Source organism: Impatiens glandulifera, chromosome 2 (genome assembly GCF_907164915.1).
Source record: "Impatiens glandulifera chromosome 2, dImpGla2.1, whole genome shotgun sequence".
NCBI classification, from domain to species: Eukaryota; Viridiplantae; Streptophyta; class Magnoliopsida; order Ericales; family Balsaminaceae; genus Impatiens; species Impatiens glandulifera.
This window is the reverse complement of record NC_061863.1, coordinates 28974087-29046175: the sequence shown is the minus strand read 5'-3', so window position 1 is coordinate 29046175 and position 72089 is coordinate 28974087. Positions and strand designations below refer to the sequence as shown.

Genomic DNA, 72089 nt, shown 5'->3' with positions numbered 1-72089 from the left:
AAATTGAATCTTTCTTCATTTGTTTTTTATATATGTTGATCAGAATAAAACGGTTATACCATTTTTACCTTCATGTACAAGCTCAAAATTAACATGTGTATAAAGTTGAAAATTTATTTTCTCTCAACATATAACTATTGACCATTAATTGATAATATTTAAAGAGAACTGTTATTAATTTGTATTGTATAACAATAATCCATGTTTGCAAATTTGACATAGAGGATTGATAAAAAAAATTATAAATGAATCTTTTCCACTTCTAAACTAACATGTATATTCTAAATGATTTAATACATAAGAAAAATAAACAAAATTCATATAATTACATATAACCTCAATGTTCTACACCCAAACATTAGTAACGGGCATGTGTTCATCAATTAAAGTGTCTACGTTGAAGGACACATTCACTCATATTTAAGAGTCTTATTTAAATTTAAAGTACTTAAGTTAAAAAGGAGAACACAAATTCAGAAAATAAATTATTATTAAGAAATAAAAATGTATTAATCTTACACTTAAAACAAACATAAAATACAATACAAAATATTTTTGAAGTTTATGATACGATATGTATTAATAGTATGTTATATGTCTGTTGGGTCAAATTATTTTGACTAAGTGTTGAAATAATTTAACCATTGGAATTTTGATGATGAAATGACTTATGTATTTTGATGCAGGTGTAACGAAATCATATTTCATATGACTTAGCTCGAATGAGGCTCATTAGACTGATTTTGGCATTAGATGCATAGAATTAGACGTGTAGTCTAATGAATGCATAGAATTAGACGTGCAGTCTAACTCAACGGAGTTAGACATGAAGTCTAATGAATGCATAGAATTAGACGTGCAGTCTAACTCAACGGAGTTAGACGTGTGGTCTAATAGATATTTGAAATTAGACTTACAGTCTAACTCAGCAGAGTTAGACATGCAGTCTAATATATCTATAGAATTAGACGTGTAGTCTAACTTAGCAGAGTTAGACGTGCAGTCTAATATGTGCGGAATTAGACGTGTAGTCTAACCCAGTGGAGTTAGACGTGCAGTCTAATAGATTGTGAAAGTTAGACGTGAGTCTAACTCCTTCAGATTAATCTGAGGTAGAACCGGAATTAGACGTGCAGTCTAACTCAGTGGAGTTAGACGTGCAGTCTAATGGTTATTGGATAATTAGACGTGTAATCTAATTAAGTGAAAGTTAGACGTGAGTCTAACTCCTTCAGATTAGTCTGAGGTAGAATCGGAATTAGACGTGCAGTCTAACTCAGTGGAGTTACACGTGCAGTCTAATGGTTAGTGAATGATTAGACTGGTAGTCTAATGTATTGTGAAAGTTATACGTAAGTCTAACTCCTTCAAACAAGTCTGAGGTAGAACCGGAATTAGACGTGCAGTCTAACTCAATGGAGTTAGACGTACAGTCTAATGGTTATTTGATAATTAGACGTGTAGTCTAATTAAGTGAAAGTTAGACGTAAGTCTAACACCTTCAGACAAGTCTGAAGTGATTGTAATTAGACGTTAGTCTAATTCTATTAGACCAGGCGGTCTAATAGACTCAATTATTAGATGGGGATATTTGAATTTCATTAGAATGATTTTCATAATCCGTCTAACTGAAATACGTCTAATGCTCAGTTTAAGCAGTATGCTTGAAGCTAGCACCCGCCTACTCATGTGTTATAGTTGTACCCTACTCCTGCTCCACTTTCCAGTGAAGATCAGTACAACAGCTATATGCAACCAACCAACGAATGCCACGTAAGAGAATTTTCCTCACATTACTTGTTTTGCAGGTACATCTCTGATGGAATATTCGGCGCACTACTAGTGGTGTACGACCACGATCCTTGTGCTCAGAACCTGCTGTGTACAATGGAGGCTTTCCAATGAAAGAGTGCCACGTATCATTCTAAAAGATTCGACCGTTAGCTCCTTCACAATATTTAACAAATCTCAAGGACAACGGACAATCTGTCTGACGAACTGCCAATTTTTACAATCTTACTTGCTGATATTTTCAAGAGAGAGAAATCAAGCCTTTGAATATTCATACTGTGAAGATGCTTTCTGATTGTACTGTGTGTGAATCAAGAGAGAGCTAGAATCAAAAACACCTTTAGCTGAGTGATATTTTTCATCTTGTAATTGAACATAGAGTGTTATGTTCAATAGTGAGCTAAGTGTGTGTAAATTGTATTTGATTCGAATCATATTATAGTGAATCCTTCCAGTGGTTGGAAGAAGGGGTGACGTAGGAGAGTTTCTCCGAACATCCATAAACAAACTGATGTGTTCTTTCATTTCTGTCATCTTTTCATACTTCATCTTGAGCTTCAAACCCAAGTAAACAATTCCGCCTTGAATCTGTTTCAAGTGTTTACATGTGTTTGCGTAGAATATAAAGTGAATTAAATCCCTAACAGAAGTTCTTTCAAACTGTTTTTCATAAGCCTTCATCCATAGCCAGACCCCGTCTATATCGATAAAGCCGATCATATCAATTGGTATCAGAGCCAAGTTTCTATTTTCAAGCATCAAGAACCTGAAGCATGCCTATCATCAATGAAATCCCTATTCTGTCAATGGAAAACTGTGAATATTGGATGATGAGTATGCAAGCTCACTTGGTTGCTCTTGACTGTGATATGTGGAGCGTCATTACTGATGGCCCCATAAAGATTTAGAAGCCAAGAAGTGAGTGGACTACTGAAGACAAGATGACCAACAACTTGGATAATGTTGCAAGGAATATTCTGTACCAGTCAATCAACATGAACGTGTTCTATGAAATCAAGTCTTGCTCCTCTACTAAAGAGATATGGGATAAGCTTAATAAAATCTACGGTAGAAGCACTCAAGAAAAGAAGAACTAGAAAGCGTTCATGTGCAGTGAAAACAAATCCGGATGGGCCGATAATGATTCAGAGGAGTCTCCTGCTGAAAAAGAGAACGAAGTTGTCACTTGTCTGATGACAGATGACCAATATAAGGTAAATGATATCTCTGCCCCAGAATTTACAAACGAGGAGTTAACTAATGCACTCAATGAAATGGCTATTGAGTATAAGAAGTTAACTGATTCCTTTTATGAAATGAAAGTTAAATATGAATCAACTGTTCTTTCCTCCAACAAAGAATCTGAATCAAACTCTTTTGATGAAAATTTAACAAAGATCTCATCTGAGAATGAGATGCTCAAAAACAGATTCAAATTCTTTCATCTGAAAACAAGAGATCAAACTATGTAGTTAGTGCATGGACAAGATCAGGAGATGTTGTCAAACATCAGATCAGCATGTTGAAACCTGCTGGATCTAGCTCCGGACTGGGATTTGACAGCAATGACCTAATCTGTCTTGCAAAAAGTCAAAATCTCAAACTGACAAGTTTAAGTCTATAAACATTGTCAAAGGGAGTATAACTGACATTGAATCTTAACCTATTCATGTAGAAGTTGCTTTCAAAAATGAAATAGTTTATGTTCCGCCTACTGTTAGCTGGCTTAAAAATAAGCTAGTAGCAGTTAATAAGTCTGGCAACTTAAAACCTGACTCTGTCATTATGAAGATTCGACCGTTGGTACCTGCTCCTATTTAAAGATCCTCAAGGACAACAGAAGGATCATCAATCTATCGATACTCAGATTATTCTATCTTAAACATACAAATTGAGTGAGTTGTTTTCTTGCTTTTACAGAGTATTCAATCAAGAAAGAGTTATAATCAAAGCATTGTATTAGCTGAGTGATATTCTTCATATTATAAGTTGAACAGAGCCTGTTCTGTTCAACAGAGAGCTAGTCGTGCGATTGTATTTGATTCGTTGAAAGTTTAGTGATTCCTTCCAGTGGTTGGAAGAAGGGGTGACGTAAGATAGTTAACTCCGAACATCCATAAACAAACTGCTGTGTTGTTTCTTTCTGTCATCTATTCATTCTTGGTTCTTAGCTTCAAACCCAAAAAAACATTTCCGCACTTGAATCGTTCAAGAGTTTGCAAGAGTTTGTGCAGAATAGAAAGTGATCTAAATTCTTAACAGGACTTCTATCAAATCATTATCAATCGCTAGACCCCCGTCTCTATTGATTACGCTGATCCTATCAATTGGTATCAGGGCAAGGTTTCCTGTTCTCAAGCTTAAAGAACCTGAATCATGTCTATCATCAACGAGATCCCTATTCTATCAAGAGACAATTATGACTAATAGATGATGAGAATGCAAGCTTACTTGGCCGCTCTTTATTGTGATATGTAGAGCGTCATTTCTGATGGCCCCATAAAGATCTCGAAGCCAAGAAATGAGTGGACTACTGAAGATAAGATGACCAACAACATGAATAATGTGGCTAGGAACATTCTGTATCAATCGATAAACATGAACATATTCTACGAAATTAAAGCATGCTGCTCTGTTAAATAAATATGGGATAAGCTGACTCAGATTTATGGTAGAAACTCTCAAGCAAAGAAGAATCAAAAAGACCAGAAAGTTTTCGTGTGTGTTGAAAACAAATCCAAATGGACTGGCAGCGATTTAGAGGAGTCTCCGGTTGAAAGAGAGACTGAAGCTGTAACATGCTTGATGGATGGCATATGACCAATCCAAGGTAAATCATGTTTCTACACCAGAATTTACCAACGAAGAGTTAACTACTGCACTCAATGAAATGTCCATTGAGTACAAAAAGTTATCAGATTCGTTTTTTGAGATGAAAGTGAAATATGAAGCCAACTGTTAGGATCGGGATCGCCCTTAGAGGACCGGGGTCTAGGCTTTGAGGGTGAACGCTTAACAACACAACACACACCGGCAATAGTCCAGTTAGAGACTAGAACCGCTTCTTAACACTACACAAGCTGTCACAAACCTTTTGAACCGAGTTTTATGGATGTTTGGAGTTTAATCTCCTGCGTCACCCCTTCTTCTCAAACAATGAGAAGGATATTCACTAACTTGAATATTACAACACTCACACAATGTCGAACGAGTCTTATTTACTACTCGTCGGTTACACCACTCACAATGATGTAATACAATACTTTTTACTCAATTGTTAAAATACACACACAATACAAGAACACTTTCGAGAATTTCAATAACTTTTCAAGGTTGCGCGTAAGATTTCTTATTATTGTTGCTTGTCTCTTGTATATGAACTTTTTGTGGTGATTTCACGCGTATCCGTCTTTGACACTATGAGCTTCTATTTTTTTGGAAAATATGACAACGATCATAATTTTCTCTCTCCGCTGGATTGGTCATCTGAAGCCGCGCCGGTCAGGTTTAGAGGATTGCGTGCACGCTTTGTCATTTTGGATACTTGGAAACCATGCACTTAGGCCGGCTTGCATTTTGGACACATGGAATACATGCACTAGGTCGGTCGCCTGAATCAGATGGAAAAATTTTATTGACTAGAAGTAGAGTAGGAAACTCATACAAAATGAATTGGCAAAAAGAGTCTTCTGATCCTATGTGCATGATTGCCAAGAATGACCAGAAATGGTTATGGCATAAACGTTTGGACCATTTGAATTTTAAAACCATCAACAACATTTGTTCAAACAATTTAGTTATTGGTTTGCCCAAACATCAGTTTTCAAAGGACAAGATATGCACTGCTTGCCAGTTAGGCAAACAGGGAAGATCATTGTTCAAAAGTAAAGGGAAATCACAATCCAGTCGTATCCTAGAACTTTTACATATGGATCTGTTTGGTCCAATTCCTGTAAAGAGTATAGGAGGAATGAGATTTGCCTTAATTGTTATTGATGATTTCTCTCGATTTGCATGAGTGGCATTTTTACCATCAAAAGATAAAACTGCTGAAAACTTGATTAGAATATTTAAAGGAATTCAGAATCAGAAATCTTTAAATATTACGTGCATTAGAAGTGATCAGGGAACTGAGTTCACTAACAGATACCTATCATCTTATTTTAAGGAGACTGGAATTATGCACGAGTTGTCTAGTGCCAAAACTCCACAGCAAAACGACATTGCTAAGAGAAGAGTGAGAACTCTGAAGGAAGCAGCGAGATCCATGATTGCTGAATCAGATGTACCTCAGAGGTTCTGGGCGGAAGCCATTAGTACTGTCTGCTATACAAACAACCGGTCAATAATTAACAAACGTTTTGATAAAACCCCTTTGAACTGTACTATGGGAGAATTCCCACAGTTTCTTATTTTAAGATATTTGGGTGTAAATGTTTTATCCATAACAATGAAAAGGTTTATTTGACCGCTTTTGATGTTAAAGCAGATGAGGGATTCATGTTGGGATACTCATCAGTAAGCATGGCTTACGGAGTATACAACAAAAGAACACAGACTGTTGAAGAATCCATCCATGTAGTGTTTAATGAGCCTGTTGAGAGCAAATCTAATGAACCCATTGATCTTGCTGACAGACTAAAAGCGACTAGTCTTGACTCTGTAAGTGAAGAAGAAGAAACTTTAGATAAGCGAATGGCTCTGTCTGATCCAGTGGCTGATCCGGTTGAAGTTCAACCAGACGTACAAACTCTTGTTCAACAAGAAGTTGAGAGTTTGGATGTCGCGGTGTCACCAGTTCAGATGACCAATCCCCTTGGATCCAAATTTAGATGGAACATATATCATCCACTAGAACTGATAATCGGAAATCCTTTTTCTCCTCGAAAGACAAGACCTCAACTGATGGATGAAATGACCAACTCTACATTTATTTCTCAGATTGAACCCAAGAAAATTAGTGAAGCTATAGTTGATCCAGATTGGATCAATGCTATGCAGGAGGAGTTAAACCAATTCGCGAGAAATAAAGTGTGGCATCTTACTCCTAGACCAACTAACAAGTTAGTTATAGGAACGAGATGGGTCTTTAAAAACAAGCTTAGTGAAGATGGTTTAGTCATTAGAAACAAAGCTCGTTTAGTTGCTCAAGGATACAGACAAGAGGAAGGTATTGATTTTGATAAGTCTTTTGTACCAGTTGCAAAACTAGAGGCAATTAGGATCTTCCTAGCATATGCATCATTTAAGAATTTTAAAGTTTTTCAAATGGATGTGAAAAGTGCATTTTTAAATGGGAAATTAAGTGAAGAAGTATATGTTGAGCAACACCCTGGATTTGTAGATCATGTTTTGCCAAATCATGTTTATAGGCTTGAAAAAGCATTGTATGGTCTGAAACAAGTTCTAGAGCTTGGTACGACACATTAACCAAATTCTTGTTTGATCATAACTTTGTTGTTGGAACTTTGGATAAAACCCTATTTAGATTTTCTAAAGATTCTCACATTCTACTTGTTCAAATATATGTTGATGACATTATTTTTGGTTCAACTAACCCCAAATTATATGAGAAGTTTGCTAAGCTGATGCAGGACAGATTTGAAATGAGCATAATGGGAGAATTGACATTCTTCCTTGGGCTTCAAGTCCGTCAGTTAGAAAATGGAACTCTTATCAACCAGGCCAAAAAAACCAAAGAACTACTAAAGAAGTTTGGTTTAGAGAACTGTTCTGCAGCAGCTACTCCAATGATCTCTTCAAGTAAATTGGATAAAGATGAAGGTGGCCAAAGTGTCGATGTAACAGCATATAGAGGAATCATCGGATCCTTGCTGTATGTAACTGCTAGCAGGCCATACATTCAATTTGTTGTTGGTGTTTGTGGCAGATTTCAGGCTGATCCTAAACTCTCTCACTATACTACTGCTAAACGTATTCTTAAATACTTAAAGGGAACTCAAAATGTGGGACTGTGGTATCCGAAGAATTCCAGTTTCAATTTAACCAGTTTCTCAGATGCAGATTATGTAGGATGCAAAATTGATAGAAAAAGCACAAGTGGAACTTGCCAGTTCCTTGGAGATCGTCTAATCACTTGGTTCAGCAAGAAGTAGACGTCGGTCGCCACGTCTACAGCTAAAGCAGAGTATCTTGCAGCTGGAAGTTATTGCTCTCAAGTTCTGTGGATTCAACAACAGCTTAGGGACTATGGGATTGAGGCTAATGAATTTCCAATTTTCTGCGACAACACGAGTACTATCGCAATCACTTACAATCCAGTTCTGCATTCTCGGACAAAGTATATTGAAATCAGGCATCACTTCATCCGAGAACACGTCAATTAGAAGCAGATTTGTCTTGAACATGTTCCTACTAATCAACAAACTGCAGATATCTTCACAAAACCCCTACCGGAAGAAAAGTTTTCTCACTTTAGAAATATGTTAGGTCTTGTTGATCTTGATTGATGTGATTACGTGCATAAATTGAGGGGGAACGTATTATTCGAAACGCAACTGAACAGACATGAAAGACAGAGGTCTTAATTTGTCCTGAGGATTTAGAGTTTGAGAAACAGAACCACTTAGACGCACGTCTACCTTAGCAGTTTCATCTTCATCTGAAATCATTGTCTTGGTTATTCTAACCTGCATGGTTAGACGGATACATCTAATAAACAGATACGTCTAATAGACGTTAGACGTTTTTACGTTATGAGCAAGAGGATGCTCACATCTAACCAGACACGCGTGTCTCACGTGATGTTATTGCATAATTAGACATATACGTCTAATAGACTGATTTTCAAAAGGAAGTTGAAAATGTGAAAAGAAAAATAAACGTCTAACTACTGGTGTAATTAGACTCTTCATCTTCCGGCTATTAGGACAACTGTCCTTTGCTTATGTCTCTGCTCAAGTTTATTTCCCGCCAAAAATAAAATCAGTCATTTCTCAAAATAATTGAAGACACGTGTCTCTCAGTATGCAAGGAATGACTAATATTTCTGACAACTTTTGCTTGCACATTTAGTACAAACTGTTCATTTTTATGATAACATTAAATGATAAGTTTATTGGGAACAGACTCTTGGGTTCTTGACGGTCGGAGTAATAATTAGAAAATCCCTACACATTAGACATTGATATTTATGGGATTATTCACTCTAAAAGATAGAAGTTCTTCGAAATCCATCTCTCTCTTTCTAGAATTCGAATCGTCTAAACCCTTGTTCATCAAATCGAAATGTCGTCTTTCCGTCCAAAATCGATTCAGGTGGATTTCAAATCCGTATCCACTCTGAAATTTCCGGGCATGATCAAAATGTTTGAATCTCTGAAAGCCTTCGGGCTGAGAAAGTTTCTCTCCCCTCATCATCTCTATCACGAACAGTTGGTCTGTGAATTTTCGAAACAGCGAGCTTTTATCAGGATAAAGTTGTTGCTAGGCTGTGATGGGCCAGATGATCTGCATCACCGAAGAGTCATTCGGTATGTTCTTCCAACTTCCAAACATAAGTATTTATGAGTTCTCAACCACTCCTTCTGATATAATGATTACAATGATGAAAGTCTTTTCCGATTCTCCTCAAGTGGACATTCATGGAAAGAAAAACCTCATGAAGGTTGAGTTTTCTCTTTTAAGCGATATCGTCTCGAAATCTCTTCTCTCCAAAGAGTCTTCTTACAAGTATTGTACGAAGGTTTTTCAGATAATGGTGGCTATCACCAGGGGTGTTCCTCTCAACTAGACAAGCTTTCTCTTCGGAAATCTTGTCAGAATGGTTGTTGCTCGGAAGACTATTTTTGGTTTTGATGGTCCTCTTAGCTCTCTTCTTTGTTTCCTTCTGAATGAACCCGGTAAGAGTTTTCACCTTCCTTCTAAAATCCTGAACAACCAGAAGGTTGTCGATTACGTTCAAAGGGTGGAGACACTCAAGTCCAAGAAAAGGAAAAGAGAGGACTCCAACTCCCCTCTAACCGTAGTCTTAGAGATCTCTTAGGTTAAAGTCTATCCTTTCCCGAGTAAAGACTAGGAAGAAGAAGAATAAGATTATAATGGAAATTATTTTCATTTAAGATGAAAGTTTTATAAAAATTTGTTAGTAATGTTTTGATGCTAACTTATTTTGGTTATTTTTGGAACAAGTTTTTGTGTATTTCTTCTAAAAACACTCACGTTTGTTTAAATATGAATATGATATTTTTGTATGTAAATAATTTGCATTTGCATGTAAATATTTGTTTTATGTATATGATGAATGCATATCTTGGTATTTATATGCAGGTTTTCAAATTCTTAATCAAAAAGAGGGAAATTGTTGGGTCAAATTATTTTGACTAAGTGTTGAAATAATTTACCATTGGAATTTTGATGATGAAATGACTTATTTGTTTTGATGCAGGTGTATCGAAATCATATTTCATAAGACTTAGCTCTAATGAGGCTCATTAGACCGATTTTAGCATTAGATGCATAGAATTAGACGTGTAGTCTAATGAATGCATAGAATTAGACGTGCAATCTAACTCAACGGAGTTAGACGTGCAGTCTATTGAATGCATAGAATTAGACGTGCAGTCTAACTCGGCGGAGTTAGACGTGTAGTCTAACGAATTCTCGAATTAGACGTGTGGTCTAATAGATATTCAGAATTAGACGTATAGTCTAACTCAGCGGAGTTAGACGTGCAGTCTAATATATCTATGGAATTAGACGTGCAGTCTAATTTAGCAGAGTTAGACGTGCAATCTAATATGTGCGGAATTAGACGTGCAGTCTAACTTAGTGGAGTTAGACGTGCAGTCTAATAGATTGTGAAAGTTAGACGTGAGTCTAACTCTTTCAGATTAGTTTGAGGTAGAACCAGAATTAGACGTGCAGTTTAATGGTTATTGGATAATTAGACGTGTAGTCTAATTAAGTGAAAGTTAGATGTGAGTCTAACTCTTTCAGATTAGTCTGAGGTAGAACGGGAATTAGACGTGAAGCCTAACTCAATGGAGGTAGACGTGCAGTCTAACTCAGTGGAGTTAGACGTGCAGTCTAATGGTTATTGGATAATTAGACGTGTAGTCTAATTAAGTGAAAGTTAGACGTGAGTCTAACTCCTTTAGATTAGTCTAAGGTAGAACCGGAATCAGACGTACAGTCTAACTCAATGGAGTTAGACGTGCAGTCTAATGGTTAGTGAACGATTAGACGGGTAGTCTAATGTATTGTGAAAGTTAGACGTAAGTCTAACTCCTTCAAACAAGTCTGAGGTAGAACCGGAATTAAACATGTAGTCTAACTCAGTGGAGTTAGACTTGCAGTCTAATGGTTATTGGATAATTAGACGTGTATTCTAATTAAGTGAAAGTTAGATGTAAGTCTAACTCCTTCAGACAAGTCTAAAGTGATTGTAACTAGACGTTAGTCTAATTCTATTAGACCAGTCAGTCTAATAGACTCAGTTATCAGACGTGGATATTTGAATTGCATTAGAATGATTTTCACAATCCGTCTAAGTGAAATACGTCTAATGCTCAACGTAAGTAGTATGCTTGAAGCTAGCACCTGCCTAACCACGTGCTATAGCTGTACCCTACTCCTGCTCCACTTTCTAGTGAAGATTAGTACAACAGCTCTATGCAACAAACCAACGAATGCCACGTAAGAGAATTTTTCTCACATTACTTGTTTTGCAGTTACATCTCTGATGAAATATTCGGCGCACTACCAGTGGTGTACGACCACGATCCATGTGCTCAGAACCTGCTGTGTACAATTGAGGCTTTCCGATGTAAGAGTGCCACGTATCATTCTAAAAGATTCGACCGTTAGCTCCTTCACAATATTTAACAAATCTCAAGGACAACGGACAATCTGTCTCACGAACTGCCAATTTTTATAATCTTGCTTGCTGATATTTTCAAGAGAGAGAAATCAAGCCTTTGAATATTCATACTGTAAAGCTGTTTTCTGATTGTACTGTGTGTGAATCAAGAGAGAGCTAGAATCAAAAACACCTTTAGCTGAGTGATATTCTTCATCTTATAATTGAACAGAGAGTGTTCTGTTCAATAGTAAGCTAAGTGTGTGTAAACTGTATTTGATTCGAATCATATTATAGTGAATCATTCCGGTGGTTGGAAGAAGGGGTGACGTAGGAGAGTTTCTCAAAATATCCATAAACAAACTGCTGTGTTCTTTCATTTCTGTCATCTTTTCATACTTCATCTTGAGCTTCAAACCCAAGTAAACAATTCCGCCTTGAATCTGTTTCAAGTGTTTACAAGTGTTTGCGTAGAATAGAAAGAGAATTAAATCCCTAACAGGATTTCTTTCAAACCGTTTTTCATAAGCCTTCATCCATAGCCAGACCCCCGTCTCTATCGATAAAGCTGATCCTATCAATGTTTATGATGGTTTATATACAGACATCACAAATTAGTTAGATTAAAATATACCAAGGTTTGATGTTCGCAAACATCAAACACAAATATAGATAAATCTTACTAATTTGTAATTAGTCTATATAAAACAACATAAACATATACCTTATTATTGACACGTCTAACATAACCTAAACCTCGAAACACATAGATTTTTTTACTGCATTCTTCTCAAATAAAAAATTATTGCATATTAATGCTTTTTAAAATCATTGTTCTTATGTGCCCACTCTGAAACCATTACAAATAATAAATTCTCGTAAATATAAGATTTCGTATTAACGAAAGAAGATAATTAATTGAAAAAAATAAAATGAATAGATCAAGATTGGAGGAGTCTTCAAATATGATTGTCGGGATTGATCCTAGATTCTAGATGTCGATTATAGGTAATAAACTTCTAGTTCATACTGCAGGAACACAAGTTTAATAATTAGTTTATGATATTTCTCTCATTGCAGATGTACATATAACATTAATGGATATTAAAATTGTGATTGGAAATAATACTGTAAAATAAGAAATGAATCATAGAGAAAGGAATTATAGAAGATTTGAGAGTGTGAGGGAGAATGTTAAAATAACTTTTTTATTTATACATCTCTATAGAGTATTCTAGATCCTTCTTGAATTTTATAGAGAAACGAAAAAAATCTTGAATAATATTATGTAAACACACTAAAATTATTTGATTTTTTATAGACTTATACCAAAATTATGTGAACGCAAACAAATAATTTTTGGTGGTTTATAAAGTATTACTTAGGTGAAAGGAAGAATTTGAAAATTTTATTTTCCCTTTCTTCGAATAAGAAGTTTTATTAATGTAATCAAACAATTGAGACCACTTTAATATCTTCACATTGTTCAAATATTTTCAAATGTTTATTTGATGTAATTTTGTAATGTAAGAATTATAGTTTAGTAATTATCACAAAGATATTACACCATTTTTAAAATTTCTTTCAAATTCTTTTACACATATGTAAGTTTGAAATAATAAACTATTACATAAGATTTTATTTTCAAATTAACATTTAGAAAGAATTAGAAAATTAATTTTTACCACTTTATACCCATAATCATTTATTTTCTAACATGTATAGTTAATTAATTCACATGGTCAACAATAACCAATATTTACATATAAGATTTAAATTCAAATTACACATAATGAGCGGAAAATTGAATCTTTCTTCATTTGTTTTTTATATTTGTTGATCTGAATAAAAGGGTTATACCATTTTTACCTTCATATTCAATATAAAAGCTCAAAATTAACATGTGTATAAAGTTGAAAATTTATTTTCTCTCAACATATACCTATTTACCATTAATTGATAATATTTAAAGAGAACTGTTATTAATTTGTATTGTATAACAATAATTCATGTTTGCAAAGTCAACATAGAGGATTGATAAAAAATTATAAATGAATCTTTTTCACTTCTAAATTAACATGTATATTCTAAATGATTTAATACATAAGAAAAATAAACAAAATTCTTATAATTACATATAACCTCAATGTTCTACACCCAAACATTAGTAACGGGCATGTGTTCATCAATTAAAGTGTCTACGTTGAAGGACACATTCACTCATATTTAAGAGTCTTATTTAAATTTAAAGTACTTAAGTTAAAAAGGAGAACACAAATTCAGAAAATAAATTATTATTAAGAAATAAAAATGTATTAATCTTGCACTTAAAACAAACATGAAATAAAATACAAAAATATTTTTGAAGTTTATGATACGATATGTATTAATAGTATGTTATATGTCTATGATGGTTTATATAGAGACATCACAATATAGTTAGTTTAAAATATACCATGGTTTGATGTTCGCAAACATCAAACACAAATATAAATAAATCTTACTAATTTATAATTAGTCTATATAAAACAACATAAATATATACCTTATTATTGATACTTTTAACATAACCTAAACCTCGAAACACATAGATTTTTTTACTGCATTCTTCTCAAATAAAAAATTATTGCATATTAATGCTTTTTAAAATCATTGTTCTTATGTGCCCTCCCTGAAACCATTACCAATAATAAATTCTCTTAAATATAAGATTTCATATTAACGAAAGAAGATAATTATTTGAAAAAAATAAAATTAATAGATCAAGATTGGAGGAGTCTTCAAATATGATTATCGGGATTGATCCTAGCTTTTAGATGTCGATTATAAGTAATAAAAAAAATTCATTAACTTCTAGTTCATGTTGCAAGAAGACAAGTTTAATAATTAGTTTATGATATTTCTCTCATTGCAGATGTACATATAACATTAATGAACATTAAAATTGTGATTGAAAATAATACTGTAAAATAAAAAATAATCATAGAAATGATTTAGAGAAGATTATAGAGAAATGAATTAGAGAAGATTTGAGAGTGTGAGGGAGAATGTTAAAATAACTTCTTTATTTATACATCTCTATAGAGTATTCTAGATCCTTCTTGAATTCACATAAAAAAATAATAATAAATCAATATTAAAATTATATTAATCTTGGTGTAATCATACTTAGATTATAGAAATAACTTTTATGTTTAATATAAAAATAAATTTTCGTAATTAAATAAAAAAATATAACTTTGTGTTTAGAAATTGATATATTTAATATTTTTTTATTCATTTCCATATATATATATGGTTGTAATTCATACTTAGATTATAATACTTAGATTATAGAAATAAATTTTATGTGTAATATAAAATTAGATTTACATAATTTATTAAAAAAAGAACATAAATATTTATTTAAATTGAGAAATATTTTATATTTTATTCTTTTCATATATATCTCTTTAAAGATATTTTCTTAAAATAAACTTAAATTTCAAAATATTACAATAAATAAAAATAAAATATAAAATACTATAAAAACATTTTAAATTAATTAACATAAATAAAATAGTTACATATATTTTAATTTTGAAGAAGAAATATTCTTAATAATTGATTATATATTTAATCTTTTTATTACATATATTAATGCCTATCTAAATGGTGAGTGTCAATTTATTTTTAATTATACTCAAATATTTAATCATAATACAACTTAATTTGGGACATAAAGAGTTGTAAATCAATATTTTTATTTTTAAATGTATTTGAAATGTCAGACATATTTAATACACTCACTCTAAGAATACATACGTTAATATTATAAGTTATATTTTTAAAATTTTAATTAAAGATTTATTTTACTTCATATTTAACATTAATATTATAATAATATAAAATAATGTTTTTTTTCTAAATAAAAGAAAGAAGTTTATTTAAAAAAAAAACTTCAAATCCAATGACTTTTAAGTTACTATTTTGAAAGGAACCTTGAATTTGTTTATAGAATTAGTCACATAAGTATTTCAAGTATGAAGAATATGGTTTATAAAAGATAAGAGTAATGTGTTATATTTTCAGTTAGAACGCCTTAAGATGAAGTGAAGGTAATAGTTGATAAGTTAATCCTAATTTCTATATATCATAAAAACAAAGCTGAATAGAATAATATCGCACTAAAACAAACAATGAGAAAATACAATTAATAGAAATTTTAGATATTATAAGCTTTAATAGTAAGATATATTTTATAATAATTTATATAAAATAATCAAAAGTTAGCTAGATTAAGATATATATATATATGGAACAATAGTCAAATTTTAACAAGATTAAAAATATTTTAAAAAACTTCAAACACATGTATAACCAAATCTACTGAACAATATATTAGACTATATATCTACAATTAGGCTTCCAAAAAATCATAAACCTTGAAACACTTGAATTTTTTGTTCGTATAATGTATAAATGTGAAATTAATAAATTTTATTTAAATTAGTAATAGATAGCTAGTCTTTGAGATAAGAAATTAGTATAGTGATAAGTTTGAACCCTTATTATTATTAAAAACAGATCTAAATTAATTTTTAATTAGTTAGGTGAGAATAATGTTTGAAACTATTATTAAAAATACTTAAAATATTGGATAGTTAGGTACATTTATTTATTTTATCTATTTCCAATAATATTTTTTATTAACGGAGAAATATTTGGAGTGGTTTTATTCAAACTTGATTTTGAAAATTTTTATTAGTCAAAAAGATATTTAATTAAATAACTTAAAATGTTAAATTAATGGAAAAATATTAATTATTTATTTTTATAATATAAAGAGAGAAACGCAAAAAATCTTGAATAATATTATGTGAACACATTAATTTAAACTAAAATAATTTGATTTTTTATAGACTTATACCAATATTATGTGAACGCAAATAAATAATTTTTGGTGGTTTATAAAGTATTAGTTACGTGAAAGGAAGAATTTGAAAATTTTATTTTCACTTCCTTCCAATAAGATGTTTTTATTAATGTAGTCAAACAATTAAGACCACTTTAATATTTTCACATTGTTCAAATATTTTCAAATATTTTATTTGATGTAATTTTGTAATGTAAGAATTATAGTTTAGTAATTATCACAAAGATATTACACCATTTTTAATATTTTTTCAAATTCTTTTCTTTATTTGTAAGTTTGAAATAATAAACTATTACTTAAGATTTTATAAACATAAATTCAAATTATCATTTAGAAAGAGTTATAAAACTTATTTTACCACTTTATACCTATAATCATTTATTTTTTAACATGTATATATTACCATCTCATTAGATAATCAATTCACATACTCACTAATAGCCAATTTTTACAAATCATGTAAGATTGAAATTCTAATTATATTTAATGGGCGAAATGTTGAATCTCTTATTATTGATTTGTTTTTTATATTTGTTGATCTGCATAAAATATTATAGCATTTTTATATTAATATTCAATGTACAAGTTCAAAATTAACATGTGTATAAAGTTAAAAACAATTCTCACAACTCATACATATAATTATTTAGCATTAATCTAATAATATTAAAGGAGAACCGGTATTATTTTGTGATGTATAACATGTTTGCAAGGTTAACATAGAGGATTGATAAATAAAATTATAAATGAATTAGTTTGACTCCTAAACTAACATGTATATTCTAAATGATTTAATATATAAGGAAAAGAAACAAAAATTTTATAATTTCAAATAACCTCAATAATGTTCTACACCAAAACATTAGTAACGGGCATGTGCTCTTCAGTTATAGTGTCTACATTTGAACTACACATTCACATATATATAAGAGTCTTAATTAAAAAAGAACATAAATTCAGACAATGATGTTACTATTAAAAAAATAAAAATGTATTAATCTCGCACTTGAAACAAACATGAATTACAATACAAAAATATTTTAGAAATTTATGATAAGGTATATATTAATAGTACATTCTATGTATGTGATGGTTTACAAAGTTATCACAAATTAGTTAGATTAAAATATACATAGATTTGTTGTTCGTAAATATCAAACACAAATATAGATAAATCTTACTAATTTTTAATTAATCTATATAAATAAACATAAACAAATATATAAAATTAATGATGAAAAATAATATAATATATATATTTATATATAATGACATAGAAAATAATTTATAGAACAAAATTAGTTATTATTATTTATCATTTATAAAAAACTTTATATATATATATATTATAGTCTTATTATATATATAAAATTATTGATAAGACAATATATATTTTATATTATTACTGAGAAAAAAATATTTATAGTCAAGAATGCCTCCTTAAAAATTTGAATGTTGGATTTTAAACATGAAATATGAAAAAATTAATCGTTATATATTTATGATTATTGAAATTATTTTATTATTTTGTGTATTTATATATATTTTGTATTTTATTATTAATTAGTTAATTTTTATATTATTCAAAAATTATTTATATTCATAAAATTATTATATATATATATATATTTATTTGATGAAAGAAAAAATATATAATAAAAGATAAAATGTATTTATATAAAATTAATGATAAAAGTTAATATAATATATATATATATATAAGAAAATTCATTATATATATATTAAATTATATATATAAATTATTAATAAAAAATATATAATATTTTATATGATCAGTGGAGAATATATATATATATATATATTATTATAATTAATGATAGAGAAAATAATTAAAAAATAAAAATAGTTATTATTATATAGGGATAGACCCGGAAATTCACATTAAGGTGGACTTAAATTTTATGTAATAAATTATATATCAAAATAAAACGTTATATTATAATATTTAATAATATATATATATTATTAATGATAGAGAAAATAATTAAAAAATAAAAATAGTTATTATTATTTATTATTTATTATTTATATAGGGACAGACTCGGAAATTCACGTTAAGGTGGACTTAAATTTTATGTAATAAATTATATATTAAAATAAAACGTTATATTATAATATTTAAATAAGTTGAATTGTACCGAATTTTAAAATATATATATATATATTTTATTATAGATGAAATTTATAATATATATATATATTAATATAGATGAAATTTATAATATATATGTATATATTTTGTTGGATCAAATTATTTTGACTAAAATAAATTAAAAAATGAACTTATTTTATGCTAATTTTATTTTGATGATCTTTGTTAAAATCTAGTTGAGAATAAAACTAAGTTGGCTGTTTGTTTTATGCAGGTGCATATATAAGACTATGAAACTTTAGACGTGGTCTAAAACAGACATTCTTCGATGTGAATAGCGTAGTTAGACGTGCTGAAATGATCGGCTTAATCAATAGAGACGGGGTCTGGCGATTGATGAAGTCTTATGAAAAACGGTTTGAAAGAAATCTTGTTAGAGATTTGATTTACTTTCTATTCTACGCAAACCCTTGTAAACACTTGAAATAGAATCAAGTGCAGAAATGTTTACTTAGGTTTGAAGCTTAAGATGAAAAATGAGAAGATGACAGAAATGAACAAAACAGCAGATTGTTTATGGATGTTCGGAGCAAACTCTCCTACGTCACCCCTTCTTTCAACCACCAGAAGGTTTCACTATGACATGATTTGAATCAAATACAGTTTGCACGAATAGCTCACTATTGAACAGAACAGACTCTATTCAACTTACAAAATGATGAAGAATATCACTCACCTAATACAATGCATTGATTCTAACTCTCTCTTGATTAACACACAGTAAAGCAAGAAAGCAACTAATAGTTTTTGGTAATCTAGATGTCAAAATGATCTATTGAATTCTCTCTCTGCAATTCCGGCAGTTCGTCCGTTGTCCTTAAGAATCTTTAAATGTGAACATGTACTAATGGTCTAATCTTCATAATGATACGTGGCACTCTTCCATTGGAACGCCTCCATAGCACACAACAGACTCTGAATCCAAGGATCGTGGTCGTACACAACAGGTAGTGCGTCGAATATTCTTTAGGGATTTACCTGCAAAACAAGTAGTGGGAAGGGTATTCGCTTACGTGTCATAGATTGATTGGTTGCGTCTGGTTGTCGTACTGATCTTCACTAGAAAGTGGAGCAGGAGTAGCATACAGTTGTAGCACATGGGTAGGTGGGTGCTAGCTTCAAGCAACTACTTAAGCAAGGCATTAGACGTATATCAATTAGACGACCTCGTCTAATAAAATCAAACGTCCCCGTCTGATAACGGAATCCATTAGACCACCTAGTCTAATGGGATTAGACTTACGTTTAATTACAATCACTTTAGACTAATCTGAAGGAGTTAGACTGCATGTCTAACTTTCACCAGTTAGACTACACGTCTAACTTTCTCTTTCTATTAGACTGCACGTCTAACTCCACGAGTTAGACTGCACGTCTAATTACGGTTCTACTTCAGACTAGTCTGAAGGAGTTAGACTCCACGTTTAACTTTCACAATTCATTAGACTGCACGTCTAACTCCACGAGTTAGACTGCACGTCTAATTACGAGTCCATTAGACTTGCACATCTAACTCCACGAGTTAGACTGCACATCTAATTACTCCAGTTAGAGTGCACGTCTAACACCGCTTAGTTAGACTACACGTCTAACTTTGCTAGTTAGACTGCACATCTAATTCCAAGTCTATTAGACTGCACGTCGAACTCCACGAGTTAGACTGCACGTCTAATTCCGAGTCTATTAGACTGCACGTCTAACTCCACGAGTTAGACTGTATGTCTAATTACTAATCCAATAGATTGCACGTCTGATTCCTCTAGTTAGACTGCACGTCCAACATCGCTCAGTTAGACTACACGTTTAACTTCGCTAGTTAGATTGCACGTCTAACACCACGCATTTAATACCAAATCGGTCTAATGAACCTCATTAGAACCAAGTCTAATAAAATCTGATTTCAATACACCTGTATCAAAAACAATTAGACGCATATATAATCCAATCATCATCAAAATTCCAATAGTCAAACTATTTGAACACTTAGTCAAAATAATTTGACCCAACACGTGGTCTAAAGGGAAGTGTAGTTAGACGTGGTAGTCTAACTCCTTTAGACGTGGTCTAAAGGGAAGTGTAGTTAGACGAGGTAGTCTAACTCCTTTAGACGTGGTCTAAAGGGAAGCGTAGTTAGATGAGGTAGTCTAACTCCTTTAGACGTGGTCTAATGGCGCACGTCTAATGCCTTGCTTCAACAGTCATCTGAAGAAAGTATAATTCTAACCACGATCAACTAGTTGTCTACTACTCCTTCTCCACTCACTTCTATGTAGTCTGACAAGCCAACTAATTTTATCAAATGAATGAACGCCATGTATGTGAATATCCTTCCAACTGCCTGTCCGGTACAAAACAATATCAGAGGATATTCGGCGCACTACTCGTTCAGTACGGCCACGATTTAAGGACAACAGATGAATACCCTTGTTACCTGATTCACAATCTCCACAGGATATTCGGCGCACTTCTCAGAGTCTTCTATAGGCGGTCGTCCAACGGACACATGCCACGTCTCCACAAAGAATATCCGACCGTTGGTGTACTTCTACTAGAAATAGATTCTTAAGGACAACAGATGAATCCCCCTGTTACCTGATTCACAATCTCGCTTATTCTCTTACTGACTTTCTTACATTCTTCAAAGATCAAGAGAGAAATTCAATTACTGTCAAGTAGTGAGAATATTATAAGTTGAACATAGGTTTTCTATTCAATAGAGAGTTAGCTAGCTCAGTGAGTTGTATTCGATTCAAAGTATTTTAGTGGATATCCTTCCAATTATGGAAGAAGGGTGATGTAGGAGTTTTATCTCCGAACATCCATAAAAATCCCTATGTTCTTTACTTTCTGCCTCTTTCATTTGATTGTTCAAAGTTTTAAATCCGACGAACAGGTCCGCACTTGAACCCGTTTCAAGAGTTCGAAGGATTGGTGAAGAATAGAAATAGATACTAATCCCTCGTGGGATTCTTTATTGCTAGTATTGATCCTATCAAGTGGTATTTGAGCCTCGTTTTATATTCTCAAGCACCAATAAGAACCTAAAACATGTCTTTCATCAATCACATTCCTTTTCTCTCGAAAGAAAACTACGATTATTGGGTGATGAGAATGCAAGCGCATTTGGCAGCCCTCGATTACGATATGTGGTATGTCATCACTAATGGTTCCATAAAGATTGAGAAGCCCAGATGTGAATGGATAACTGAAGATAAGATGATGAACAACTTAGATAATGTCGCCAAAGATATTCTATACAAGTCGATCGACATGAATATATTTAGTGAGATCAATTCACTCTCCTCCGCTAAAGAAATTTGAGAGAAGCTGATTCAAATTTATGGCTGTAAGGATCAAATAAAAGAGAACAAAAAAGAGCAGAAGGTTCTTATGAGCGTTGAAAGCAAGTCCAAGTGGTCTGATAGTGACTTAGATGACTCATCTATCGATAGAGATAACGAAGTCGTCACATGCTTGATGGCAGATGGCCAATCCAAGGTATTCGACTTCTCTTTGAAAGATTTTACAATAGATGATTTAACTATTGCACAATGACATGGTCATTGAGTACAAGAAGTTATCAGACTCATTTAATGAAATGAAATCAAAATATGAGACCAATAACTCTTTTTCATCTCAAGTTTTTTAACCAAAACTTTTTTAGAACAAAGTAGTTGAGCTCTCATCTAAGAATGAGACGCTCAAGGAAAAGATTCAAATTCTTTCGTCTGTGTTGGGTCAAATTATTTTGACTAAGTGTCAAAGTAGTTTGACTATTGGAATTTTGATGATGAATGTACAGTTAAAACTCAATCTATGCGTCTAATTGTTTTTGGTGCAGGTGTATCAAAAACAGGTTATATTAGACTTGGTCTTAATGAGATTCATTAAACCGATTTCGCATTAGATGCACAAAGTTAGACGTGCAGTCTAACTAGCGGAGTTAGACGTGCAGTCTAACTAGCGGAGTTAGACGTGTAGTCTAACTAGCGGAGTTAGACGTGTAGTCTAACTCCTTTAGATTAGTCTGAAGGGATGTATAGTTAGACGTACAGTCTAACTAGTGAGAGTTAGACGTGCAGTCTAACTCCTTCACATTAGTCTGACAGGGATTTAGAGGAGTCTCCGGCTGAAAGAGAGACTGAAGCTGTAACATGCTTGATGGATGGCATATGACCAATCCAAGGTAAATCATGTTTCTACACCAGAATTTACCAACGAAGAGTTAACTACTACACTCAATGAAATGTCCATTGAGTACAAAAAGTTATCAGATTCGTTTTATGAGATGAAAGTGAAATATGAAGCCAACTGTTAGGATCGGGATCGCCCTTAGAGGACCGGGGTCTGGCTTTGAGGGTGAACGCTTAACAACACACACTTGCAATAGTCCGGTTAGAGAATATAACCGCTTCTTAACACTACACAAGCTGTCACAAACCTTTTGAACCGGGTTTTATAGATGTTCGGAGTTTAATCTCCTACGTCACCCCTTCTTCTCGAATAATGAAAAGGATATTCACTAACAGAAATATTACAATACTCACACAATGCCGAACGAGTCTTATTTACTACTCGTCGGTTACACCACTCACAATGATGTAATACAATACTTTTTACTCAATTGGTAAAATACACACACAATACAAGAACACTTTCGGGAATTTCAATCATTGTTCAAGGTTGCGCGTAATATTTCTTGTTACTATTGCTTGTCTCTTGTATATGAACTTTTCGTGGTGATTTCACGCGTATCAGTCTTTGGCACTATGAGTTTCTATTTATATGGAAAATATGACAACGATCATAATTTTCTCTCTCCGCTTGATTGGTCATCTGAAGCCGCGCCGGTCAGGTTCAGAGGATTGCGTGCACGCTTTGTTATTTTGGACACTTGGAAACCATGCACTTTGGTCGGCTTGCATTTTGGACACATGGAATACATGCACTAGGTTGGCCGCCTGAATCAGATGTTGCTTGTAGATTTAGATAAATAGGTAATCATTGTTTTTGTTGAATGCTTTTGATCCGAATCTTTTCTTCTCGTATATTTCTGAGAAATCTCTATATCATCATTATTACGTCATCTTCTCAGTTTCATCACCTTTCAAAGTTTTCCGTTGAGCTTTTATGATCATCAATAATGGAATGAGTCAGCCGGATGATGACGCTTTTGCTAGCCGATCTAGTTGAAAGAGTTCAGTCGGTTTCACAGTTTATGACCGGATCATTTAGGCATGTGCTTCAGTCGGTATGATGCGGCTTGATCTATACCTGCACAGGAAAATTTGAGACTGATTAAGTTCTTTGGCCGATTAAAATTAATATACTTAATTTTTCTAACACCAACATTTCATCATTTCATAAAACTTCTGGAACAAATGATTTTGAAAAGAAAGAAGTAGTGATCTCATCTAAGAATGAGATGCTCAAAGAACAGATTCAAACTCTATATACTGAAAACAAAAGGCTAAACTATGTAGTTAGAGCATGAAAAAGGTCTGGAGATGCTATCAAACATCAGATCAGCATGTTGAAACCTGCTGGATCTAAATCCGGTTTAGGATTTGATGTCAATGACTCAAACCTATCGTGCAAAAAGTCAAACTCATAGAATGACAAGCTTAAGCCAATAAGCTTTGTTAAAGGAAGTTTGACTAACATTGAATTTGATCCGATTCATGAAGAAGTAGTTTTTAAGAATGAAATAACTTATGTTCCGCCGACTGTCAGCTGGCTGAAAAATAAGTTAGATGCAGCCAGGAGGTCTGGCAACCTAAAACCTGACCCAAAGTCTAGGAGTTTTAAAAGAAAACCTTCTTCAAAATCTAAGGGATTAGTGGCTAGCAGGAAGGCGTCTGCTATGTCAAAATCATACGCATTAATCACAACACAAAATGAGAAATCCATCAGAATAACCCAAATATGGATTCCTAAGGGACTGATTCACCGAGGACTCAATTGAATGTGGGTACCAAAAGATTGTGAATATTGTTTTGTGTAGGCACAAGTGAATGATGATCTCGAGGAATCTGTGTGGTATCTTGATAGCCGTTGTTCCAGGCATATGACAGGACACAGACGGCTTCTGACCGATATAGTAGATTGTTCTGGACCTAAGATCACTTTTGGTGATAATAAGAAGGGCAAAACCATGGATAAGAGTAAGGTTATCCATGGTAATCTAACCATTAATGATGTGTTACTTGTTGACAATCTATGTTATAACCTGATTAGTATTAGTGAACTATGTGATAATGGCTTGTCAGTCGATTTTCAAACTCATACATGTTTAGTTAAGAATCAACATGGTAATACTTTGCTAACTGGTAGTAGAGTAGGAAATTCATATAAAATGAACTAGCAAAAATAATCTTCTGATCATATGTGCATGATTGCCAAAAACGACCAGAAATGGTTATGGCATAAAAGGTTGAACCACTTAAACTTCAAAACCATCAACAACATTTGTTCAAACAATTTAGTTATTGGTTAACCTAAACTTCAATTTTCAAAGGACAAGGTATGCTCTGCTTGCCAGTTAGGCAAACAGGGAAGATCATCGTTTAAAAGTACAGGGAAATCTCAATTCAGTCGTTGCTTAGAATTGTTACATATGGATCTATTTGGTCCAATTCCTGTAAAGAGCTTAGGAGGAATGAGATTTTCCCTAATTGTTATTGATGATTTTTCTCGATTTACATGGGTAGAATTTGCCATCAAAGGATAAAACTGCTGAAAACTTGATTAGAATATTTAAAAGAATTCAGAATTAGAAATCTTTGAATATTGCATATATTAGAAGTGACCAGGGAACTGAGTTCACTAACAGATACCTATCATTTTATCTCGAGGATTTCAGAATTAGGCACGAGTTGTCTAGTGCCAGAACTCCACAGAGGTTTTGGGTAGAAGCCATAAACATAGATTTCTATACACAAAATCGGTCAATAATTAACAAACGTTTTGATAAAACTCCCTATGAACTGTATTACGGGAAAATTCCCATAGTGTCTTACATTAAGGTATTCGGGTGTAAATGTTTTATTCATAACAATAGAAAGGTTTATTTGACCGCTTTTGATGCTAAAGCAGATGAGGGATTCATGTTGGGATACTCTTCAGTAAGCAAGGCTTACAAAGTATACAACAACAGAACGCAAATCGTTGAGGAATACTTCCATGTAGTTTTTGATGAGCCTGTTGAGAGAAAATCCATTGATCCCATTGACCTTGCTGACAGATTAAAAGCGACTAGTCTTGAGTCTGTAAGTAAGGAAGAAGCTCTAGATAAACGAATTTCGTTGTCTGACCCTGTGGCTGATCCGCTGAGGTTCAACCAGATGTACAAACTCCTGTTCAACAACCTATTGAGTGTTCATACGTCGCAGAGTCACCCGTTCAAATGACCAATCCCCTTGGATCCAACCTCAGATGGAACAAGAATCATCCACCTGAATTGATCATCGGAAATCCTTTCTCTCCTCGAAGAACAAGACGTCAATTGATGGATGAAGTGGCCAATTCCGCATTTATTTTTCAAATTGAACCAAAAAAAATTGGTGAATCCGTAGTTGATCCAGATTGGATCAATGCCATACAAGAGGAGTTAAACCAATTTTTGAGAAATAAAGTGTGGCATCTAACTCATAGAACGACTGACCAGTTAGTCATAGGAACAAGATGGGTCTTTAGAAACAAGCTTAGTGAAGATGGTTTAGTTATTAGAAATAAAGCTCGCTTTGTTGCTCAAGGATACAGACAAGAGGAAGTTATGGACTTTGATAAGTCTTTTGCACTTGTAGCAAGACTTGAGGCAATTAGAATCTTCCTGGCACACGCATCATTTAAGAACTTTAAAGTCTTTCATATGGATGTGAAAAAGCATTTTTAAATGGTAAATTAAGTGAAGAAGTAAATGTTGAGCAACCCCCTGGCTTTGTAGATCATGCGTTACATAATCATGTTTATAAACTTGACAAAGCATTTTATGGTCTGAAACATGCTCCTAGAACTTGGTATGACACCTTAACTGAATTTTTGTTTGATCATGATTTTGTCATTGGAACTGTGGATAAAACTTTGTTTAGATTCACTAAAGATTCTCACATCTTGCTCGTTCAAATATATGTTGATGATATTATATTTGGCTCAACTAATCCCATATTATGTGAGAAATTTACTAAGCTGATGCATGACAGATTTGAAATGATCATGATGGGAGAATTAACGTTTTTCCTTGGGCATGAAGTCCGTCAACTGGAGAAAGGGACCTTCTTAAATCAGGTTAAGTATACCAAAGAACTGCTAAATAAGTTTGGAATGGAGAATTTCTCTACCGCATCCACTCCAATGAGCTACTCTAATAAATTGGATAAAGATGAAGGTGGTCAAAGTGTGGATGTCACAGCCTATAGAGGACATATTGGACCGTTGCTCTATGTGACTACTAGTAGACCATATATCCAATTTGTTGTTGGTGTCTGAAGAAGATTTCAGGCTAATCATAAACTCTTACACTTTACTACTGATAAACGCATTCTTAAATATTTAAAGGGAACTCAAAATGTGGGACTGTGATATCCGAAGGATTCCAGTTTCAATTTGACATGTTTCTCAGACGCAAATTATGCAGGGTGCAAAATTGATAGAAAGAGCACAATTGGAACATGCCAGTTACTTGGAGATCGTCTTATCTCATGGTTTAGCAAGAAGTAGACTTCGGTTGCCACGTCTACAGCTGAAGCATAGTACCTTGTTGTTGGAAGTTGTTGCTCTCAACTTTTGTGGGTTCAACAACACCTCAAGGACTATGGGATTGAAGTTGAAGAATCTCCAATTTTCTGCGACAACACTAGTTCCATTGCAATCACCTATAATCTAGTTCTGCATTCTCGGATAAAGCATATCGAAAGCAGGCATCATTTTATCCGAGAACACGTCAATCAGAAGCAGATTCGTCGTGAATATATTACTACAGATCAACAAACGACAAATATCTTCCCGAAGCCTCTACCAGAAGCTAAGTTTTCTCATTTTAGAAATATTTTAGGTCTTGATGATCTTGATTTATGTTACTACGTGCATAAATTGAGGGGAACATGTTGTTCAAAGTGTAAATAGAAAGACAAAAAGATAGAGGTCTTAATACGTCCAATAAACTTAAAGTTTAAGAAGCATATCTACTTAGACGTACGTCTACTATAGCAGTTTTATCTTCTTTCGAAAATTTTGTCTTAGTTTATAACCTGCGCGGTTAGACTTACACGTCTAATAGACGTTAGACGTTGTTATGTCTAGAGCAAATAGAATTTCACGTCTAACCAGACAGACGAGAAGCACGTGCTGTTTATGCACAATTAGACGCGTCGTCTAATAGACAAATTTTCTATGTAGAAGTGAAGAATGTGAAAAGTAGAATAAAAGTCTAACTACTTGTGTACTTAGATTTTTAATTTTCTGGTTATTTGGACAGCTGTCACCTGTATATGAATCTGTCCATGAATTTTTTCCCGCCTAAAATGTACAAGTCACTTCTCAAATAAATTGAAGACATGTGTCTCTTAATTTGTCAAGAATGACTGACATTTCTGATATTATTTCCATTCCTATGTCTAATATTATTTGCATGCGTTCATGATTAATATTAATAGTTGTGTTCCTAGGGAATATGTCTATGACTCTTTGACGGTTGATATAATCATTAGATTTTAACTACACGTTAGGTTCTTGATATTTAATGAAGGGTATTACTCAAATGACTTAGTACTCCCTCCCAAATCTGTATCTCTCTGTCTAGAATTTGAATCGTCAAAATGACTTCTTTCTCTCCAAAATCTCTGCAAGTAGATTTCCAGTATGTGTATTCTACTCTAATCCGTGGAATGGTTCAAATGTTTGAATCATTAGAAGCCTGTTGGTTGAAGAAGTTTCTTCGCCCCCACTGCATCTACCACGAACAAATCATTCATGAGTTCTTTGAAACCGCCAAGTTTTACAACGACAAATATATCTGCGGGATTGTTCTCGACATAATGATTTGCTTCAATGAAGATACTTTTGGCATGTTGTTCCCTCTCCCAACTGTAGGAATCCATGAGTTTCCTCCCTCCCCTCCTGAAATCCGGTCGGAGATGTTGAAGGTTTTTTCAGATGCAAACCTTCCAGTAAAGAATCACGGGAAGAGTAGTTTCTAGAAAGTTGAGTTTGCCTTACTCAGCGACATCATCTCCAAATCCCTCCTTGCAAAGGATTCCTCCTACACATACTGCTCAAAAGTCTTTGAGATGATGGTGTCCATCACAAGGGGTGTTGCCATCAACTGGAAGAAAGTCATATTCGAGAACCTGGTTAGAATGCTCTGTGCCAGGAAAACAATCTTCGGATTTGATGGTCCTCTTGGCGTATTCCTTTGTTGTCTTCTCGATGAATCTGGTAATGGGTATCACTAAACCTCCAAAACACTGAACAGCTAGAAAGTTGTTGACTATGCTCTTAGGGTAAAAAGGCTCAAATCGAAGAAAAGGGACAGAGGTGTCTACAACTCTACTCTAACCGAAGTCTTAGAGACTGTTTAGGTTGTAGATTGGTCTTCCCTAATGATGTTAAAAAAGGGGAAGAGAGAAAGAGAAAAAGGAGGAGGATAGAAATCATTTATGTTTTTGTTAATTTTGAAAAGATGTTTGATATTCCTCTTGAAAAACATTCCCTATTTTTATCTGACATATTTATCTGTTAATAATATTACTTATGAACTTGTCTTTTATTGGTGGTTTTGACAAGTTTTTATGTAAGATGGATGAACTAGTTCTACTTCTTATTTATATGATGAATGTTTAATTTGTTATCTATGCACAAATTTTAACATCATCATCAAAAAGAGGGAAATTGTTGGGTCAAATTATTTTGACTAAGTGTCAAAGTAGATTGACTATTGGAATTTTGATGATGAATGTATAGTTAAAACTCAATCTATGCGTCTAATTGTTTTTGGTGCAGGTGTATCAAAAACATGTTATATTAGACTTGGTCTTAATGAGATTCATTAGACCGATTTAAAATTAGATGCACAAAGTTAGACGTGTAGTCTAACTAGCGGATTTAGACATGCAGTCTAACTAGCGGAGTTAGACGTGCAGTCTGACTAGCGGAGTTAGACGTGCAGTCTGACTAGCGGAGTTAGACGTGCAGTCTAACTAGCGGAGTTAGACGTGCAGTCTAACTAGCGGAGTTAGACGTGCAGTCTAACTAGCGGAGTTAGACGTGCAGTCTAACTAGCGGAGTTAGACGTGCAGTCTAACTAGCAGAGTTAGACGTGCAGTCTAACTCCTTCAGATTAGTCTAAAGGGATGTATAGTTAGACTTGCAATCTAATTTATGGAAGTTAGATGTGCAGTCTACTTATGGAAGTTAAACGTGTAGTCTAACTCCTTCACATTAGTCTGAAGGGATGTATAGTTAGACGTGCAATCTAACTAGAGAAGTTAGACGTGCTGTCTAACTAGTGAGAGTTAGACGTGCAGTCTAACTCCTTCAGATTAGTCAAAAAGGATGTATAGTTAAACGTGCAGTCTAACTAGTGAGAGTTAGACGTGCAGTCTAACTCCTTCAGATTAGTCTGAAGTGAATTGTAATTAGAAATGAAGTCTAATCCCATTAGACTAGGTGGTCTAATGGATGATGCCATTAGACGGGCGCGTCTAATTGCATTAGACGAGGTCGTCTAAGTGAAATACGTCTAATGCTAGGCTTAAGCAGTTGCTTGAAGCTAGCACTCGTCTACCCAGGATCAACTAGTTCTACGCTACTCCTGCTCCACTTTCCTGTGAAGATCAGTACGACAGCCAGTTGCAACCAATTGATTAATGTCACGTAAGAAAATATTCTTCCCACTACTTGTTTTTGCAGGAATATCTTTGAAGAATATTTGGCGCACTACCAGATTGGTACGACCACGATCCTAGTGCTCAGAGTCTGCTGTGTACTATGGACGCGTTCCAATTGAAGCTCGCCACATGTCATTATGAAGATTCGACCGTTGGTACCTGCTCATATTTAAAGATCCTCAAGGACAACGCATGAATCATCGATCTATCGATACTCAGATTATTCTATCTTAAACATACAAATTGAGTGAGTTTCTTTCTTGCTTTTACATAGTGTTCAATCAAGAAAGAGTTAGAATCAAAGCATTGTATTAGCTGAGTGATATTCTTCATATTATAAGTTGAACAGAGCTTGTTCCGTTCAATAGAGAGCTAGTCGTGCGATTGTATTTGATTTGTTGAAAGTTTAGTGAATCCTTCCATTGGTTGGAAGAAGGGGTGATGTAGGAGAGTTAACTCCGAACATCCATAAACAAATTGTTGTGTTGATTCTTTCTGTCATCTATTCATTTTTTGTTCTTAGCTTCAAACCCAAGCAAACATTTTTGCACTTGAATCGTTCAAGAGTGATAGGATCGGCTTTATCGATAGAGACGGGGGTCTGGCTATGGATGAAGACTTATGAACAACGGTTTGAAAGAAATCATGTTAGGGATTTAATTCACTTTCTATTCTACGCAAATACTTGTAAACACTTAGAACAGATTTAAGGCGGGATTGTTTACTTGGGTTTGAAGCTCAAGATGAAATATGAAAAGATGACAAAAATGAAAGAATAGAAGTTTGTTTATGGATGTTCGGAGAAACTCTCGTACGTCACCCCTTCTTCCAACCACCGAAAGGATTCACTATAATATGATTAGAATCAAATACAGTTTGCACACACTTAGCTCACTATTAAACAGAACACACTCTGTTCTATTTACAAGATGAAGAATATCACTCAGCTAAAGGTGTTTTTGATTCTAGCTCTCTCTTGATTCACACAGTACAATCAGGAAAGCAGCTTCATAGTATAAGGCTTCATTTCTCTCTCTTGAAAATAGCAAGCAGAATTATCGATTGACTTTTTGTAAAATCTGGCAGTTCGTGAGACAGATTGTGTGTTGTCCTTGAGATTTGTTAAATACTGGGCAGGAGCTAACGGTCGAATCTTTTAGAATGATACGTGGCACTCATCCATTGGAAAGCCTCCATTGTACACAGTAGGTTCTGAGCACAATGATCGTGGTCATACACCACTAGTAGTGCGCCGAATATTCCATCAGAGATGTACCTGCAAAACAAGTAATATGAGGAAAATTCTCTTACGTGGCATTTGTTGGTTGGTTGCATATAACTTTTGTACTGATCTTCACTAGAAAGTGGAGCAGGAGTAGGGTACAACTATAGCACGTGCGTAGTCGGGTGCTAGCTTTAAGCATACTGCTTAAGCTTAGCATTAGACGTATTTCAGTTAGACAGATTGTGAAAACCAATCTAATGAAATTTAAACATCCCCGTCTAATAACAGAGTCCATTAGACCGCCTGGTCTAATAGAATTAGACTTACTTCTAATTACAGTCACTTCAGACTAATCTGAAGGAGTTAGACTCACGTCTAACTTTCACTAATTAGACTACACGTCTAATTATCCAATAACCATTAGACTGCACGTCTAATTCTGGTTCTACCTCAGACTTGTCTGAAGGAGTTAGACTCATGTCTAACTTTCACTAATTAGACCACAAGTCTAATCATTCACTAACAATTAGACTGCACGTCTAACTCCACTGAGTTAGACTGCACGTCTAATTCCGGTTCTACCTCAGACTTGTCTGAAGGAGTTAGACTTACATCTAACTTTCACAATCCATTAGACGACACATCTAATTTTCTCATTCCAATAGACTGCACGTATAATTCCAAATATATTAGTTTGCACGTCTAACTCCGCTGAGTTAGACTGCACGTCTAATCATTCCAAATATATTAGACTGCACTTCTAACTCCGTTGAGTTAGACTGCACGTCTAATTCTGCATATATTAGACTGCACGTCTAACTCCACTGAGTTAGACTGCACATCCAATTCCGTATATCTTAGACTGCACGTCTAACTCCACTAAGTTAGATTAAATGTCTAATTCCGGGATCTATTAGACTGCACGTCTAACTCCGCTGAGTTAGACTGCACGTCTAATTACGAGATGTATTAGACTACACGTCTAACTCCGCTGAGTTAGACTGCATGTCTAATTCTTTGTATTCATTAGACTGCACATCTAACTCCATTGAGTTAGACTGCATGACCCTCATTAGAGCCAAGTCTTATGAAATGTGATTTCGATACACCTACATCACAACGCATAATTCATTTCATCATCAAAATTCCAATGGTTAAATTATTTTAACACTTAGTCAAAATAATTTGACCCAACAAAGAGTTTGCAAGAGTTTGTGCAGAATAGAAAGTGATCTAAATCCTTAACATGACTTCTATCAAATCGTTTGTCCTAAGTCGTTATCAATCGCCAGACCCCCGTCTCTATTGATTACGCCGATCCTATCAGTCTGAAAAATCAACGTTTAACTTATATAGTCAGTTCCTAGACAAAGTCTGGAGATGCTGTCAGACTGTAGATCTACATGCTCAGGCATGTCAGATGCAAATCCGATTTAAAATTTGAGAAAGCTAACTTAGACAAGTCCAGTGAAAAGTAAACATAGTAACATACATGTTTAAGCCAATAAACTTTTGCAGAGGGAGTTTAACTGATAAAGGAACTGATCCAAGATGTGAGGATCTAACCTTAAAGGTAGAGATAATTTATATTAAGCCAAATGTAAGCTGACTGAAACCGAGAAAGAAACAAACAACGAATTTGGCAAGCAAAAACATGACAAGAAGTCAAGGAGTTTTAAATAAAAACCATCCTCTAAAGTTAATAGATCAACTGCTAGCAGGAAGACGTCTGCTAAGCCTAAGTCATATGCACTTATCACAACACAAAAAGGGAAATCCATCAGAATAACTCAAATATGGATTCCTAAGAGACTAATTGATCGAGGATCCAAGTGAATGTGGTTACCAAAATTTGGAAATATGTATTTGTGTAGGTCAGATTAGCTGCCTGGAGGAATCAGTTTGATACCTAGACAGTGGATGCTTTAGAAACATGAATAAAGATAGACGGCCTCTTACTGAAATTACAGACTGTTCAGGGCCTACCATCACATTTGGGGATAACCACAAGGGTAAGACCATGGGTAAGGGTAAGATTATCCATGGTAATCTAAACATCAACAATGTGCTACTTGTTAAAAACTTGTGTTATAATCTAATAAGTATTAGTAAATTATGTTATAATAGATTTTTTGTCGATTTTCAAATGCATGCATGCCTGGTTAAGGATCAGCAGGGTAACAATCTGCTAACCGGAAGCAGGGTAGGAAGTTATTACAAAATGAACTGGAAAAACAAGATGTCTAATCCCGTGTGCATGATAGCTCAAAATGATCAAAATTGGCTATGGAATAAAAGATTGAATCATCTTAATTTTAAAATAATCAACAATATTTGCTCACATGATTTAGTGTTTGTTTTATCTAAACTAAAGTTCTCAAAGGACAAGGTTTGTCCTGCTTTCCAGTTAGGCAAGAAGAGCAAATCATCATTCAAAAAATAAAGGGAAATCTCAGTCCAACCGGTGCCTGGAACTTTTACTTATGAATCTTTTTGTTTCAAGTCATTTTAAAAACTTGGGAGGAATGAGATTCAACCTAGTTATCATTAATGATTTTTCAAGGTTTACGTGGGTTAGTTTCTTGAAATCTAAGGATCAGACGGAAGAGAACTTGATTCAGATCCTTAGGAGACTTCAAAACAAAAAATCTTTAATCATTAATAAGATTAGAAGTGATCGGGGAACCGAGTTCACTAATAGATGCCTAACTTCCGATCTCGAGGAGTTTAGTATTAGACACGAGTTGTCTAGTGCCAGAACTCCATAGTAAAATGGTATTGCTGAGAGAAGAGTAAGAACACTAAAGGAAGCAGCGGGATCTATGATTGCTGACTCAGGTGTTCCTTAGAAGTTTTGGGAAGAAGCCATAAACACAACATACTATACCCAAAATCGATCAATAATCAATAAACGCTTTGACAAAACACCTTATGAACTGTTTTATGGAAGAATTCTTACAGTTTCTTACTTTCGAGTCTTCGGGTGTAAGTGTTTCATTCATAACAATGTGAAAGATTATTTGACCTCTATTGATGCTAAAGCAGATGCTGGAATCATGTTAGGATACTCTTCAGTTAGTAAGGCTTTTAGAGTTTACAATAGTCGAACACAAATTGTTGAGGAATCCTATCATGCTGTTTGTGATGAATCTGTTGAAAATAATTCTATCGATCCCATTGACATTTATAACAGTAGAAGCGACAAGTCTTGAATCTGATAGTGAAGATGAAGCTCCTGTCTAAAGGTATTATTCTTTTGATCAAGTGGATGATCCGGTTGAGAATCAACCAGACGTCTAAACTTTCAGTCAACAGATTGTTGACAATTCGGATGTAGCGGGGCCATCTAATCAGACGTCTAATCCTTTAGGATAAAACTTCAGATGGAACAGAAATCACCCACCTGAATTGATAATTGGCAATCTTAACTCTCCTCGTAGGATAAGGCGTCAATTATTGGATGAAATGGAAAACTCCACCTTTATTTCTCAAATTGAAGAAATTCGATGAAGTAGTGCTTCATCTAGATTGGATCAATGCAATCTAAGAGGAGTTAAACCAATTTGAGATAAATAAAGTGTGTCATCTAACTCCAAGGCCGATTGATCAATCACTTATTGGAACAAGATGGGTTTCGAAACAAGCTCAGTGAAGATGGCTTAGTTGTGAGAAACAAAGCGCGGTTGGTTGCTCAAGGATATAGATAGAAGGAAGAAATTGACTTTGAGGAGTCATTTGCACCTGTAGCTAGACTTGAGGCAATTAGAATCTTCCTAGCTTATGCATCATTTAAGAATTTCAAAGTCTTTCAAATGGATGTGAAAAATTCATTTTGAAATGGAAATTTGAATGAGGATGTCTATGTTGAGCAAACACCTGGTTTTCTACATCACTCTTTACCAAATCACGTTTTTAAACTTGAAAAAGCTTTATAGTTTGAAACAAGCTCCAAGAGCTTGGTAAGACACTTTGACTAAATTTTTGTTTGATCATGACTTTTTCATTGGCATAGTTGACAAAACATTGTTTAGATTTGTTAAAGATTCTCACATTTTGCTTGTTCAAGTCTATGTGGATGATAACATTTTTGGGTCAACTAACCCTAAACTTTGTGAGAAGTTTTCCAAGTTGATGCAGGACAAATTTGAGATGAGTACGATGAGAGAATTAACCTTCTTCTTCGGTCTTTAAGTTCGTCAACTGGAAAAAGGAACTTTCATCAACCAAGCCAAATACACCATGGAGTTGTTAAAGAAGTTTGGTATGAAAAGTTGTTCAGCTGTAGCTACTCCAATGAGTTACTCTAGCAAGTTTGACAATGATGAAGATGGCTAGAGTGTGGACATCACAGCTTATAGAGGAACCATCGACTCCTGCTCTATCTCACTACAGTCGGCCAAACATCCCGTTTGCTGTCGGCGTTTGTGGAAGATTCTAGGCTAATCCTAAACAATCTCACTATGTTGCTGCTAAGCGAATTTTGAAATATTTAAAGGGAACTCAAAATGTGGAACTGTGGTATCCAAAGCATTTCAGTTTCAATCTAACGAGTTACTCAGATGCAGATTATGCAAGGTGCAAGATTGATAGGAAAAGCACCAATGGAACTTGCCAGTTTCTTGGTGATCATCTGATCTCATGGTTCGGTAAGAAGCAGACGTATGTTTCCACGTCTACAGCTGAAGCCGAATATCTTGCAGCAGGGAGTTGTTGCTCTCAGCTTTTGTGGGTTCAACAACATCTGAGGGATTATGGAATTAAGGCAGATGAGTCTCCAATTTTTTTGCGGCAACACTAGTGTAATTGCAATAACTTATAACCCAATGGTGCACTCTCGGACAAAGCACATCGAAATAAGACATCATTTCATTCGAGAGCATGACAGTTAGAAGCATATTCGCCTTGAATATGACCCAACAAATCAACAAGTAGCAGACGTGTTCACGAAGCCACTACCCAAGACTAAGTTTTCTTATTTTAAAAATATTTTAGGACTTGTAGATCTTGACTAATTTATTTGAACTGATTATGCACAAATTTAGGGGGAATTTGTTGTTTAAAAGTAACTAGACAGACGTGTGTAGACGGAGGTCTCAATCGGTCTAATAGATCAGTCGTCTAAAGAATATACCTACTTAGACGTATACATGTTTAAGCAACTTATGCTTGTAGGTTGGTTAGACGTCTATGTCTTTGGCAGACATCTATTAGAAGTCTGTGAGACGAGCGTAGTTAGACGCCCTCGTCTAAACAAACGTCTACCGAACTTAGACACAAGGAATGCGGATAACAAGTTAAACGTTTAACTACATATATCTTTAGACTTCTCATCTCTAGACGAGTGGGACATCTGTCCACCGGTACATGAACTGTCTATGTACGTTTCTCGCCAAAAATTGAACAGTCATTTATCTAATAACTTGAAGACATGTGTCTTTAAATGTTAAAAATATGACTAAAATTTCTAAAGGTCCTCTACTTCACGCCTTAGCAGTAATCATAAACTTCTATGATTATCTTTAAATGTTGCATCATTAAATGATGATTTTCTTAGAAATAGGTTTCTACATTTTTGACGGTTTATCTACCTAATGATTTTTAGAAGGGTTATTTTTGACGGTCTTTAAAAGTAACGGTCATATTCGAAGAAATTTTCTATCCCTCTTGTGATTCTGAATCTTCTCCTTCTCTCTCTAAGAAAACCTCTTATGTCTCTTTGTAGTCTGAATCTCAAGATCTTATGATACTAAGTAGGAATGGACTCTCTAACAACAAAATCTCTTCAAATAGACTTTGCATCTGTCTCGTCTATAGTGATTCCAGAAATGGTCACTATATTCAAATCTCTTGAAACTTTTGGGTTGAAGAATTTTTTGGGCGTTCATTGTATCTTTCACGAACAAGTAGTTTGTGAATTCTTCGAGACTGCCGGATTCTTCATCAATAAGTACATTCATGCAAAAATCCACGGTAAAAGTATTTGTTTCGGTGAGGAAACATTCGCTCTTTTCTTCAAACTTCCATCGGAAGGGATATTCGAGTTTCCTTCCTCCTCTGCTGAAGTTCTGTTTGAGATGAAAATCATCTTCTCAGACAATTATTTCGGAGGGAATCTTTTTCCTGTTGAAACTCATAGGAAGAGTTCATGTCTAAAAGTTGAGTTCTCCCTGCTCAACGACATCATCTCCAAGTACCTTCTGGCCAAGGGATCCTCCTATACCTACTACAAAAAGGTATTTGAAATAATGGTGGCTATAACCAGGGAGTAGCCATAAACTGGTCAAAGATTCTATTCAATAACTTGGCGAAGATGATCTCTTCTCCAAAGAAACCTTCTGGGTATGCTGCCCCTATCAGTATGCTCCTCTACTGTCTCCTCATAGACATTGGACAAGTGTCCACTTTAAACCTTCCACAGTACTAAACAACCAAAAAGTCCTTGACTATGTTCTTAGGGTAGGAAGACTGAAGCTGAAAAGAAGAAATTGGACGCTCCTATTAACTCAAAGAGAATATTAGGACTATGTCGCTCCCAATGATGTTAAAAAGGTGGAAAAGAAGTGGCCTTAGGCCTAGGGGGGAATCAAGGGTAGAAGGGGATAAGAAAAGACCCAATTTTTTGGTAGCTTTTGGGCAATCTCTATTAAATTGTTTATCTTTCCCAGATGTTTTGCAAATATATGAATGAAACTTTTTCTGTCTGTCGATTATGTCTATCTTCTAACTAAGTTTTAACATCATAAAAAATGGGGATGTTGTTTGGTCAAATTATTTTGACTAAAATAAACTAAAGAATAAGCTTATTTTATGCTAAATTTATTTTAATGATCTTTGTTAAAACCTAGTTGAGAATAAAGCTAACACAATCATATATTTAGAAATGAATACAACACCTACACATACACATACAAAAACAAACCATACACACACATTCTAATTATAATTAAACAAAAACCTTTACACATCCTTATATAATCAAACACAAATTTATATACTTGTAAATACAATCACAATCCCTATAATAAGATATTGACACACAATTGATATTCTTAGATAACTAAATAAGATCCATATACTTAAAAACCAAAAACCATTTGGAAAAGAAAAAGAAATTAGTAAAGAAGGCCATTACCGAAATATTTGAATCAAATCTTTCAGTATTTTAGGGGAATAATCGACAGATACATACCAAATCTTTCGGCATATCCACTCCAAAAAACCTAATACTTAGAAAATTTTCTGTTTTTTGGAATGGACCAAAGCCGGAAGATATAGACTAAATCATTCGGCATCTCCCCTACAAAAAACTCCAATACTTAGAATTTTTTTCAATTTTTTGGAATGGGTCAAAACCGAAAGATATAGCCTAAATCTTTCGGTATATCCCCTCAAAAATAACCCCAACACTTAGAATTATTTTTGTTTTTTAAGTTTCAAAGCCGAAAGATATATTCTAAATCTTTCGGCATTAACCCTTCAAAAAATACCATTTTTGGAAGGATTCAAAGCCAACAGATATATACTATATCTTTCGATATTGTCACCAAATACCGAACGATTTGTAGAGCTTGTCGGTGCATTTTTCTTATTGATGGAAGGTTTTGTTCCTTTCTGTATTAATACCGAAAGATTTCTAAATCTGTCGGGAAAATCTTTCGGTAAACCTCCCCATTTTTACTAGTGTCTGATCAATTTTGAAGATGGATTATTAACTATTGAGAAGATTTCCGGAAGTGATAATCCTGCTGATATACTAACAAAAGTTGTGACAAACGAGAAAGTGAAGTTGTGCACAACAGATGGAGAGCCGCTACCGATTGAGAGAAGATGAAGTTAGTCTCCAAGTGGGAGATTTTTGAGTTGTGCAGGCTACACTTATAATAAACTCTACATAAGTTAATTAGAGTTTATTGTCTTTGTGTAGGATTTTGGCTTAGGCTTGACTTTAAGTTTTATTATCTGAATGTTTACCCTATAAATATGTTATTATTATGGGTTTTATAGGTAGAGACAAAATTCTAAAGAGATAAAGTGTGAGGAAAAAATTCCTTATTTATTTTTCTTCTTTAAAGTGAAATAATGTGACGACTGAAGTGGACGTAGCTTATTTTGAATGAACCATTATAAATCTCTTATTTTTTTTTGTGTTTTATAGCTTATTTCAAGTAGGTAAGATTTGAGGATTCAAATCCTAGAAACCAATCAACTTTAATTAACTTGTATAAAATTTATTATAAATATAGCTTCACAACTCAACAAATATTACGTGTGATATTTATTGATGTCTTCACAACTTGTATAGTAAATGTTATAATAACAAATTTATGTAAATTTTATTTTATCAGAACACCATTGATTGAATGACAATTATAATTACATATTTATGTTTAATTATTTTTGTTAACTTATTAAAAATAATATTCATTTAATTTATTATTTGAACTTAATTGTAGATTACAATATGTTAGTATTTCATAACGGTTAATTTACCTATTATCCTGTTTAACGTTAGTTTGATATGATTTTTGTTTGGACCTTATATTATTAAATAAAATTGTTGTTTTAATTTTATTATTTGTTAGTATACCTTAATTCAAATGACTCAAATGCAAACTTTTATATTTTAATTTTATAATATTAAAAGTAAAATATGATGCCTGAAGTGAGCGTCGTGTATGAGAAGAGATATCTATCGATATCGAGGTCTAAATTAGGATAAAATACTTAAATTGATGAGGGTATGATATCGGTATCACAATCAAAGTGACATATTACGAGAAGACCGCATGTGTGAAAAATTATTGGTCGAGGTCCCAATTGAATAAAATTCTTGAAATAAGGATAGGAAGTTAATAATTAAAAATAATTAATAATAAGTTGGTTTGTCAGAATATGTTTAAATTGAATATTCCAAGTCTATAACTAATTTTATGGGTTTGTAAAACGTTATATCAATGTGTTAGGATCAGTGTTGTCAATAGAGACGGGGGTTTGGCTATTGTAAATAGTTTACACACTTTAGTTCGATTTAAACTCTATTAGAAATTAAAATCGGTTTCTATTCTTTGCAAATCTTCACAAACTCTTGAACAAGTTCAAGTGCGGAAACCGTTTGTTGGATTTGAAGCTACAGACGGATGAATGTAAATAAATGGCAGAAACTAAAGAAAATAAGGCTTGTTTATCGATGTTTAGAATAAACCCTCACACGTCACCCCTTCTTCCTGAACCGGAAGGATATCCACTAGAAGACTTTGATTTGAACAGAACCCACTAAACAAACCCAGTCAGAAACTACAAGACTTAACAATCGAATGTTTTGAACTTCTAGCTAACAAAATCTGTTAAACAGAACAACCTCTGTTCAATTTACAACACTGAGATTTCACACAGAAATAATAATGAATGAATTACAGAATATTCTCTAGACAATGAATACACAACGCTTTTAGATAGAGATATGACTTGATAGAAGTAAATTGGTAACCGGTGATTGGTCCGTTTTCCTTGAGCTTATATTTGTAGTTGAAGTACACTAACGGTAGAATCTTCTTTGAGGACACGTATCCTATTTTTGTTGGACGATCGTTAATAGTACGAGAGTACAACAGATTCTAAGCATAGGGATCGTGGCCATATCAGACAGGTAGTGCACCAAATATCTTATGATATTGTCTTGTACTGGAGAGATACAACTTGGGAAATATGAGTGATAAATGGGTACATGGAAGTCTTACATTTGTTGTTGGAGATCAGTTGTCAGACTGTTGAAAATGATAACTGTAGATGGGCTGAGAACGTAGTTAGACGCATGCTTCCTTTAGACTGATACTAAAGCAGGGCATTAATCCTTCGTCTTTATATCACGTCTAACGGGGTTAGACTGCGTCTAACTATGCCTCCCTTTAGAATGCGTCTAAAGGAGTTAAACGGCGTCTAACTACGATTCCCTTTAGACCGCGTCTAAAGGAGTTACACCCCGTCTAACTGCGCTTTCCTTTAGACTGCGTCTAAAGTAGTTAGATGACGTCTAACTATGTTTTCTTTTAGACGACATCTAAATGAGTTAGACGGAGTCTAACTAAGCTTTCCTTTAGACCATGTCAAAAGGAGTTAGACCTTGTCTAACTACGCTTTCCTTTAGACCCCGTCTAAAAGTGTTAGACGGTGTCTAACTACGCTTTCCTTTAGACTACGTCCAAAGGAGTTAGACCTCATCTAAATACGATTTACTTTAGACTAAATCTAAAGGAGTTAGACCTCGTCTAACTGCACTTTCCTTTATACTGCGTTAAAAGGATTTACACCTCGTCTAATTGTGTTTTCCTTTAGACCATGTCTAAAAGAGTTAGACCTCGTCTAACTCGCGTACTTTAGACTCCGTTTAAAGTAGCAAGATGTTTATAAGCTCCTGCTTCAGACAAAGTATAAAGTAGAATAGTCTCTTAGATTTGTACCTGCACAAGGGCAGTTTCCCAGTTTAGTCTTATTCGTTTGCAGCATTAAATAAAGTTCTTCATCTTTGCCCGTGCATAACTAAGTTGTAATTAATCCGCACATCATTAAAATAATGTCATCTCATAATTAGAACATCTTGTTAATTAAATAAACTTATTTCCTAAATTTAGTTTAGTTGACTCAACAATTTCCCTTTTTTAATGATGTTAAAACTTAGTTAGAAGATCAGGAAAGTTAGCAAAAATTACAGCCAATTCGATTTCATATATAATTAAAGTTTCCCATTAATAGACAAAAAAAATTCTTCTTATCCTTCTATTCCCTAGACGATAACCTTTTTGCCTGATCTTCCCCCTTCATTGCAGACCGATTCCTTTCCCCCTTTTTGACATCATCGGGAAGAACAATGTCCTAATTCCTTTAGAGACCTAGACTTCTTGACCTTTTCTATTCATACTCTAAGGACATAGTCATAGACTCTTTAATTGTCCAAAACTTAGGAAGACTTAATGCGGATCCCATGTCGAACATTAACTCGGAGAAAAGCGAGCAGCATACCCAATTGGCTTCCTTGGAGAAGAGATCATCTTCACTCAAGTTATCAAAGAAGATTTTTGACTAGTTGATGGTGATTCACTTAGGTATAGCCACCATCATCTCAAAAGTCTTATTGGAATAAACATTAGTGGATACCTTAGCTAGGAAGATTTAGAGATGATGTCGTTGAGAATGGAGAACTCACGTTTTAGAGATGATTTCTTCCGTTGTGTTTCGACAGGAATGGAGGTATCTAAGAAGATTAACTTCATCGCTGATAGGACATCGTCTGGAGAGGTTGGGAACTTTGACAACCCTCCGGTGGAAACTTAAAAAATAGAGCGAAGGTTTCTTTAAAGAAGGAGACGACATCTCCTTTTATTATTTCCTGGATAATTCTATCATCTATTATCCTTGAAAATTCAAAAAACTCGCGAACCTCTTGTTCGTGAATGATGACGGGTATGCCGAGGAACTTTCTCAGGTCAGAAATTTCAAGGGATTCGAATATTTCAATTATTTCTGAAATCATCGAGGAAGAGACAAATTCGAAGTTTACTTGTAGAGTGTTTAGATCAAAAGAGGTGATTTCTTAGATTCAGATATTGAATGAAGAAGAGGACTTATAGTTGCAAACCGCTTAAAATCTCAAGAGATTTCTAAATAGAGAGAAAAGATAGAAAATCTCTTCAGATATGTTAGTTACTCTTTATGATTAAGACTGACAAATAACTATAAAAGTAATATTTAAATGTAAACTGTTATTTCATTTATAAAACGTGTTCCCAATAAAATCATCATTTTAAAAGAGAGGACTTCATTTAAAGTCATCATAATTTAACAAGCGTATAGAAATAAACCGTCAAATATATTAGTCATATTTTTAATATTGAAAGACACGTGTCTTCAAGTTATGTAAAATATGACTGCTCAATTTATGGGTGGGATAAGTACATGGACAGATCATGGTAAATTGGACAGTTATCCCACTCGTTCGAAGATGAGGCGTCTAATTATACACGTACTTAGACGTCTATGTCATCTGCATGCCTTGCGTCTAAGATGGATAAACGTCTTGTTCGGACGGCGTCTAACCACGCACGTCTATAGACGTCTAACATGCGTTTATTCGGACGACATCTAACCACGCACGTTTACAGAAGTCTAACATGTGTCTGTTCGGATGACGTCTAACCGCGCTAAAACAACAAGTTTCTTATTCAACAATACGTCTAAGTAAATGATTTCTTTATACGATTAATCCAATCGGTCCGATTAAGACCTCTGTCTACACACGTCTGTCCAATCACTTTAATCAACAAATTTCCCTCTCAATTTGTGCATATATACTCAACGAACAATTAATTGAGATCTACAAGACCCAAAATATTTATAAAGTAAGAAAACTTAGTCTCGGGGAGTGGCTTCGTCAACACGTTTACCACTTGCTGATTCGTTAGGACATATTCTAGACGAATATGTTTCTAATTGACATGCTCCCGAATGAAATAGTGTCGGATTTCAATGTGCTTCGTCCGAGAGTAAACATAGGGTTATATGTGATAGCTATGACACTAGTGTTGTCGCAGAAGATTAGTGACTCGTCCACCACAATGTCGTAGTCCCTCAACTGTTGTTAAACCCACAAGAGCTGCAACAAGATACTCATCCTATGTTGTAGCTTAAGCCAATAAGTTTTGTTAAAGGTGGTATGACTGACAGTGAATCTGATCCCATTCGTGAAGAAATAGCTGTTAAGAATGAAATTATTTATGTTCCGCCGACTGTTAGCTGACTGAAGAATAAATTAGAAGCAACTAGCAAGTCTGGCAATCTAAAATCTGACTCAAAGTCAAGGAGTTTTAAAAGAAAGACTTCTTCAAAAGCTAAAGGATCAGTAGCTAGTAGAAAGTCGCCTGCTAAGTCAAAATCATATGCATTAATTACAATGCAACATTGGAAATCCATTAGAATATGTCAAATATGGATTCCTAAGGGACTAATTGATCGAAAACCCAATTGAATATGGGTACCAAGTTTGTAAATAGTTTGTTATGTAGGGGATGCAGGAGGATTGCAGGAAGTAAACATGGAGAATACTCTCTTGAGTATATAGTTAAGAAGATCAACAATGGTTGCTGCCATCTCTGAAGAATAAATGTTTTTCTATGCTTTTGTATTAAAATATTTTTGGTCCGAAGGATCTCAAAACATCTTGTTATTCATTTTTGTAATTGTACAAAATTAGAAGAAAAAAATTACTTTGAAAGTAAAGATACTCTCAAGACGTATGACCTTAATCGGTCTATTAGACAAGGGTGTCTAAAGGAAAAGGTCTGTACTTAGACGTATTTTTGCTCACGATCTATACATCTAAGCCTATATGTCGTGGTTTAAAACCAACGCGGTTAGACGTACATGTCTAATAGACGTTAGACGTTTTTACGTCATGAGCAAGAGGATGCTCACGTCTAACCAAACACACGTCTAACACGTGGTGTTTATGCGTAATTAGACGTACACGTCTAATAGACATTAGACGTATTCTTTACAATACGTAATGAGACGTATGCGTCTAATGGACCCACACGTCTAATAGAAGTTTAGTTTTATAGATTTGTGCAGTAAGAAAAACATCTAACTACGTGCCTTTTAGACTGATCAAGGACAGCTGTCTACGTGAGGAGATATCTGATTTTCCCGTTCAAACATTAAAATAGTCATCTCGTAATAACATGAAGACACGTGTGTATCAAGTTAAAAGAGAATGACTGATATACCCTCATTTTAATGATGACTCTTTGGAAAGGACGTCTAATTTTAAATGATGGGGCATACCCCTAAGAAAAACGACGGTTATCATATATGACTTTTGATAGTCTATATAAGGACATTCTTGCATGAGATTGAAAGATTTTTATCACTTAAGATTTCTAAGAACCCTAGATTTCTTTGCTTCTCTCTCTCAAAAATCTCTGTTAATCTTGTGTTTGTTCATATTCTACTGAAAATAGTGAACAGGAGAATCATGTTGGGTCACTATACTCTGCAGGTTCATTTCCCATTGGTCTACTCTTTCGATCAGTAGGAAGTGGTCGATATGTTTAGAACCCTCGAGTATTCCGGTCTCGAAAAATATGTTGGCGGTCCTTTCATCTTTTATGAGAAGGAAGTTCGGGAGTTCTTCCGAACTACAACAATGGTGGACGATTCCATCGTATAAACTGTTAACGGTACGGAGATCTCTTTCGACGAAGCCTCTTATGTTGAGTTTTTCGAACTTCCGTCGGAGGGTCACACTTTCAATATGAATCTGTCACCGGAAGTAATGGAAGAGATGAAGAAGGTTCTATCTGCCGATGGCTCGGCGATTCATCTGAATGGAAGAGAACAAAGAAAGTATAACATTCGCTGCACAACTAAGCCGTTTATTGGGGCATTTGGGGGTTCCGATGGGTGAATCCGAACCGATCAACTCGACTAGGGTGTATACTGTTTTCAGTCACCAACACCCTAATCAGAATGAAGAACCTTTAAGAATCGCCATCTGGTGCTTTTAGTCAACAGACAGGTGGAAAATCGATTACCCGATCTAAATAACCAGTCGCTTCCATCCTGTAACTGGGAGCAAAAAGATCCAAAACAGTCAACGAATTAGAGGCTAGTTCTACTAGCCTAAGGAGCTCTTCAAAGAAGGATTCTGAAACAGTTGATTCTAGAATCAGGCAAGGTCTAGTTGAACTTGCCACCATTCCCATGTCTCTCCTGTCTCCAGCTACCAGTCAGTTGAGGAGATCTTCAAGGTCATCTGTCTCAAAAGGTGACAAGTCAATGGCGCCCTATGCGTCTAAATCGATGAAGGTGTCATCAAAGGTAACCTCCAAATGAAATAGAGGTTGTGATATCCCATGTTGTCAGAACAGAGGAGGCTTGAGAAAAGGAGGCTGAAGTCAGTCATCTAGAGAGTATCCGATCTGAGGGAGAATCTTCAAATGACAAAGATGCCGAAGAAGAAACTCCATGAAAATATTCTCAATCCTCTTCACAGCAAGGGTAATCTGTATGAAAGATTTCAGAGAGAAGAAAGGGAGCTGGAAGAAGAAGAGCGAAATAAAACTGCAAATAAGCTTGAGAAGGATGAATCGGAGCAATCCCTGCAGATTCACACCGAAGTTAACCCTATTCAGAGCATGGAAATAGATTCACAAGATAATTCATCCAATGAATGATCTTCTGCTGATGGTACCAAGCTTTTAAAGTCGATGACTTATCTACTTACCTCTCTTCAGACGAAGGTGATAACTATAGGATCAAATATGGTAAAGATTTTGAAGACTCAGAAAGTGGACAGAAAAGAATTTGTTGAATGTGTCAAAATCCTTAAAGAGTTGGATAATATACTGAAGAAGAATATGTATGAGACTCATGTCTCAAATTCAAATTTCTCCAAATTTGAAAAGCAAATCAACAGTCGACAATCTGAAATGATGAGTCTTGAAAGACAAATCACTCTTGATAATCATCGTGAGATCATGGAATCAATGGAATTATTCAAGAATCAGATGATTGAAATTCAAGGCAGCCTGAGAAGATCTGATGGTGAAAGTTTGGAGTATGCCGACTCCATTGCAAGGAAATTTCAAGAGAAAGAAAATGCAAAAGCTGGTGCTGAAAAAGAACAGACTCGTATCACTCAAGGTGAGCCCAGTATAAGAGGAGACGGTGTATCAACCGGCACCAAATCTAAGCGAGCACCAACCAACGATGAAAATCCAAGGCCAACCAAAAGAGACGGAGGTAGAAGTGGTAGTGATCACGGAGGCCGAAGCAATAGTGGTGGCCGTGGTGGGCAATCTGGTAGTGATCGCGGAGGTCGTACTAGTGGTGGTGATCGTGGTGGGAGATCTAGTGGAAGCGGTCGGGGTGTACGTGCTTTTCCTCCATTTCGCAATCTACTAACCGGTCAAGAGATGACGAATGAAGGGATGAGCTACGAAGGAACTCGTTTCCCTATCGATCCTCTAGTGAAAAGGGAAGAACAATAATCTCCTTTTTCCTACTTTGTTAAGTTTTAAGCTATGAAAATAAGTTACTCAAAAACGCACTTAGAGAGAGAAATTTTCTCTGGAGATTTTTTTTCTCACATCGGGCACGACCGGCACATCAACGCCGCCGGAGCTTTTGACGTCGGAATGATCTCAAATTTCTCCAGCAGGTGCGTCTCTTTCCCCCCTACAATCTGACCGAATGAATTTCAATTTGAACGGAGGAATCGGGAGAAATCACAATTATAGTTTCTAGATCGGATATTTAGGTCGTTTTCGGCACGATCGGCACAATCGGCACGATCGGCACATTCGGCACGATCGGCACGATCGACACGAACAACACAAACGACACGGATTCTCGTCGCGACTGCGCTTCTACATCGGAAGTTGGCTGCCATCCTCCAGCACCTTCGATCGGTTGTCGTGCGCCCTCTGGAACGTGTTCTGTTGTGCAAGGAACGGTCGCGGTCATCTTCTTTTACCGTTGATCGGAGCATTTCGTCAAACCCCCTTCTGCAGAGACTTGACGTCGAATCGGCGTCGGTCGCCCTCCTCTTCTCACTTTTCGTTTACAGGTTAGTTCAGACCTCGGTCGGGACATCAAACCACACCGCGAGGCGCGGGTAGGTCTCCATTGAACTTCTTTACCGACGTTTGAATCAAGTGTTCGGTCTGGAGGAAGCTTTCGTAGCTACAGACCGTTCCAAAATTGCTTAAACCCTTTCTTTTTTGAGCAATTATTTTCAAGCCCCTGTTCTGGTGCGATTGGTTTCCAATCTTGCTGTTTGCGCCCATCCTTTGCTGCAGAATTCCAACCTCTGTGGCTCCTTTGAAGATTAAGCAGTTTGCGCTTGATCTTTCCAATGAATGGTACGCGCCCGTCCAGTGTAGATACTCGGGCAAGGGGCGTCCTTCAAGTCCGCCCTGATGATCCTAAGAAAGTGCTGAAGGGGCCGTCGACAAGCAGCAATGCTAGGTCTGATAGACGAACTCGCAGGTCTCTTGACAATCCCAGGAAGCAGAAGCTAGAAATCATGGATGAAGTCCAAAACAACGGAGAAGATGCGCCTATTGATTCTATGCCAAATACATCATCGGGTATGAGTTCTTTTCCACATGCTGATGAATTACATGAGAATAGTTCTATTGGGGATTCATACTGTAACAATATGCATGTTCATAATAGAAATGATATTATTGAATTGATAGGAAAAGACAATACTACATATAGAAATGATAGGACTTTAATTTCAGAAAATTCTGTTGTTACTGGATTTGCTGCACAGAATGGACCGTTAAAGTCTCTAGTTGGTACCCTAGACCTGACCAGTCATTTTGTTGGGAAATTGGATTTGAAATCTCGTCTTGTTAAAATTGATGATAATCGGGTCGCTTGTGCTGAAAATTCGGTCCCAATGTTGGAGACAATCTGTAAAAAAGGCTCTAAGGTAATGCAGGAAAATGACATAAATTGTATAGGTTTATTGGGTCCTATTGAAAGCTCAAAATTGAGGTCTGTTTCTGAATCGGGTGAAAACATTATGCTGAGATTTATGTCTGTTTTAAATAATCCTACTGAAGTTGGTACTGGTGTTCCTATTGAGGTAAGTATGACAGAGCTGAATAAGACTGTTGATCGAGAATTAATAGGTTCAAAGAATATTACAAGGTCGGGGTCAGTTTCAGAAGGAGGAAAACATGACAGTTTGGGTAATTCAGGTGCAGAGAAAGATCAGAAAACAAATTTTACCGGTCCTACTAGAGAGGATGCTAAACTGGGCAAAATAGATCATTTTGAAATTGTCTCTATAGGGTTGGAGATATCAGCTGCTCAGAGTCTATTAGGTCCAAAGAAGGATATAATTTTAGAGTCTTGTTCTGCAATGAGAAATCTTGCAAATCTAAAAGTCTCGGGTTCCATTAATGAGCAGAATGCTAAGTCTACCTGTCCTGCTAAGGATTAAATAGAAAGTCAGATATTCAGACTAGGTACTAGGCTTGAAAAAGGTTGGACAGAAGACACTAAATGCGCCCAAGATTCTGAAACTGAGGCTAAAATTGCAGGATCTTCTAAACAGCCTGCACATCTAACTGAAACTATTAAAGGACATGGTCTAACAGAATCTGGAAACACTGAAGAAATTGGATCTGAGTTAGAGCTATTCATGGAAATAAATTCAGCTAAAGTAGAAAAGCCTAATAATACAGATCTAAAGAATGATGAACTGAACTTGATTGGTATAGCCAATGGTGAAAGCTTGGCTGGAAATTATATTGATTCATTGATTGATGACATCATGAATGACAATCTGGGTCTGGGTATGGATCACATGGAAGATACAAATAAGTTGGGTCAGAATATAAGTCAGGGTATAAGAGGTGAAGAATGTATGAAACTGGAAGAATTAGCCAACGGTTTTCGCTTGCCCAGGTCTGATGAGGGGTTAGCCAACGGTTTTCGCTTGGCCGGGTCTAATATGGGGTTAGCCAACGGTTTTCGCTTGGCTGGGTCTGGAAAAGATTATTTGGTTGCAAAAAAGTTGGGTCTAACAAGGGTGGATAACATGAATATTCAAGTCATTGATCCTAAACACGTCGGTCCTGGACACACTAAAACTACTCATGGCATTGGTCATATCTCTTCAAATGCCGGTCCTAGCTCTTCAAATGCCGGTCCTAGATCTTCAAACGCCGATCATAGCTCTTCAAATGCTGGTCCTAGCTCTTCTAATGCCAGTCCTAGCTCTTCTAATTCCAGTCCTAGCTCTTCTAATGCCGGTCCTATCTCTTTAAATGCCGATCCTGACATCATATATCCACCTTCTACCGGTCCTAATCGCCAAGATAATATATCTACTAACAAAGCTATGAGCCACCGGTCGAATCAAAAGAACCAAAGCATATATGTTGATTTGGAATCAGACGATAGCACTAACTATGATGAAACAATAATATGCGACCTCGAATATCATAAGTCCATGAAGAAGATATCGGCAACAAAGATCAAACCAAAAGCAAAGAGGCATAATTCTTCCAAAACAAGTGCTGAAATTGAAAAGATCGATCAAGAAACCGGATCGAATAATTCTAAAACAGCTAAGAAGGGTAAGAATGGATCGAAAATCAAAGAAAGGAAAAACATGAAGGCAAACAACTCAAGTTCTAAGAAGAATGTTGAAGTAAATCCCAAGGAAACTGTGACACCCGAGGCTAACCCTGAGATATTGAACCTGGGTGCGTTTTCTCCACTCGTTAATCTGGATCCTGAAATGCCAATTCATAGAATTCAAAAGAGGAAAACTGATACACAAGAGAAGAGCACTAAAGGGGATATTCTAAAGAAGATCGAAACAATTGAAGGCAACGGTTTTGTGGGAAATATAAAGGTTAGATGGGCCGAAAAGAATAAACAAGTCAGGAAAGATAGCATCCCTGAAACAGTCCTCTCCTCAACTCCTCCTAGTGCTGCAATTCCTGGCAAAGAAAACACTCAGGCTGATAATAAGGATCCTACTGCTGGTCCAACGTGGTCAATGAGGAAAAACGAAATGGCAAATTTGGCAGGACTGAGAAACCAGATGAAGAAGCTATTTTTCAAAATTAATAAACAAGAGATTACGATGCCCCAAGAAAGAAATGATCAGTAGAATGCTCAGTTCAACAGTCACTATCTAAAGAATTGGAATCTCTTCAACAAAGACCAATATGATGAAGTGATCAAGTGGACGGTTGACGCCATGAAGGAAATTTCGAAATGTAATAAAACAAAGGTGTACACAATCATGAGCAACCCAAACAAAACCTGGCAAGAAGGAAATGTGTGGAATGGAAATGCCATGAGCGATCCAGAAAAGGGAAAATTCCAGATAGATACCTTATTCCCAAAGGTAATTACACTTGATCATCTGCACCGGTTTGAGCTCCCACCGGAAATTGAAGAAAAATGTGTCAAGGAATTGGAGTTGGTCATTTTATGGGCAACATGAAGGCACCATTTGCTGAGGTTAAAAGAACGTTGATGGGTCAGTGGGAATCCTCTAGTCTAAAGATGATCACAATCAATGATCACGGATTCTACTTTCTATCCTTCAGGAATGGAAGCGAAATAAAGTCAATCATAGAGAGCGGATATACTTTTATCAGGGGAAAAAGATTCAATTTGTACAAGTGGAGCGAGGAACTTAATACTAATCATAGAACGCCTGAACTTGAACAAATCTGGGTGAATCTCAAGAATGTTTCACCACACATGTGCAACCCTAATATTTTGATGATGAAATAATTTATAAGTTTCAATACAGGTGTATTGAGACAGCATGTTATTAGACTTGGATCTAATGAGGGTCATTAGACCGATTTTGATCTCCATTCGCATAAAATTAGACGCACAGTCTAACTCAACGGAGTTAGACGGGCAGTCTAATAGTCTAAAGGAATTAGACGTGTAAGTCTAATAGACATGTAAAGAATTAGACGGGTAGTCTAATGAATACACGGAATTAGACGTGAGTCTAATAGAATTAGACGTACAGTCTAACTCATCGGAGTTAGACGTGTAAGTCTAATAGACGTGTAAAGAATTAGACGGGTAGTCTAATGAATACACGGAATTGAACGTGAGTCTAATAGAATTAGACGTACAGTCTAACTCATCGGAGTTAGACGTGTAAGTCTAATAGACGTAAAGAAATTAGACGGATGGTCTAATGAATACGCGGAATTAGATGTGAGTCTAATAGAATAAGACGTACTAGTCTAACTCATCGGAGTTAGACGTGTAGGTCTAATGGTTATTATAATTAGACGGGTTGTCTAATTAATTGAAAGTTAGACGTGGGTCTAACTCCTTCAGACAAGTCTGAGGTAGAACCGGAATTAGACGCGGCAGTCTAACTCAGTGGAGTTAGACGGGTTGTCTAATTAATTGAAAGTTAGACGTGGGTCTAACTCCTTCAGACAAGTCTGAGGTAGAACCGGAATTAGACGCGGCAGTCTAACTCAGTGGAGTTAGACGTGCCGGTCTAATGGTTATTATAATTAGACGGGTTGTCTAATTAATTGAAAGTTAGACGTGGGTCTAACTCCTTCAGACAAGTCTGAGGTAGAACCGGAATTAGACGCGGCAGTCTAACTCAGTGGAGTTAGACGTGCCGGTCTAATGGTTATTATAATTAGACGGGTTGTCTAATTAATTGAAAGTTAGACGTGAGTCTAACTCCTTCAGACAAGTCTGAGGTAGAACCGGAATTAGACGTGTAGTCTAACTCAGTGGAGTTAGATGTACCCGTCTAATTGTTATGTAAATTAGACGCGAGTCTAATTATATTAGACCAGGCGGTCTAATAGACGTTTTTCATTAGAAGGAGTTGACTTATTTCATTAGACTGATTTTCCCAAATCCGTCTTACAAAAATACGTCTAATGCTCTGTTCAAGCAGTACGCTTGAATCTAGCATTTCTCCTACCCACGTGCTATAGTTGTACCCTACTTCTGCTCCACTTTCCTGTGAAGATTAGTACAACAGTTATATGCATCCAATCAAGGAATGCCACGTAAGAAAATAATCCACACATTACCCGTTTTGTAGGTACATCCCTGATGGAATATTCGGCGCACTACCAGTTCGGTACGGCCATGATCCTTATGCTCAGAACCTGCTGTGTACAATGGAGGCTTTCCAATAGAAGGGAACCACGTATCATTCTTGAAGATTCGACCGTTAGCTCCTGCTCAGTATTTAATCGATCCTTAGAGCAACGGACGAAGCACCGGATTTTGCCTTAACCAATCTTACGAACAAGCATTCTGATTTTTCAGAGAGAGACTACTCAATCACTTTGCTTACTGAAGTTATTTTGTGAAGCTTCTTTCTGATTGTACTGTGTGTGAATCGAGAGAGAGAGAGCTAGAATCTAAACACCATTAGCTGAGTGATATTCTTCATCTTCTTGTAATTGAACAGAAAGTGTTCTGTTCAATAGTGAGCTAAGTGTGTGTGTAAACTGTATTTGATTCTTATCATATAGTGAATCCTTCCGGTGGTTGGAAGAAGGGGTGACGTAGGAGAGTTTCTCCGAACATCCATAAACAAACTGTTGTGTTCTTCATTTTCTGTCATCTTTTCATATTTCATCTTGTGCTTCAAACCCAAGTAAACAATTCCGCCTTGAATCTGTTTCAAGTATTTACACAAGTTTGCGTAGAATAGAAAGAGATATTAATCCCTAACTGGATTTCTATCAAACCGTTTTTCATAAGCCTTCATCATTACCCAGACCCCCGTCTCTATTGATAAACCCGATCCTATCAATTGGTATCAGAGCCCTGTTTCTATTCTCAAACCTTTCCTGAAATATGTCTAACATACCCAAAGATGCCAGTGCTACAGTCATTCCAACTTTCTCTCGCGAAAACTATATTGTTTGGAAGAAAAGGGTTCGTACTCATCTCTCTTCTCTTCATGATGACATGTGGAGTGTTGTCACAAAAGGTCCTATCAAGATTGATAAGGAGAAGGCCGACTGGACTGCTGATGAAAAGAGGCAGAACAACCTCAACAACATGGCTCTTGATGTTCTGTACAGATCTCTCGATGACAGTATGTTCAACTACATCATCGAATGTGACACTGCCAAAGAGGTCTGGGACAAACTCACTCAACTGTGGGAGGGCAACGAGCAAACCAAGGAAAACAAGATCATGGTTGCCACTCAACAGTTCGACAACTTCAAAATGCGTCCTGGTGAAACAATGAACGATTTCGACACCAGATTCAGCAAGATCGTCTCCTCTCTGTCCATCATAGGCAAGACCTATAGAAACCGGGAGCTTTCTTACAAGGTCATGTGTGCTCTTCCAAGGGAATGGGACATAAAGACTATGGCGATGAGAGAATCCAAGGATATGAACAAGATCTCTCTCTTTGATCTCTTTGCTGACCTCAAGGCCTATGAGTTCGAGCTGAACTGTAGGATGGAAGAAGATCAACCCTCGTCCGTTATTATTTCCAAGGCGTGGTGACTGCTGAAGAGCCACCAACTGCTCCGGACGTGAAGATGGCAGCTCAGCAGCTGAGCAGCGATGCTATGTCTCTCTTTGTGAAGAAGTTTGACGACTTCATGAAGAAGAGCAACTCTAACTCAAACTCTTCAAATTCTAATAATAATAGAAAATTTAAAGCTAATATTACTTGTTTTAACTGTGGTATTAAAGGTCATTATGCATCGGAATGCCGGAAGCCAAAGCGTGAAGATGCCAAGGAATATGGAAAAGAGATGAAGGCTCTTATGGCCGGTGACAGAAAGAGCAGAGGAAGCATTTGTTGCTCGTACTTCTCATCCAGTGAAAGCGATGAAGAAGACGTGGCTTGCTTCATGGCCAGAGAATATGAGGAAGGAACTCAGGAAACCGAGGTATTTGATTTCTCCTCCGAAAAGTTTTCAAGAGAACAACTGGTAGTTGCACTAGATGAAATGGTCATCGAGTACAGAAAGCTAGCAGAATCCCTAAATGAAACTAAATCTTCATCAGATTTAAATGAACCAAATCGGTCCAAAGAGGAAGAGTCACATGTTTTTGAAAAGAAAATTGAAGAGATCTCATCTGAAAATGAGATGCTCAAGGAACAGATTCAAACATTTTCATCTGAAAACAAAAGGCTTAACTATGTTATCTGTTCATGGACAAGGTCTGGTGATGCTGTCAGATATCAGATCAGCATGTTGAAACCTGCTGGATCTAGATCCAGATTGGGATTTGATAGCAATGATTCTAACCTGTCCTGCAAAAAGTCAAAGCCAAATGACAAACTTAAGCCAATAAGTTTTGTCAAAGGAAGTATGACTGACATTGAATCTGATCATATTCATGAAGAAGTTGCTTTTAAAAATGAAATAGTTTATGTTCCACCAACTGTTAGCTGGCTTAAGAATAAGCTTGAAAAGGCTAATAAGTATGGTAAATTAAAACCTAACTCTAAGTCAAGGAGTTTTAAAAGAAAACCTTCTTCAAAACTCAACGGATCAGTGGCTAGCAGGAAGTCATCTACTAAGTCAAAATCATATGCATTAATCACAACACAAAATGGGAAATCCATCAGAATAACTCAAATATGGATTCCTAAGGGACTAATTGATCGAGGACCCAATTGAGTACGGGTACCAAGATTTGTAAATAGTTTATTTTGTAGGTGATGCACGAGGATAGCAGGAAGGAAGCTAGAAGAGTACTCATCTGAGTACACAGCTTGGAAGATCAACAATGGCACTTGCCATTCTGGAAGATTAATTGTTTTTTATTTGTCAAAATTATTTTTGGTCTTTGGACCACAAAAATTGTTTATAAAACTCTTTTGTCCATATTCATTTTTTTTAGAAGGAAAATTTCTTTGGAATTAAAGATATTCTATAGACGAATATCCTTAATTGGTCTAATTAGACAAGGGTGTCTAAAAGAAAAAATATGTACTTAGACGTATTTTTTATTCACAATCCATACATCTAAGTCTATATGTTGAGATTTTATATCCATGCAATTAGACGGACACGTCTAATAGACGTTAGACGTTTTTACGTCTTGAGCAAAAGGATGCTCACGTCTAATAAACACACGTCTAACACGTGGTGTTTATGCAGAATTAGACGTACACGTCTAATAAACATTAGACGGATTGTTATAAACACGGAATTAGACGTATGCGTCTAATACACTCATCCATCTAATAGACGTTGTGTTATTTATGAAGTAAGAAAAACGTCTAACTACGTGCCGATTAGACTGATCAGGGACAACTGTCACACGCTAAGAGCTATCTACTTTTCCCGCTCAAAATATCGAACAGTCATCTCTTAATAACATGAAGACACGTGTCTATCAAGTTTAAAGAAAATGACTAATATACCCTCATTTTTTAATGATTACTTCATGGAAAAAGGATGTCTAACATTTATTAATGGGCCATACCCCTAGAATAGACAGTTTTTCAGTATTTCCATCTTTCATCTATATAAGGATATTCCTGCATGATTTTGAAAACTTTCAATCTCTTGAAATTCCTAAGAACCCTAGTTTTGTTGCATTTCTCTCACTAAAACTCTCTGAAATATCATATCGATTCATATTCTCTCAAAATGGTGAAGAAAATCACGCTCGGCCACAGTACTTTGTAGGTAGACTTTCCATCGGTGTACTCCTTTGATCAGCCGGAGGTGGTGAAGATGTTCCAAACCCTAGAATATTCAGGGTTGAGGAAGTATCTGGGCGGACCGTTTATCTTCTATGAAGATGAAGTTCGCGAGTTCTTCAAAACGGCGGTTATGGTGGATGATTCCATTGTAGCAACCGTTAATGGAAAGGAGATTTCTTTTGACGAAACGGTGTATGCGGAGTTCTTTGAACTTCCAACGGAGGGTCATCTATTCGACTTAGTGCTCTCTTCTGAAGTCATGGAGGAAATGAAGACTTCCTTCTCTGCTGATGGTTCTAAAATCCATGTCAATGGATATAAGAAGGTATTCAAACCCCACTTTATTCTTCTAAATGACGTGGTGGCGAAGGCGCTGCAAGGGAAGTTCGGCTCGTTCAACCTCTACAGTCAAGACCAATTTGACTATATGTGCGCCATTTCCAAAGGAATCCAAGTGAACTGGGGTCATACCCTGTTCCAGAATCTGTGTTACTCCATCTGCCAGAGTAACAAGGAGAGTATCCCCTATGTGGCTCAATTGAGCCACCTGTTGAAGTTTCTGGGGGTTCTTGTCGGCGAACCGGCGCAGATTAACTCTGCAAGAGTTTTTACTGCATCTACGGTGGCCAGCACTCTGATTAGAGTGAAAAACAACCTAGTGTCTGCTTCTGGGGCCTCTAGTTTCCAGACTGGTGGAAGGCCTTGCACCCGATCAAAGCCCTCTACTTCTGTTGTGTCAACAGGGGCAAAGAGAACCAGAACCGTGAATGAATCGGAGGCCAGTTCCTCCAGCATGAAGACTCCAAGTCAGAAGGACATGGAATCCGTCGATTCAAGGGTAAAGCAAGGTCCAGGCATACTTGCTGCAACCCCGATGACATCTCTTTCTACTCCCTCAACCTTCTTGAGGAAACCTTCGAGGTCTTGTGCCTCAAAGGAAAAGAAGACAAAGGCACCCCGCACGTCTAAATCTGCTAAGGTAACGTCTTCTAAGTCTTTGGCTGCTGTGCCAAAATTTGTTGTTCCCGAAGTGGAACAAGCCGAATCTGTTTTCTCTCCCTTGAGAGAATCTGCTGAAGGGCCTGCTGTTGAGTCAGCCGGTCCAATTATTGAATCTATTAACAGGGCGGAATCCCCTGTTACTCAATCTGATCAGGTAGCCGCCGGTGCTACAGAGTCATCTATACCAGAACAAGGTGATGTTCCTACCCCTGTTGCTGGTGAACCCATAATTCCTGCTCCCAAGGATTCCTTGGTAGTCGGAAAAATTGTTTGTAGAGAGCTTCCTGCTGAGCTATGTGTGAAATCCCAATCCGCTTTCGAACTGTTGCGGGCCAGGAAAGGGGCAAAAGGAATCGTTATTGGTGAACCAAGACCTGTTTCAAAACCTGTAGAGGTTGTTGGAAAAGGAAAGTCTACTGCTCTTCAAGCTCCTAAGAAGGTGTCTGAAGCAAGAGGAATCGTTGATCTCATTTTGGATCAAGTAAAGGTTCTTTCATCTGAGAAATTAGAAATCTATGATTCCTGGCGTACTGAGAGGCTGTCCTCTAGATACAATGACTCTCTGTCCAATGCTGCCATAACGAAAGAATGGAAGAAGAGAGTGGCAAATGAGAAGAAGGTCCTGAAGTGGGCAAGAACTTCAGAGGTGGGTGAAGCATTGAACAAAAGAGAACTGGTGGAAGCTTGCATTCTTGGGAAAACCCTATTTCTAATCTATGAAGCCAGGAAAGCAAACTTCAACCCTGACGCAAGAGGAGCTGTTGTTGAAGCCAAACTGCTGAAGAAGTTGAATGATATCATGGAAGGCTATGTCTCTACCGCATCCAGATACATTCATGGCGCCGATTGCTCTAGCGCAGAACCGCTCAACGAAGAAGAGGCCATGGATATTCCAAATGTCGATGAATCAGATGCTGCTCTCCTGATCGAATTCGGGACCCTATCTGCCGAAGAGAGACGCATTCAAGATCACCCTGTTCAAGAGCTTCCCAATGAAGATGAAGTAATGGTGAATGCTCAAGAGCCTGAACAAGCTCTTGTAACAAATTTTGAAGAAGTAATCGTGGAAAGTGTAGCTGAGGAGGCTTCGAAAACTCCTTCTGAAGAAGATGTGATTATAACCCCTGTTGCGAGAACAGAAGGTGTTCAAGAAAAACTGGCCGAGGCAACTCAGCCAGAGACTACAAGAACTGAGGGGGAACCCTCTAAAGAAAAAGGTGGTGAAGAAGAAAGTTTCTCGTCTGAGGAGGAACAGGATGAGCAACCTAAGTTTGTTAAGACCTTCATATTTCCCAAAGATGTTGCGGGAAGTGTTCACGAAAACATAACCACTCCCCGTCACTATTCTGGAAGTTTGCTCAAAAGATTTGAAAATGCCCAAAGAGAAGTTGATGATGAAGAGGCACAAGAGAAAGCGGCTAAGGATGCTGAAGTTAATCAGCCTGAGCAATCATTGCAGGTTCATACAAACTTTGAGCCTATTCAAAGTATGGCTTCAGAATCAGATGAAGTGTCTTCTCACGAAGGTCCATCCGCTGGAGGAAATGAATTGTTAAGATCTATGAAGTCTATGCTTTCCTCGATGCAGAAGACTATGTGTCAGTCAATGATCTCCAGGGAAGAGGAAAGAGCGAATTTCAGCAACATGTTCAAAATCCTAACTGAGCTGGATAAGACCCTGAAGATGAATACTTATGAGACTCATGTCTCAAATGTTAAGTTTTCAAAATTTCAACAGAAAAGCTTCAACCACCACACTGAACTATTTGACATTGAGAGGCACATCAATGACGAACGCCACAAGGAAACCTTGGATGAATTCGCTTTGGTGAAGAATCAACTGGTAGAAATGCAGGGTTGCATGAACCGAAACGACAATGAACGACAAGCTTTTGCCGAGAACCTTGCCAGGAAGTTTCAAGCTAAGGAAGATGCTTTAGGCAATGATAAAAGTGCTCAACCTCGACTAGTTCAAGGGGAGTCTAGTAGGATGAACGATGGCGTAGCAACCGGGACAAGATCCAGGCGGGCCCTTTGTTCTGATGACAATCCTAGGCCAATCAAGAGAGGCGGTGGTCGAAGTGGTTCTGAGCGCGGTGGTAGAAATGGTGGCGGTCGGAGTAGGTTGTCCAATATTGATCAAGGTGGACGTGGTTGTGTTGCTGAGCGTGGAGGAAGATCAAATGCAGGAGGTCGTGGAGGTCGCGGCTATCCTCATTTCATGAACATGCTTCCCGGGCAAGAAATGAGTCCAACCGATCCTCGAGTAAAAAGGGAAGAACAATGATCTCTCTTCTTTAACTCTGTTTAAATTTACTGAACATGGTTTTTGATAAGCTTTTCGAATACTGGTTCTTTTGAATGGTTGGTGTAAGTGAACAAGCTGTTTGTTTATTTATTGGATGAATGCATGTCGTGTTATATGTATGTAGGTTTGCAATTTCTTCATCAAAAATGGGGAAATTGTTGGGTCAAATTATTTTGACTAAGTGTTGAAATAATTTATCCCCTGATATTTTGATGATGAAATAATTTATAAGTTTCAATACAGGTGTATTGAGACAGCATGTTATTAGACTTGGATCTAATGAGGGTCATTAGACCGATTTTGATCTTCATTCGCATAAAATTAGACGCAGGTCTAATGGAATTAGACGCACAGTCTAACTCAACGGAGTTAGACGGGCAATCTAATAGTCTAAAGGAATTAGACGTGTAAAGAATTAGACGGGTAGTCTAATTAATACACGGAATTAGACGTGAGTCTAATAGAATTAGACGTACAGTCTAACTCATCGGAGTTAGACATGTATGTCTAATAGACGTGTAAAGAATTAGACGTGTAGTCTAATGAATACACGGAATTAGACGTGAGTCTAATAGAATTAGACGTACAGTCTAACTCATCGGAGTTAAACGTGTAAGTCTAATAGACGTAAAGAAATTAGACGGATGGTCTAATGAATACGCGGAATTAGACGTGAGTCTAATAGAATTAGACGTACTAGTCTAACTCATCGGACTTAGACGTGTAGGTCTAATGGTTATTATAATTAGACGGGTTGTCTAATTAATTGAAAGTTAGACGTGGGTTCAGACAAGTCTGAGGTAGAACCGGAATTAGACGCGGCAGTCTAACTCAGTGGAGTTAGACGTGCCGGTCTAATGGTTATTATATTTAGACGGGTTGTCTAATTAATTGAAAGTTAGACGTGGGTCTAACTCCTTCAGACAAGTCTGAGGTAGAACCGGAATTAGACGCGGCAGTCTAACTCAGTGGAGTTAGACGTGCCGGTCTAATGGTTATTATAATTAGACGGGTTGTCTAATTAATTGAAAGTTAGACGTGAGTCTAACTCCTTCAAACAAGTCTAAGGTAGAACCGGAATTAGACGTGTAGTCTAACTCAGTGGAGTTAGACGTACCCGTCTAATGGTTATGTAAATTAGACGCGAGTCTATTTATATTAGACCAGGCGGTCTAATAGACGTTTTTCATTAGAAGGAGTTGACTTATTTCATTAGACTGATTTTCCCAAATCCGTCTAACTGAAATACGTCTAATGCTCTATTCAAGTAGTACGCTTGAATCTAGCATTTCTCCTACCCACGTGTTATAGTTGTACCCTACCTCTGCTCCACTTTCCTGTGAAGATTAGTACAACAACTATATGCATCTAATCAAGGAATTCCACGTAAGAGAATTTTCCTCACATTACTCGTTTTGCAGGTACATACCTGATGGAATATTCGGCGCACTACCAGTTAGGTACGGCCACGATCCTTGTGCTCAGAACCTGCTGTGTACAATGGAGGCATTCCAATAGAAGGGCACCACATATCATTCTTGAAGTTTCAACCGTTAGCTCCTGCTCAGTATTTAATCGATCCTTAGAGCAACGGACGAAGCACCGGATTTTGCCTTAACCAATCTTACGAACAAGCATTCTGATTTTGCAGAGAGAGACTACTCAATCACTTTGCTTACTGAAGTTATTTTGTGAAGCTTCTTTCTGATTGTACTGTGTGTGAATCGAGAGAGAGAGCTAGAATCAAAACACCATTAGCTAAGTGATATTCTTCATCTTCTTGTAATTGAACATAAAGTGTTCTGTTCAATAGTGAGCTAAGTGTGTGTGTAAACTGTATTTGATTCTCATCATATAGTGAATCCTTCTGGTGGTTGGAAGAAGGGGTGACGTAGGAGAGTTTCTCCGAACATCCATAAACAAACTGTTGTGTTCTTCATTTTCTATTATCTTTTCATATTTCATCTTGTGCTTCAAACCCAAGTAAAAAATTCTGCCTTGAATCTGTTTCAAGTGTTTACACAAGTTTGCGTAGAATAGAAAGAGATATTAATCCCTAACAGGATTTCTATCAAACCGTTTTTCATAAGCCTTCATCATTAGCCAGACCCCGTCTCTATTGATAAAGCTGATCCTATCATTATTTTTACCACTTTATACCCATAATCATGTATTTTCTAACATGTATAGTTAATTAATTCACATGATCAACAATAGCCAATATTTACATGTAAGATTTAAATTCAAATTACACATAATGAGCAAAAAATTGAATCTTTCTTTATTTGTTTTTTATATTTGTTGATCTGAATAAAACGGTTATACCATTTTTACCTTCATATTCAATGTACAAGCTTAAAATTAACATGTATATAAAGTTGAAAATTTATTTTCTCTCAACATATAACTATTTACCATTAATTGATAATATTTAAAAAGAACTGTTATTAATTTGTATTGTATAACAATAATCCATGTTTACAAAGTTAACATAGACGATTGATAAAAAAATTATAAATGAATCTTTTCCACTTCTAAACTAACATGTATATTCTAAATGATTTAATACATAAGAAAAATAAACAAAATTCTTATAATTACAAATAACCTCAATGTTCTACACCCAAACATTAGTATCGGGCATGTGTTCGTCAATTAAAGTGTCTACGTTGAAGGACACATTCACTCATATTTAAGAGTGTTATTTAAATTTAAAGTAGTTAAGTTAAAAAGGAGAACACAAATTCAGAAAATAAATTATTATTAAGAAATAAAAATGTATTAATCTTGCACTTAAAACAAACATGAAATACAATACAAAAATATTTTTGAAGTTTATGATACGATATGTATTAATAGTAGATATGTATTAATAGTATGTTATATGTTTATGATGGTTTATATAGAGACATCACAAATTAGTTAATTAAAATATACCAGGGTTTGATGTTCGCAAAAATCAAACACAAATATAGATAAATCTTACTAATTTGTAATTAGTCTATATAAAACAACATAAACATATACCTTATTATTGATACTTCTATCATAACCTAAACCTCGAAACACATAAATTTTTTTACTGTATTCTTCTCAAATAAAAAATTATTGCATATTAATGCTTTTTAAAATCATTGTTCTTATGTGCCCTCTCTGAAATCATTACAAATAATAAATTCTCGTAAATATAAGATTTCGTATTAACGAAAAAAGATAATTAATTGAAAAAAATAAAATGAATATATCAAGATTCGAGGAGTCTTCAAATATAATTGTCGGGATTGATCCTAGCTTAACTTCTAATTCATGCTGCAAGAAGACAAGTTTAATAATTAGTTTATGATATTTCTCTCATTACAGGTGTACGTATAACATTAATGGACATTAAAATTGTGATTGAAAATAATACGTTAAAATAAAAAATGAATCATAGAGAAAGAAATTAGAGAAGATTTGAGAGTGTGAGGGAGAATGTTAAAATAACTTCATTATTTATACATCTCTATAGAGTATTCTAGATCCTTCTTGAATTTACATAAAAAAATAATAAAATCAACATTAAAATTATATTAATCTGGTTGTAATCATACTTGGATTATAGAAATAACTTTTATGTGTAATATAAAAATAAATTTGCTTAATTAATTAAAAAAAATATAAGTTTGTCTTTAGAAATTGATATATTTAATATTTTTTTATTCATTTCCATATATATATATTTTGTTGTAATTCATACTTAGATTCTAGAAATAAATTTTATGTGTAATATAAAATTAGACTTACATAATTTATTAAAAAAGAACATAAATATTTATTTAGATTGAGAAATATTTAATATTTTATTCTTTTCATATATATCTCTTTAAAGATATTTTCTTAAAATAAACATAAATTTCAAAATATTACAATAAATAAAAATAAAATATAAAATACTATAAAAACATTTTAAATTAACTAACATAAATAAAAAAGTTACATATATTTTAATTTTGAAGAAGAAATATTCTTAATAATTGATTATATATTTAATCTTTTTATTACATATATTAATGCCTATCTAAATGGTGAGTGTCAATTTATTTTTAATTATACTCAAATATTTAATCATAATATAACATAATTTGGGACATAAAGAGTTTTAAATCAATTTTTTAATTTTAAATTTATTTGAAATGTCAAACATATTTAATACACTCTTTGAGAATACATACATTAATATTATAAGTTATATTTAAAATTTTAATTAAAGATTTATTTTACTTCATATTTAACAATAATATTATCATAATATAGAATAATGTTTTATTTCTAAATAAAAGTTAGAAGTTTATTTAAAAAAAAAAACTTCAAAACCAATGATTTTTGAGTCACTATTTTGAAAGGAACCATGAATTTGTTTATAGTATTAGTCACAGAAGTATTTCAAGTATCAAGAATATGGTTTCTAAAAGATAAGAGTAATGTGTTATATTCTCACTTAAAACGTCTTAAGTTGAAGTGAAGGTAATAGTTGATAAGTTAATGCTAATTTCTATATAACATAAAAACAAAACTGAATAGAATAATATCGCACTAAAACAAACAATGAGAAAATATAATTAATAGAAATTTTAGATATTATAATCTTTAATATATTTTATAATAATTTATATAAAATAATCAAAAGTTAGCTAGATTATGATATATATATATGGAACAATAGTCAAATTTTAACAAGAATAAAAATATTTTAAAAAACTTCAAACACAAGTATTACGAAATCTACTCAACAATATATTATACTATATATCTACAATTAGAATTCCAAAAAATCATAAACCTTGAAACACTTGAATTTTTTGTCGTATAATGTATAAATGTGAAACATTTAAATTTTGTGTCGTATTTGGTATGAGTGTGAAACTCTTGAATTTCTTTGTCGTATTATGTATATGTGTGAAATTAATAAATTTTATTTAAATTAGTAATAGATAGCTAGTCTTTGAGATAAGAAATTAATATAGTGATAAGTTTGAACCCTTATTATTATTATTAAAAACAAATCTAAATTAATTTTTAATTAGTTAGGTGAGAATAATGTTTGAAACTTTTATTAAAGATACTTAAATTTTTGGACAGTTAGGTACATTTATTTATTTTATCTATTTCCAACAATATTTTTTATTAACGGAGAAATATTTGGTGTGGTTTTATTCAAACTTGAATTTGAAAATTTTTATTAGTCAAAAAAATATATTTGTTTACATAATTTAAAATGTTAAATTAATGGAAAAAAATAATAATTGTTTACTTTTATAATATAAAGAGAGAAACACAAAAAATCTTGAATAATATTATGTAAACACATTAATTTAAACTAAAATAATTTGATTTTTTATAAACTTATACCAATATTATGTGAACGCAAATAAATAATTTTTGGTGGTTTATAAATTATTAGTTATGTGAAAGGAAGAATTTGAAAATTTTATTTTCCCTTCCTTCCAATAAGAAGTTTTATTAATGTAGTCAAACAGTTGACACCACTTTAATATCTTCACATTGTTCAAATATTTTCAAATGTTTTATTTGATGTAATTTTGTAGAATTATAGTTTAGTAATTATCACAAAGATATTACACCATTTTTAATATTTCTTTCAAATTCTTTTCCACATATGTAAGTTTGAAATAATAAACTATTACATAAGATTTTATTTTCAAATTAACATTTAGAAAGAATTAGAATTTTTTTTTACCACTTTATACCCATAATCATTTATTTTCTAACATGTATAGTTAATTATTTCACATGGTCAACAATAGCCAATATTTACATGTAAGATTTGAACTCAAATTACACATAATGAGCTAAAAATTGAATATTTCTTCATTTGATTTTTATATTTTTTGATCTGAATAAAACGGTTATACCATTTTAACCTTCATATTCAATGTACAAGCTCAAAATTAACATGTGTATAAAGTTGAAAATTTATTTTCTCTCAACATATAACTATTTACCATTAATTGATAATATTTAAAAAGAACTGTTATTAATTTGTATTGTATAACAATAATCCATGTTTACAAAGTTAACATAGACGATTGATAAAAAAATTATAAATGAATCTTTTCCACTTCTAAACTAACATGTATATTCTAAATGATTTAATACATAAGAAAAATAAACAAAATTCTTATAATTACAAATAACCTCAATGTTCTACACCCAAACATTAGTATCGGGCATGTGTTCATCAATTAAAGTGTCTACGTTGAAGGACACATTCACTCATATTTAAGAGTGTTATTTAAATTTAAAGTAGTTAAGTTAAAAAGGAGAACACAAATTCAGAAAATAAATTATTATTAAGAAATAAAAATGTATTAATCTTGCACTTAAAACAAACATGAAATACAATACAAAAATATTTTAAATTAACTAACATAAATAAAAAAAAGTTACATATATTTTAATTTTGAAGAAGAAATATTCTTAATAATTGATTATATATTTAATCTTTTTATTACATATATTAATGCCTATCTAAATGGTGAGTGTCAATTTATTTTTAATTATACTCAAATATTTAATCATAATATAACATAATTTGGGACATAAAGAGTTTTAAATCAATTTTTTTATTTTTAAATTTATTTGAAATGTCAAACATATTTAATACACTCTTTGAGAATACATACGTTAATATTATAAGTTAAATTTAAAATTTTAATTAAAGATTTATTTTACTTCATATTTAACAATAATATTATCATAATATAGAATAATGTTTTATTTCTAAATAAAAGTTAGAAGTTTATTTAAAAAAAAAAAACTTCAAAACCAATGATTTTTGAGTCACTATTTTGAAAGGAACCATGAAATTGTTTATAGTATTAGTCACAGAAGTATTTCAAGTATCAAGAATATGGTTTCTAAAAGATAAGAGTAATGTGTTATATTCTCACTTAAAACGTCTTAAGTTGAAGTGAAGGTAATAGTTGATAAGTTAATGCTAATTTCTATATAACATAAAAACAAAACTGAATAGAATAATATCGCACTAAAACAAACATGAGAAAATATAATTAATAGAAATTTTAGATATTATAATCTTTAATATATTTTATAATAATTTATATAAAATAATCAAAAGTTAGCTAGATTATGATATATATATGGAACAATAGTCAAATTTTAACAAGAATAAAAATATTTTAAAAAACTTCAAACACAAGTATTACGAAATCTACTCAACAATATATTATACTATATATCTACAATTAGAATTCCAAAAAATCATAAAACTTGAAACACTTGAATTTTTTGTCGTATAATGTATAAATATGAAACATTTAAATTTTGTGTCGTATTTGGTATGAATGTGAAACTCTTGAATTTCTTTGTCGTATTACGTATATTTGTGAAATTAATAAATTTTATTTAAATTAGTAATAGATAGCTAGTCTTTGAGATAAGAAATTAATATAGTGATAAGTTTGAACCCTTATTATTATTATTAAAAACAAACCTAAATTAATTTTTAATTAGTTAGGTGAGAATAATGTTTGAAACTTTTATTAAAGATACTTAAATTTTTGGACAGTTAAGTACATTTATTTATTTTATCTATTTCCAACAATATTTTTTATTAACGGAGAAATATTTGGTGTGGTTTTATTCAAACTTGAATTTGAAAATTTTTATTAGTAAAAAAAAATACTTATTTAAATAATTTAAAATGTTAAATTAATGGAAAAAAAATATTAATTGTTTACTTTTATAATATAAAGAGAGAAACACAAAAAAATCTTGAATAATATTATGTAAACACATTAATTTAAACTAAAATAATTTGATTTTTTATAAACTTATACCAATATTATGTGAACGCAAATAAATAATTTTTGGTGGTTTATAAAGTATTAGTTATGTGAAAGGAAGAATTTGAAAATTTTATTTTCCCTTCCTTCCAATAAGAAGTTTTATTAATGTAGTCAAACAGTTGACACCACTTTAATATCTTCACATTGTTCAAATATTTTCAAATGTTTTATTTGATGTAATTTTGTAGAATTATAGTTTAGTAATTATCACAAAGATATTACACCATTTTTAATATTTTTTTCAAATTCTTTTCCACATATGTAAGTTTGAAATAATAAACAATTACATAAGATTTTATTTTCAAATTAACATTTAGAAAGAATTAGAATTTTTTTTTTACCACTTTATACCCATAATCATTTATTTTCTAACATGTATAGTTAATTATTTCACATGGTCAACAATAGCCAATATTTACATGTAAGATTTGAACTCAAATTACACATAATGAGCTAAAAATTGAATATTTCTTCATTTGATTTTTATATTTTTTGATCTGAATAAAACGGTTATACCATTTTAACCTTCATATTCAATGTACAAGATCAAAATTAACATGTGTATAAAGTTGAAAATTTATTTTCTCTCAACATATAACTATTTACCATTAATTGATAATATTTAAAAAGAACTGTTATTAATTTGTATTGTATAACAATAATCCATGTTTACAAAGTTAACATAGACGATTGATAAAAAAATTATAAATGAATCTTTTCCACTTCTAAACTAACATGTATATTCTAAATGATTTAATACATAAGAAAAATAAACAAAATTCTTATAATTACAAATAACCTCAATGTTCTACACCCACACATTAGTATCGGGCATGTGTTCATCAATTAAAGTGTCTACGTTGAAGGACACATTCACTCATATTTAAGAGTGTTATTTAAATTTAAAGTAGTTAAGTTAAAAAGGAGAACACAAATTCAGAAAATAAATTATTATTAAGAAATAAAAATGTATTAATCTTGCACTTAAAACAAACATGAAATACAATACAAAAATATTTTTGAAGTTTATGCTACGATATGTATTAATAGTATGTTATATGTTTATGATGGTTTATATAGAGACATTACAAATAAGTTAGATTAAAATATACCAGGGTTTGATGTTCGCAAACATCAAACACAAATATAGATAAATCTTACTAATTTGTAATTAGTCTATATAAAACAACATAAACATATACCTTATTATTGATACTTCTAACATAACCTAAACCTCGAAACACATAAATTTTTTTACTGTATTCTTCTCAAATAAAAAATTATTGCATATTAATGCTTTTTAAAATCATTGTTCTTATGTGCCCTCTCTGAAACCATTACAAATAATAAATTCTCGTAAATATAAGATTTCGTATTAACGAAAAAAGATAATTAATTTAAAAAAAATAAAATGAATATATCAAGATTCGAGGAGTCTTCAAATATGATTGTCGGAATTGATCCTAGCTTAACTTCTAATTCATGCTGCAAGAAGACAGGTTTAATAATTAGTTTATGATATTTCTCTCATTACAGATGTACATATAACATTAATGGACATTAAAATTGTGATTGAAAATAATACGTTAAAATAAAAAATGAATCATAGAGAAAGAAATTAGAGAAGATTTGAGAGTGGGAGGGAGAATGTTAAAATAACTTCATTATTTATACATCTCTATAGAGTATTCTAGATACTTCTTGAAATTACATAAAAAAAATAATAAAATCAACATTAAAATTATATTAATCAGGTTGTAATCATACTTGGATTATAGAAATAACTTTTATGTGTAATATAAAAATAGATTTGCTTAATTAATTAAAAAAATATAAGTTTGTCTTTAGAAATTGATATATTTAATATTTTTTTATTCATTTCCATATATATATTTTTTGTTGTAATTCATTCTTAGATTCTAGAAATAAATTTTATGTGTAATATAAAATTAGACTTACATAATTTATTAAAAAATAACATAAATATTTATTTAGATTGAGAAATATTTAATATTTTATTCTTTTCATATATATCTCTTTAAAGATATTTTCTTAAAATAAACATAAATTTCAAAATATTACAATAAATAAAAATAAAATATAAAATACTATAAAAACATTTTAAATTAACTAACAAAAGTAAAAAAGTTACATATATTTTAATTTTGAAGAAGAAATATTCTTAATAATTGATTATATATTTAATCTTTTTATTACATATATTAATGCCTATCTAAATGGTGAGTGTCAATTTATTTTTAATTATACTCAAATATTTAATCATAATATAACTTAATTTGGGACATAAAGAGTTTTAAATCAATTTTTTTATTTTTAAATTTATTTGAAATGTCAAACATATTTAATACACTCACTCTAAGAATACATACGTTAATATTATAAGTTATATTTAAAATTTTAATTAAAGATTTATTTTACTTCATATTTAACAATAATATTATCATAATATAGAATAATGTTTTTTTTCTAAATAAAAGTTAGAAGTTTATTTTAAAAAAAAAAAAGACTTCAAATCCAATCAATTTTGAGTCACTATTTTGAAAGGAAATATGAATTTGTTTATAGTATTAGTCACAGAAGTATTTCAAGTATCAAGACAGTGGTTTCTTAAAGATAAGAGTAATGTGTTATAATCTCACTTAGAACGCTTTAAGTTGAGGTGAAGGTAATAGTTGATAAGTTAATGCTAATTTCTATATAGCATAAAAACATAACTGAATTGAATAATATCGCACTAAAACAAAAAATGAGAAAATACAATTAATAGAAATTTTAGATATTATAAGCTTTAATAGTAAGATATATTTTATAATAATTTATATAAAATAATGAAAAGTTAGCTAGATTATGATATATATATATGATATATATATATATATGGAACAATAGTCAAATTTTAACAAGATTAAAAATATTTTAAAAAACTTCAAACACAATTATTACGAAATCTACTCAACAATATATTAGACTATATATCTACAATTAGAATTCCAAAAAATCATAAACCTTGAAACACTTGAATTTTTTGTCGTATAATGTATAAATGTGAAACATTTAAATTTTATGTCGTATTTGGTATGAGTATGAAACTCTTCAATTTCTTTGTCGTATTATGTATATGTGTGAAATTAATAAATTTTATTTAAATTAGTAATAGATAGCTAGTCTTTGAGATAAGAAATTAGTATAGTGATAAGTTTGAACCCTTATTATTATTAAAAACAAATTTAAATTAATTTTTAATTAGTTAGGTGAGATTAATGTTTGAAACTTTTATTAAAGATACTTAAATTTTTGGACAGTTAGGTACATTTATTTATTTTATCTATTTCCAACAATATTTTTTATTAACGGAGAAATATTTGGTGTGGTTTTCTTCAAACGTGAATTTGAAAATTTTTATTAGTCAAAAAGATATTTAATTAAATAACTTAAAATGTTAAATTAATGGAAAAATATTAATTATTTATTTTTATAATATAAAGAAAGAAACGCAAAAAATCTTGAATAATATTATGTAAACACAATAATTTAAACTAAAATAATTTGATTTTTATACACTTATACCAATAGTATGTGAACGCAAATACATAATTTTTGGTGGTTTATAAAGTATTAGTTACGTGAAAGGAAGAATTTGAAATTTTCATTTTCCATTCATTCGAATAAGAAGTTTTATTAATGTAGTCAAACAGTTGAGACCACTTTAATATTTTCAAATGTTTTATTTGATGTAATTTTATAATGTAAGAATTATAGTTTAGTAATTATCACAAAGATATTACACCATTTTAAATATTTCTTTCAAATTCATTTCCACATATGTAAGTTTGAAATAACAAACTATTACATA

General features: G+C 33.8%; 1 protein-coding gene across 1 annotated transcript; it reads left to right on the top strand.

Annotated features, from left to right (window-relative positions):
• Positions 1-47120: 47120 nt before the first annotated feature.
• LOC124924553 (keratin, type I cytoskeletal 10-like) lies at positions 47121-47849 on the top strand. The gene has a single exon (XM_047464572.1). The coding sequence runs from the start codon at positions 47121-47123 to the stop codon at positions 47847-47849; it is 729 nt and encodes a 242-aa protein (XP_047320528.1).
• Positions 47850-72089: the final 24240 nt, after the last annotated feature.

What these genes read in the sequence shown, in the direction of transcription:
- LOC124924553 (XM_047464572.1), top strand. Translation starts at nt 47,121, where the DNA reads ATGGTAAAGATTTTGAAGACTCAGAAAGTGGACAGAAAAGAATTTGTT.